The sequence below is a fragment of the Leptinotarsa decemlineata genome, unplaced genomic scaffold (assembly GCF_025532065.1).
Source record: "Leptinotarsa decemlineata unplaced genomic scaffold, Ldec_3_MD MMD2_tig00004839_RagTag_RagTag, whole genome shotgun sequence".
In the NCBI taxonomy this organism is placed as follows: Eukaryota; Metazoa; Arthropoda; class Insecta; order Coleoptera; family Chrysomelidae; genus Leptinotarsa; species Leptinotarsa decemlineata.
Window position 1 is genome coordinate 705,671 of NW_027412612.1, and position 72,089 is coordinate 777,759.

Here is a 72,089-nt window from a genome sequence, read left to right on the forward strand (position 1 = left end):
GGAAGCTACGTACGGTCTACCGAGCAGAATAATATCCATCATGTAAGTTTAATTTGCCAAAATCAAGGGTAGCTCCAGTAAAAACCATCAATCTTCCAAGGCTTGAGTTATGTGCGGCCTTATTAACGTCCAAGCTTGCAAGTGGAGTATTAGACGCTTTACACATTACTTTTGATAAAGTTAATTTTTGGAGTGATTCAAGCGTGGTTTTAGCATGGTTAAGGGATGAGTCATGCCGGTGGAAAACCTTTGTCGCAAATAGGATTGCTGAAATACAACATTTAACGAAGTGGCATCACATAGTATCCCAGGACAATCCTGCGGATATAATATCAAGAGGCTTAGATCCTTACTCGTTGGAGTCTTGTGAGTTATGGTGGAATGGTCCCAAATGGCTTGTTAAGGATGACAAATCATGGCCAAAATCTAAGTTTATAGTGCCAGAACATATTCCAGAAGTTAGGATTCCTCTGCAAACATTTAGTGTCTGTTGATTAGAAACAGATGTATTCCAAGTCTAATCAGACTTCAAATGGTGGTAGCTTACTGTTTGAGGTTCATACACAATTGTAAATCCGTTGCACATACAAGAGCTTCAGGAAATTTAACAGATGAGGAAATGCGAGGATCTTTAAGAACATTAATGAGATTAGTTCAAAATCAACATTTTAGTAGTGAAATTCATGCGTTGCGTAAGTCTGAAGCAATTTCTAATTCCAGCAAAATTATAGGCTTGAATCCATTTTTAGATGATGAGGGACTCATTAGGGTAGGTGGTAGGTTAAGAAAGGCAAGCATTCCCTTTCACTAAAAACATTCTATTTTATTGCTTCGCAATCATGTTTTAACTAGGCTTCTCGTCTTGCACGAGCATTATAAAAATCTGTATGCAGGACCACGGGCCCTGTTAGCTATAATCAGGTTAAATTATTGGCCAGTATAAGGACGTAGTACTATTAGAAATATTTTCCATGGGTGTGTTACTTGTTTCTAGGTTAGACCTTTCGGTTTCAAACACATTATGGGAGGTTTACCTGAGAAGCGTATAAATCCGAGTCGACCTTTCACCAATTGCGGAGTTAATTATGCGGGTCCTTTCTGCATCAAGGTCAGAAGGTTAAGGGGACAAAGGGTTTCAAAGGGTTACTTATGCGTGTTCCTGTGCTTTGCCACGAAGGCTGTGCATTTAGAACTGGTAAGTGATTTAATCACCGAAGCTTTTATGAATTGTTTCAAAAGATTTACCGCTCGTCGCGGAGTGTGTAAAAACATTTTCTCAGATAATGGTACAAACTTCACGGGTGCTAGTAATGAATTGAAGGGACTATACACCTTTCTTCAAAACCCTTTAAATCAGTCTAAATTTTCAGAGTATTCCTTACAAACGGCTATAAAGTGGCATTTTATACCAGCTCACTCTGCTCAGTTTGGAGGTTTATGGGAGTCAGCAGTTAAGTCTGCCAAATATCATCTTGAAAGGGTAATAGGAAACAACACTTTAACTTATGATGAATTGAATACAGTCATAACACAGGTAGAATCATGTTTAAATTCCCCCCATTCCTCTCTCAAAAGACCCCGATGATTTTGATGTACTCACACCCAGCACAAGATCAGCAAACTCAAAATTTATCATCAGTTAACGCAAATGAAATGGTACAGCACTTCTGGGCTAAGTGGTTCAAAGAATACTTGTCTCAGCTCCAACAGAGAGGAACACGACATTCTTCTTCCGCAAGAACATTACTGCAGCCAAGTACAATGGTGCTCGTAAAGGAAGACAACCTACTCCCCCTCAAATGGTCATTGGGCCGAATTATCAAAGTTCATCCCGGTGAAGATAGTGTGGTGCGCGTAGTGTCTGTTCGAACGCCCAAGGGCGTGTTTAGAAGAGCTTCTTCTAAAATATGTGTTTTGCCAATAGGAACTGTTTCTACTGACTGACAATTTTTGAAATTATCCATTTTTACATGATGTAACTAATGTGAGTTTCATTGTTTTTATTTTGCATTCCAGTTGAAAATAGGTTCTTTCAAAGGGGGCGGTATGTACGATGAGAGTTCACTAAATTCATATTTTCTTCACTCTTTTCTTTTCGTATGTCTCGTACCACCCTGTACAGGCAAGTGGTTGCATTCCAGAAGACTTGAACCTCTCACAGTTCATCCCTCTCGAGAGAGCGTTGATCGGTTCAATGTATATTAGTAAGTTTCAGTTCTATCATAAACGGCAATAATTAAACATCTGTTTGTTCTTTTTCATATTCACGCACTGTAAAAATATTCCAATACCTTGTTCTTTTTCATATTCACGCACTGTAAAAATATTTCAATACCTGCTATCGAAGAAAATAGTTAAATGTTGAAGTAGTGTTTTATTAACAAGGTTAACGCTACAAAATTCAGTTTGATCATACAAACAAAACAAATTACATTCATTAGTTTGGGAGATATATTGTAAATGGAAAAACACACTTGAAATTTGACCATGTTTGAAGCGAGTTTATTTCATATAAATAAACCATATTTTCACTATTTACAAAGAGAATAAAGGCATACTAAACACCTTTAATCTAAAATATCAAATTTCACCAATGAGCGGGTCTTGGCACCAGGATAATCCTGAGAACTTTGACCCATATATGTAAAAATTAATTTAGCTTTGGATGAATTCACTTCACGAATAATGTCCTCTGTGAATTGCTCTGTGACACGTTTTGGAAGCCACGATTTGAAAGAAGTATTACTTTCCTCATCCAATAAAACTACTTGGATGGATTTACCATATCGTGTAGAAAGCATATACATTTTTTGAATTTTATAGCCCTTATCGCCAATCAATGATGTTATGGGTCTCTGCTCTAAAACTTCATTCTGTTGATTGATTGCAAAATTGATGTTTCCAATGTCAAATTTCGAATTATCCATTTAAAAATAAAAAATAGTGAAATTACAGTTTGAGAATATAAAAATATGTTCACCTCTATGACGATGACAACACTCACTGTTTGGATTGCTAGTTACTTCTCGTTATCACCTTGAAACTCAATAAATACTAATCACCTATTCGAATACTTGAGAATATATGAACTGAATGTGAAAGTATGAAACTCCATACTTATATAAGAATTATCAGGAGGGAAGGATCTTCTATACATTTGAGCTCATGTATCGAGGACAAAGCCGGTTGTCAAACCACACTTTGTGTTAAGGTCATGACGTGTTCTGAGCTCAATATCGTTCAGAATTTTTCCCAAGGTCATATGACGTATTCGTAGCTCAAGATCGGTTAGGAAATTTACAAGGTCATGTGACGTGCAACCTCTCAACTTACGGCCAAATCATAGGCGTAGAGTAAATAGGGGTTCACGATCATGAAATCACACGCAACTATATTCCAAGTCATGGGCGGAGAGTAAAATAGGGGTTCCAGCTCATTATGTTACACGCAACTCAAGGTCAACTCATAGGCGGAGAATAGAAAAAAGAATCAAGGTCACTGTCAGTGTTCTAGCACTGGGGGGGCATACCTTTGGTGGGAGGTCCAGTCCAGACCCGTCTTTCTTCCCCTACTCGCGGATGGTCGTCTCGCCCCCCAGCTTCGACGTTCGCACCGCCGATCCCTGTGGCCAGGCCGTTTACAGTTGACGCTTGCGTTTTCTCGAATGTTTGCGATGTTTCGTTTTTGGTGTCGATCCTCTTCACTAGAGCTGGAGGAGAACGCTTCTTTGATTTCTTTCCGTGCTTTGGCATGACACTTCAATATTCATACTATTCACTCCTTCTGATGTAGTAGGTTGGACAACGTTACGGCATGATACGCGTTTCCACACCAGACCTATATATTACGTCGCTTCTATTTCGAGTCACAAACGATAATGAATCAATAAAACATTCCCTATCCTATTAAACAACATAATCGGCGCTATACCAGGTAGCCCGATGACTAACGGTGACATAATATATGTAAGTCTCTTTGCTCAGTCAGTATTTCCATAAGCGGGTACTGCAAATTGGGGATTGGTTTTCGAAAAATAAATTTAAAAAAAATATTTCAGTCAAAAATACGTATTACAAGTAGGAAATATCAAAATATGAATATGAAAATGATAATTGTCACAAGAATAAAAAATGCGTTACGTTAACAATGTAGGGTGACTTGGATTTTGAATAGCAAAATTCAAATTGTCGCTGTACAATACACCAAATGAGTGTATTGCTGACTTGAATATCCTCAATATCTAGGGGTTGCAATAGGCTTTGTTCGTGAATTTCGTGTAGTTTATCCAGGGTTTTTTCTTCAGTTGGCTTTGGGAATATACCCACATAGTGGGCTGATGTGATTACTTCTATCAGAGTACCATTTATCAAGACCGAAACTTGTTGGCATTCAGCTTCATCTTCGGAGAGGTGTAAAATTTGAGAAATGCAGAGTTGCATGGTCTCTGCGTATAGTGATGTAGTCCAATATTCAATGTCAGATACGGGGCTGGAGGTATGATGGTGGTAAAGTTACTATAGTAGGAATTGAATATGAATGAAAAAGTGTGGATGTTTCTGGGTGGAGGAGAGAAAAGTGCAGAACAAACACTATTATTTCATTGGAATAGTGATCGAATCGACAGTGATCGAATTGTAATATTTTCTGAAGTCCTCTGGTTTAGTATAGAATAGTTGGCTAGTTATATGGTGTCGAGCTTTCGTTTGAGTATATGATGTTATCATACAATGTATTGGTTTTCGCAAACACAATTACATTCTGCAGATCGATCAGCAGTTTTGAGGTTATTTGCAATGATGAATTCAGTTGATCTGAAATATTCCTGATTTTCTTGAAGTCATTGAATTAAAATGTTAATATATAGCTTTCTTTATTGATTCTATTGGAGATTATTTCGTCGTTATACCTGTTAAATGGCACGGTTATATTAAAATTCTGTATGAGTGCGGCGATGAGAGATGTGTAGGTTAAACTCTGTAGAATATTCTGTTTGAAATTTTCAGTTGGGATTTCAGTGCTTGATTGAAATTGATAAAACCTTCTGAGTAGGAGTACCTCGAGCCGTTTGTGATGGCTTCTGTGATCATCATCAAATTGCTTTTGATTTGATCGATTTCCTTAGCAATCGTCGTCAAGTTGTAGTACTGCAAGAAGTTGTGAATGCTATTCTGGATCCTGTCTTCTGTCAGCTGTCAGGAAGAATTCTCGGGTTTTCTTGGATTCGTATTTCTAGACCCGATACAAGGGTGCAGCTGTAAAACCATTTTCTTGTTACGTTTTGGGGTGTGTTTTGAATTTTTTTGTGAACAGTTATATAGAGTGTGGCTACTGTTACTTTTTCTCAAATTCAAATACTCATTGTGGAAATCTAGGTAGACGCTTATTTCGAACACCTGTTGTTCGGATATGAATGTTTTTGCTTGGTGAGTAGACTACAGAATGGTGTCTGCTCTCATTATATCTATTGATTGTCCGTTCTGTCAGTTCAATATATTTTTCATTGATTTTTTGGTAGACAGCTTTTGTTATATCTCGAAGTTGGCACATGTAATTGTTCAGTAGAATCCTTTCGATATCGATAACAAAGGGGTCCTGGCTATCAATGGCTATACTGGTCGAGTGAAAACGTTCAATCATTCCGTTTGATTGTGTATTCTCCGGGGTAGTCTAATGGATCATAATTTTATGTTTATCCACAAATTTTTGTACAAGGCTATTCTTTAATTTGGTGCCACTCTGAAAAAATGGTCTATGGTAAACAATGGTGAGTGACGAATATCAGCAATGCTTTCAATATGTTGATGGCATTGGCTCCTTCTGATGGATAGGCTTGTTCATATTTAGAAAAGGCGTTCACATACTTATTCATTTGAAATATTTAGCACATTTTTTGTATTCTCAATTCTGTTCCCTCATGGTAAATTTGAAATATTTTATGTTGTTGAACCTCATTGTTAACATCTTTCAGGATTTCGTTGCATTTTACCAATTCAAAGGCAGTGCCTGGAATTTTTTTTTTAAGAATATTGCATGTTGACTTATATTGGGTGTCTGGATTGAAATATGCAGCATGTTTTTTCTTCTGGAATATAGTCCTTGAAGAATTTCATAATATTTTCTTTTTTTGCATACATATCAATTTGAATATGATTTCGTTTTTCATTTGCGAACGCTTATTCTATACAGATTGGCTCTGGATTGTAATGGACAAGTGTCATTTTTATCTTGTTATTGTAATAATTGAGAGGCTTTTCGGATATTGGGATCGTGAGTGTTGGTTCTTCTTGGGTTGTGTGTCTGGTTCTGTTACTTTCTTCGTCTTTATGTTCTTTTAGGTCATTTTCAACTTTATCAACTGTATCCGTTGACAACGTTCTTTTATGAATTTCATTAGTTCAGTCTTCCATTGTCTGATATTATATTAAATGATTTGAAATCCATGAAAGAACCAATTCAATCTCTTAATTTTTTGGTTTTATAGTTTTTATTTTAATTGTTAATTTTTTTACTTGTATTTTATTGTTTATATAATTGTTATTTTCAGATATTCTTTTAAATTTTTAATTTGTATTGGTAATTTTATGGATTTCAAATCATTTTATATAATATTCGACAATGTGAGTCCGAACTAATGAATTTCACCATGAAACATTGTCAATCACCTTCAAAGAAACGTTCTTTTTCGTTCAGCCTGGTCGGGACTTTCGTCAACTGTATCAGTTGATGATGTCCTTTTTGGTTGGTCAAAATCGAGATTTCCGTCGTCTGTATCGGTTGATTATGTTCCTACCTGTCAGTAGCGGAGGTGTCTTTGCTGATTTTTCTTTGAAATTGGTCGGTTACGGTATTTTTAGATGGTGCACTGTTATACATATAACGAAATTCTTCCTTCGAGTTCTTTGTTGAAATTTTCTGTTTTCCTTCATACTGAAGACTTCTTTGGTGTGTACTTCTATTCTTGAAAGGGCATTTCACGTATTACTTTTTCCTTTCTTGTTAACCACTTCATGATCAGTAGGAGATTTGAGCCGGTTCTAAGCCTCCCCCCACCACTATGACGTATTAATTGCTTTTTTTTGTTGGTTAGTAACATTAAGGCGATGTGACCTTGAAGTGTCTGGTGCATGGATCGTTTAGAATTTTTTTCATACAGTGTCACCAGTAAAGTGCGCACCATATGGGAATTTTTTTTTTCGGAAAGTTCCAATGAAGTTTAACTTCGGCACTTGTTTGTGCTTTAAACTCAATTCAAAATGACAATTAACCGAACTTGTTTTTTAAAATAAAGGGGACATTGTCAAAAATAAGCAAAACGGTAACTTTATCCTAGTTGCATAAAATTTGGCATATGGATATAAAATTGCCGTAGACACAACTTTTTCAAGTAAATTTTTGTTAAATTCGATCTAGAAATGCACTTTTTCTATTTTTTTCAAAAAAAAGTTGAATTTGACAAACACTGAACGTCAGTGGGTCGCAGTTGGCCGCATCATTTCAAGTTAAATTTGAAGCACAAACAAGTGTCGAAGTTGAACTTCATTGAAAATTTTCGAAAAAAAAGTTTCCTATATGGTGCGCACTTCAATGGTGACACTGTATGAGATTTTGTGTGTGTGTGTGTGTAACATAATGACGTAATTACATTTGATTGGTTGATGTGTGTGTGTGTGTGTGAGAATGCTCGGTACAGGGTTTCATCATGGGCTTGTCTATGTATAAGCATACGTCTGCATACTCCAAAGATCCACCAAGTAATGAATGTTCCATCGGTGTGAGCCCACCAAGTTAATAGTGGTGTGACGTCACAACAGCAACCGTTCAACGGTAAGACAGCGAGATGTTCACTCCACGACGTGTGGTTGAGTAATGCGTATTCATCGGTGTGCGGTGAAGGCTGTGACATAACGCATCGCTCTAGCCTCGCTGTCGATAGTGACGCGCAGGCGGCGAGGACTGTGTTAACATCTGCCCTCTACGAGAGCGCAACGATCACTGTCTGTTTGTATCGACATCTGTTAACGCATCCAGCTGGGAGGTGGGCTCGGCTGTGACGTCAGGCATCTCTAGTGGGTAGCAACTAGCAATGTGAACCTTTCACGGTTTCATGGTGTGGGTGACTCGCACTGTTTAACATAAAAGAAATACCTGGAACACTATGAAATCAGTAGACGAATATATCTGCAGCAGTTAGCAATTGGTAGAGTGTTATTCAGTTCGTAATAGAAGAAAGACGGTGAGTGCATTTTTTTGTTGGAAATTGTTTATATTTCCATACATATTTTCATCATGTCCGCTTCGAAAGTAGACTTGAATAAAATCAATAATTTGATTGTACAGGAGGTTGAAATACTAGAGCAAAAGGCTTTATCATCATTACTAATTGATGAAGTGTATTTGATTAAGGATATCTCAACTCATTCTACAAGGTTTGGAAAATCAATTTTATTAACTTTGGAAGATGTGAGCAATGATAAATTATTTAAAACATGGCTACCAAAACGTATTTCGTTGCGATTCAGTGATGACAATATAACTTGTATCAACTCATCGGGTGGTAAATATACGATGGTGTATTTAGGTCAAAGCCCACAAAGTTTTGCTGGCATTAAAATGATATCTCTAGTCAAATTCGTTATGATTGAATAATAATAGTAATTATTTATAGTGAATTTCTTTAGGTCAGAGCCCACAAAGTTTTGCTGGCAAATATAATATATATGAATTATGAAAAATTACAATACATGACATGAGTCAGTAACAAATTTTAAAAATAAAAATTATAAAACAGTATATGATAGAGTGGAAAAATGAAATAGTATCAATAATGTAAAAAGTTTCAATATCTGGTGTGAACTGAGCCATCCAATGTATTGTATGTTGAAACTGTAGCATGCAAAATTAATGCATATACTTTAGTGTTGTCTGGAAACTTGGTCTTCCTCGTCTCAAACTCAATCTTTATATCAATAGTTGATGATTTTGTTGCATTCGGTTGATGGGAACAATCGATGATGAATAGTGGATTCTTTCTAAATTGTCCAATGTCCATCAGAGGTTCACTCATATCTTTATCATAATAACTTCACTGGAAACTCTCGAGGGCATAATAAGCAGGAGCATGAAGTTTTTTATTAAAATTCAAATTCCAACGCTCATATGGATAAACTTCAGAATTCAAGTATACTCGAATACTATTGATATCGACAGTTGTGAATTTTGTAATATCCTGTGTTCTATCTTCAGGTGTGGTAGTTCTTTGGAATGCGATGATGACAAAACGAGGAGTTTCCAGAGCGTTGGTTGTTTTGATGGCCCATATGTCTGAAGAAGTCCCACGTAATGATGGTAGTTCATAGAGGTCCCACATACGATAAGCCAACTTGATTTTGGCATTCAGACCGCTTTTGTTTATCCTACTCAAAAGTTTGAGCTTGTGTTTATCATCTGGTACAATATGTCTTATTTTCCATTCGATTTTATTTATTTCTAAATCAGAATCAACCTCACCTATATACGAGTTTTTGAATGATCGAACGATAATCAAAATCAACTCCTGTATAGCATTTAGATACTTTTGTTGTAATCTTCAGCAAAATCCATCAAATATTTCAGTGGTAGTTTTCCACTGAATACATGCCTGTTTGTATCCAAGATATCTTGTTTTAATTGTGAAAGTTCCCAGACAGATGTCAATAATGTGTTAGCATGTGATTATCCAAATGATATCATGGTTTTCATTGTAGATGTTATCCCGGGTTTTCTAACAACAGCCACTTGTTCAACACCCATTTCGTAACAAATTTCATCAAATAGAAATGCAATTGCATTATTCGAGAGATAGCATGTTTTCACTTCGTCTTTGGGGGTGAATTTACCTTCTATGTAATTTAAGCTCTCGGCAATATCTAGTATAACATCTTGATTATTGATTGCAATTCTAATTTTATCTGAATTCCTGAATAGCGGTGATCCATAGGTCTTATATGTGTGCTCATATAAACTTATGAGAGAATGATCAAGCAGTGGTTCATCGAATATATTCAACTTTTCACTATTTGTTTCCAGCGCCATTGTTATTTTCTCATTTTCAATCCAGTCGATTTCAAAAATGTAAGATCACTCACAGATAGAGCGTTATGTGCTAACTGACAAGCATACACTTGTGGGTTTTTTTCATGCACACTTTTTTTATCCACACTTTTCTTTTTAATGGTGTATCTCGTTTTGATTTGGGATTGTTCAATACGATTTTGTCTATTATAAATGAAACCCATAACAGAAGTTATTCGATTTTCTTCAATTCCAAAATATTGAAAATCTCTTCTTCACTTCCATAATCGATAAGGTTATTTTTTTCATCCAAAATACCCACTGTGATGTTGTGAATCAATTGACGACCTTCTGGACTGACAGGCATATATATAATACTGTATGGTTCTTTAGTGAGATTGTATCCATCAATATCGAATGAGAAAAAAATGTGGGATTCTTCAACTTTTGTATACGAACCAGATATTATATTGCAATCTAAGCGGATAAGTCTCACAGTTGTGATGTTTATTGGTAATGAGGATTCATGTATCTGATTTGGTGTAAATATGCCTTGAGCGAACCCTATCATTTCTGCTATAGAATTTGGATGTGTCAGATCAATTTCATATTTCGTGAGCACCACATGGAATTTCGATTGTGTACTTTTTAAGTATCGATGAGTTGTCATTACTGATTCTGAAACTCACTAATTTATTAGCTTCAGTTATATTATTGATTGTATTACATCCATAGAATCCCAAAGTCCTAATCCATAACGGCTGTACCATATTTTGAAAACATTCTAAGTGGAAACCCCATTCCCTCGATAGCCTCCCGATCCAGTTTTGGTGTTGTATCCATTTTTATTTGGGAAATTATTCAGAGAGAAACTGTAAGCACAAATGACCACAGAGAACTGTATTAAATTTCTGTTGACTATCATAGTTATATTTTTACATTCGAACATTTTCGAAAGAATCGAGTCAATTCCAATGGTGGGGGCAGATCTCCAAAACTATCGAAATATGCGACTTCTTTCCCGCATTTTTATATGCCACCCAATGTGTTCCTGGTCCACTTATTTCATCTGAATTAACAATAGCTGTCTCGTTTTGTCTTGGACCTGAAGAGGGTAATCTGTCACGCATAAAAACACCACGAAAATGGGGAATTTAAATTTTTTGTGCATAATAACTGAGATCGGTGGGCGGGGCTCGGAAGGTTGGGGCGGGGCTCGGAAGGTTGGGGTGGGGCTCGGTGGGTGGAGCGGGGCTCGGAGGGTGGAGCGGGGCTCGGAGGGTGGAGCGGGGCTCGGAAGGTGGAGCGGGGCTCGGAGGGTGGAGCGGTGGCCGGTTCCCTCCGGGGGAACCGGCCAACGCCGCGCACCCGCTGTGCACCCGAGAAAGAGAATCAAAGAACGTTCCACATCAACAGAGATACATTAACACTTTTGATTTTAATTGTCATTATTGTCCTCTGTTGTTAATGAATATATATATTTTTTAAATTTATTTGTATTATTTTCTCTCATTTCAAAACCCATTAAGCGCCAAAGGTGCGCTAACGCACCTTTTCATATATTTTTTTTCTTTTTGAGCGATCATTTTCAGTTAGGTCTGTCTGACTAGAAATAAACATGTACCTCATAACTAAAGGGTGTACATATTTGTATTCGATTTTGATTCAATACACAATTGTTCGAGAATCTTAAAAAATTGGTATTTTTCATGATCTTCGCACTCAATCTCTTGTTTGTGATAATTTCTTATGACGTTACTATTATGTTCAGTTTGAAATGAAACTGGACGCAAATAAGGTGAATCATTATGTTTGTTGATATTCCACTTCAATATTTATGTTAGTTTTTATCAAGTGTACTCTCAAACATAAGGGTGCGTAAGCGCACCTTTGGGTATTACAGTGAAACCGATATGGAGGGGATATAAATATCAGTGCGTTACGTGTATTTACTCAGTTGGCTTTGTGTCGAGTTGCGAGAAAGATCTGTTCATTGAGTGAAAATATTGAATTGAGTTTTGAAATTATTTTTCAGAAACTGTCATGTCGAAATATGACGACAACGAACGGGCGCTTACAGCTGCAGAATTATAACAAATTAAAGAAGAATTGTCTGATACTGAGGACACTGATATAGTGTATATTCCTCCAGATGTTGACTCTCTAACAGACGAAGAGAATTTGGATGAAAATCTAATTGAAGAGGGATCTATTGCCGAAGATATTGCCGGAACATTTGAAATACATAATAGGGGCCATAGTGAGGATATCGAGGAGGATATTCAAATCAGCGAAAATAACACTGAACCATCTTCAAGCAAAAAGAGAAAAAAGTCAGTGAATAAAAGTAAGCTGTTACATAATCCTGTGTGGAAAAAAAACACCGATCTCTTTTCTCCAATAACGCCGGTAAATAATGAAAAACAATGTCAACAAAAAGCAGCAGCCGAAAAAACGCCATATGACGTTTTTTGTTTTTTCTTTGATGAAGCAGTTATAAACGCTATTCTCAGATATTCGGTAAAATATGTCAGTGACAAAGGAAGGCATAGTTTCACTTCGACTAAAGCTGACTTGAAAAGATTTATAGGAATACTAATTTTTTTTTTTTTTTTTTTTTTTTTTTTTTTTTTTTTTTTTTTTCTGATTGATTCGGCCGTTACTTGATGAAGATCCATAGTAATTTCACAAACTACACTTAAACGATTTGATCTCCACTAACTTTATTGAAAATAATCATAACATGTTTCGCTAAAACATTAGCTTTTTCAAATGATTAATACATCCAAGCATCCTTACATTCATATTTATATACTACAGGTAACCACAATCGAGACTACCTGTAAGAAATTACCTGAATCTCTACATCACATACCTGCTCGATTATGCTTACCTAAAGCAAATTGCCTACCATCTACATCAATAATAATTCTTTATGGGTTTTTAAGAAAACAAGTTCAATAATGGTGATCTATTAATAAACTTAAAAATTCAAATATTCTAATGAATGACCAATTAGATTTGAATAGATCACCATTATTGAACTTGTTTTCTTAAAAACCCATAAAGAATTATTATTGATGTAGATGGTAGGCAATTTGCTTTAGGTAAGCATAATCGAGCAGGTATGTGATGTAGAGATTCAGGTAATTTCTTACAGGTAGTCTCGATTGGGGTTACCTGTAGTATATAAATATGAATGTAAGGATGCTTGGATGTATTAATCATTTGAAAAAGCTAATGTTTTAGCGAAACATGTTATGATTATTTTCAATAAAGTTAGTGGAGATCAAATCGTTTAAGTGTAGTTTGTGAAAATACTAATATTATCTGGATAGTAGGGTGCTAATGCCGACTGAACGCCTCCCCCCACCCCTTTTGACCTTGAGACGTCACACAACCTTGAATGACGTCACCTAACCTTGAATGTCGTACACGTAGTATGAGCTTGAATGCGGTGTTTGACCTTGAGTGTGGGGTTTGACCTTGACGTTCGATACTTCGACTACCTTGAGCTTGCTCCATGGCATTGAATGTTGACCTTGAATGAAATCGTGACGTGTACAGAATATCGCTGTCCTAGTGCTAAACCATCACATCCCAAAACCAACAGTTTTGAGATTATTGGAGGTTAATCATTCATGAGGTTTTGTTTTTGACTTTTAGCTTTCATATGCATAACTATGTTTATAATAAAAATTTTATTATGAATCTCATTTTATCGGTAAGATTTACAAAAATAACACATAATTCAATTTGTAAGATTTAAGTTTAAAATAATTATTACACTAACTCTACTTCGAGTTGTTACAGTATTGCCCAGATATTTAAAAAAATTATTTTGCATTGTTACTATTTGCATTGTTACTATTGTTATGTTACTGTATTGCACTAGACTTTTACATAACATTTTTGATTTGTGCTAATTTCTTATAGGAATAATATAATCCTATAATAGTATTCTTACAGCAAAGGATTAAAAAAGTAAGATTTTTTTATGAAACAACAGTTGAAAATAGGAAAAAAAAACAAACATTTGCTAAAACTGTGTATTTTTATTAATTGTAAGATTAGGCTACAAATGTTTTGTATACAAGATTATTTGTTTGTAGAATAAGTTTAGTCATCATCATCTTCAGGTTGTTCGTCGACTTCACCAACAGTGGAAGTTCTCAAATTTTCAAAAAAAGGATGGTATGGACGTGGAATGAGGTTCTCCCTGCACAAACTCAGTAGATCCGCTTTCTTCAAAACAGTTATACCTGGGGGAATTGGGTATGCTTGTTTGACTCTAAGAGTTGGAGTGTTGAGTGTATCATTGTTTACTGGAGAGTCAACACATTGCTTTGATTTAACTTTCCTCGACGTTCGTCTAGGTGTTTGAAGTGAGATTTCATCTGCTGTTTTGGTCGATAAACCTCTGGGAATGATTGTTACAGAGCCATCTCTTTTCTTTACAATCTTGTCATCCAGGTTAAATGATTTCATGTCTTTTTTTTCATATGATGTTTTGTAAAAAACAGTGTTTCCTGTATCCTTCCGAACCTCAAACATTTTAACATTCGCCCACACTATTCTTTCCCCTGATGTATCATATTGAAAGTTTTTACCGAAAAGGTGAGTAGATACTTTCCAATCCAGGACATCTTGTGTGTCCATTTCTTTGACAACAAACTGATCTTCCCCTTTCTTAGCCATTTGGATTACGGCAACTAGCTGGCTAGGAACATAAAGAGGCGTCTTTTTAGTGGCTAATTTCATTTGTCTTTTGATCAGTGAATGCATCACATCTCCTTCATTTTGGGTATGCCCAACAATTAGATACTTATGTGTTATAGATGGGATATCCAAGGTTTTCACGGCATACAGGTACATTGTTAACAGAAGATGATTCTTATTTTGCCCACTACAGTTGTCTGAATAAAAGACTAATCTTTTACCAGTTCCACAGCAGTGTTCTTTCAAGTAGTTATAGAGAAACGATGATATTTCTAGTGCGCCACGCTTGGCACATGCTTCATGCCAAATGTAACAGAATCCTTGTTTATTGGTAGTATCATAAATTGTGAAATCAAAGGCATTTAATTTTCTTTTATAATAAAAGGTTGATACTTGGCCCTTTGGTAATTGGACAACGGCCTGAAGATCGAAACAAGAAACAATAAGATTTGAATTGGCTTCCCTGCTTGCTTCCTTATCATGTTTTTTCTCTTCTCGTGATAGTTCTTTTTCTTTTTTATGTAAATCCATCTCTTGTTTCATGTTTATCCTTTCTTCTTCTGAGCTATTGTTATAGCTTTCGCAGAAGGAACATTGGTCCTTTTTTGGTTGAAAAAATCCAATGTTAAATTTTGTAGTCAGAATTTCGTCATACTTATGCTGTTTTGCAAAAGAAATACCTTTATCTTGACAGCTTTTTTTGTATAGTCTGTACATCTCTGCTTGGTTTAAGTCTCCGTCGATATATTCTCTTTTAGTATCGGACCTACAATAGTGGCTCTCTATTCTAGCAAATGAATTTATATGATCAATTATATCTTTGATGGTTTGAGGGTCTGTTTTGGGTTGGTTTAAATGTTTGCCCCTAAGATCTGGCTCAATAACGCCTGTAGATGACATCTTTTTTTTTACAGTAGTTAAAAAAGTTGAACTAATGCATAACGTATCAGTAAACATCTTTTTACAAACTTTTACTTTATTTCTGTTGATGATGAAATTGTAAGAATAATTTGCTGATCTGTGCGAGTCATCTTTCTTATAACAGTATTTTGGTTTTACTTCATCCATTAGCTTTGAGATAAAGTATCTTTTTCTGGTGATATCAGTAAGCGTTAGAAAATCAGATAACAATTTTTTTCTATCTTCCAAGTCAACATTTTCTGAACACTTTAATTTACACTTGTCTCCACAACCTTCTTTTACAGTTTTTGCCTGCTTCAGGTTACCTGATTTTGTTTGATAAGCTTCACCTAAATTTACTTTAAATTTTTTCATATTTTTTGCCCAAAGTTTCTCATTTTTCAATCTATTTTTGGTTCCTCTGTTTATTTCTATGATTTCTTGATCTTGAGGTTCCTCTTGTACTTTTTCAAACTCTAATATTGGCTGTTGAACGTTATTTTCAAGGTTTTCATTCTCTTCATACTCTCTATCAGAACTATAACCATTTTCATCTGGTATATAATCATCACTCTTATCAGAAACATCGTCCTCATAAACGTTATTGCCATCATCTGCTATATTCACTTCTTGATCATAGGTTTTAACTTCTTCCTGCTCCTCATATTCCTGATTATTATTGTTGACTTCCGTAACAAGCTGGACTTCTTGTAATTCAATATTAGTATCATCAAACAAAAATTCACCTTTTAAAACATCATCAGCTGTAATATTTTCATTATTATACGTTAAAATGTAAACACCTTCTGAATTTGGATGCGCCACTTCCAGAACTGGTACAGAACTGGTCTCAACAAAATTTGATTGTAGAGTCTCAACTTGAGGCCGGTTTTCCATCTGAAAAACAAGTGGAACGATTTAGGCCTTCTCTCAACTACACGCCCGGGATTGTTAAATAATAAACTTAAATCTTACCTTTTCATGATCCGCTTTGGATTCCTCCACAAACAATATCTGTAGCATCTTTTTCCCTCTGCCTTCATTGACATTTTCAATAAAACTATTCATTCTGGAAACTAATAACTCATACACTTTCAGAAATGTTACAAATAACCTTCCAAACTACCTTTCCAATTTCACAAGTTCTCTTCAAAAACAATAACAAACCACAGGTTATTCAACAGGTTATCTCTATGAACAGCTGAGAAATAAAAAAACATTTTGTGATATTACACTATTGCACTATAATCAAGGTTTGGAACAGCATAAATGTTTTGTGATGTTTCAGTGTTGCTCTAGAAACTAAAAGATATTTATTGGTGAAATAGTGTACTATTTTGAGTTGTTATTGTGTTGACCCACCAAAACCATCAGCTCAGGATGAAGTAAGAGTAAAACAAATGGTAAAAAAATAAGGAAATGTAATATTTTGATATATTACTGTGTTGCTTTGGACGTAGTTCGGTGTCATTCTTCAGAATTAGTAATATCTCAAAATGTCAAAATTTTGAGATATTACTGTTTTGCACTGGGACAGCGATATAACCTTGAACAGTGGGCGTTCGGCGTTGTCCCCTCCCTTGTTGGTAATTCCTATATAAGTTCAGAATATCGTATGACGTAACCTAACCTTGAACGTCGTACACATAGTATGAGATTGAATGCCGTGTTTGACCTTGAGTGTGGGGTTTGACCTTGACGTTCGACACTTCGACTACCTTGAGCTTGCTCTGTGGCATTGCATGTTGACCTTGAATGAAATCGTGACGTGCACAGAATATAACCTTGAACAGTGGGGTTCGGCGTTGCCCCCTCCCTTGTTGGTAATTCCTATATAAGTTCAGAATATCATGCTTCCACATTCAGTTTAGACACTCTAAAATACCCAAATAGGTAAACAGAAGTATTTGTCGAATTCCAAAGTGAAGACAACGAGTATCAACCCATCCGAGAGGGCGTTTTCGTCAGTGAGGTGAATATATATTTTATTTTAATTAACCGTAATTTCACTATATTTATGAATATGGATAATTTGAAATTTGACATTGAAAAAATTAATTTTTCTATAATTCAACAAAGTGAAGCTTTAGAGCAGAAACCTATAAACGCTCTGGTTATTGATAAAGAATATAAAATTGAAAAAATGTCAATGTATTCCACACGATATGGTAAATCAATTCAAGTAGTTTTATTGGATGAGGAAAGTGATACTCCTTTTGAAGCATGGCTTCCAAAACGTGTCACAGAGCAATTAACAGAAGACTTCATTCGTGAAGTGAATTCATCCAAAGCCAAATTCACACTTACTTATATGGGTCAAAGTTCGTAGGATTATCCTGATGCTAAAACCCGATCATTGATGAAATTCAATGTTTTAGATTGAACATTTTGAAATTATGAATTTTTTTTTTGTAAATAGTGAAAATATGGTAGATTAATATAAAATATGTATCAACTTGGTCACTTCATAGACATAGTCAGATTTCAAGTGAGTATTTTTTTTATATTATTTGCAAACTAATGAATGCCATTTATGAATTTTCAGAACTCACCATTCTATAAATATGTGGATGCAATATTCAGCCCAAGAGTGGCCGGAAGCAGTGGATTTGGATTCCGCCATAAGAAAAATGGCTTGGGAGATGGCTGATCTGAGTTTTGATGCTCTACATTCATCAAATTATGATTTGAGTGTATGTTACGATGCTGAAGAGGTGCGAAAACTTTTGGAGCTTAGTGAGAAGTATGAACTCGGTGTGGCATTGTGTCATAAATATTCATATGGGAGTAGAAATTTGGATGAGTTCTGTGAGTTAATAATTGAAGCAGACTTGAAACATTTTCTTCAAGACATATGCACCTACCTACCGCAAAATATCATAGAGAAATATCAATTGGAACCACAGAGTCCCAACCCGCAACTGGAAGAAGCGATAAATGATGGTGTTGTAAATATTTGAAATCTGTTGTATATTTTTGTGAATAAAATAATGTTTCAATCCATATTTGTTTGTATCTAATTGTTTGGTGAATAAAAGATATAACATAATTATTGAGTGTTTTATTTTTCATCAATATCGAATATTTCATAGCATATTACATGTCAATCTTATTACAATCCAGTTTGAACAGATCCATTAAGAGCATTATATGATAGAACAGCATCATGGAGGATGAGTGCATATACTTTGGTGTTTGCTGGAAACTTCACCTTGCGTGTTTCGAATTCTATTTTGATGTCGACAGTGGATGACTTCATAGCTTCGGGTTGATGGGAGCAGTCGATAATGAATAGTGGGTTGTTGCGAAAGCTACCAATATCCATCATCGGTTCACTCATAGTTTTATAATAGTAGCTACGTTGGAAGTTTTCATATGCATAGTAAGCTGATGAATCTAACTTCTTGTCGAAATCCGGATTCCAACGCTCATATGGGTATACTTCAGAGTTCAGAGATAGTCGAATATTATTAATATTCACATGTGTGAATTTCGTTACATCTTTTGACATATTTTCGGATTGGTCGGTGTTTTGAAAGCCGATGATGATATATCGTGGTCTTTCGAGGCTGCTGGTTGTCTTCACCGCCCATATATCCGAGGATGTATCACGAAGTGTGGGTAATTCATAAAGGTCCCACATACGATAAGCCACCTTCACTTTAGCATTATTACCATTTTTATTTATGCGATTCAATAGTTTCAGTTTCTGTCGATCTTCCGGCACAATGTGCCTGATTCTCTATTCTATTTTATTGATTTCCAAATCTGCATCGACTTCCCCAATGAATGAATTTTTGAATGAGCGAGCTATAATCAAAATGAGCTCCTGCTTCACATTCATTATCCCCTTATTGTAATCTTCAGCAAAACCCATGATATACTTCAAGGGTAATTTACCACTGAATACATTGCTAACGGGATCGAATATATCTTGTTTATTCACATCGAGTCCCCATCCTATCGGTAGTAGCGAATTTGCATGCGTTTTTCCGAATGATATCATCGTTTTCATTGTGGTAGTTATGCCGGGTTTCCGAACAACAACCACTTGCTCACCACCCATTTCATAGCGAATTTCGTCGAAGAGAAAGGCGAGAGCATTATTGGATAGGTAGCACCGCTTTGTGGCATCAGATGGTGTGAACTTCCCCTCGATATAAATGTAACTATCTGCAATATCGAGTATGAGATCTTGATAATTGATTGGAATTCGTATTTCATCTGAATTTTTTTAATATGGTGAACCATACGGCTTATATGTATGCTCATGGAGGCTGATGAGGGAATGGTCGAACATGGGCTCCTCGAACACTTCCAATTTATCACTTGTGGTGATTGTCGCCATGTTATTACTATTTTTTATATCGCACCTTCAAGCCAATAGATTTGAGAAAGTTCAGGCTACTAGCACTTATTCTATATCTTGACCGTTTGGCAGATATACGTGGAATGAATCGACTGCTGGATTTTCGCTTCTTTAAATGCACATGATCATAGCCTCCACCAAATACATTATGCTGACTCAACTGCTGCCGCTGCGGCAATCGCTGACTATTGAAGCACAACCCCATTTTTAGAAACGATAATCACAGAATTTATAGTTTCATCAATGAAAATCACCTGCTCAGCGTTAGGAAGTAACAAATACTGAGTAACAATTTGATCAACTTCAGCTTTATATTGACTTTTTTCACAGATGATCATCGCTCACCATCGTTTTTGCTCGATCGTTTGAATGCTTATCGAGGGTTGTTTTTTCAAATCAGATTGCAGCGATTTGATATCCTTATCCATATGCTCATACCTTTTTACAAATTCTACTAATTTCAGTCCAAGCGTAATGAGATCTTCCCTCACTGATACGGAATATTTTTCTACTCCATCTAATTTCAAAATAATTTTGTCAATATCAGTATCTAATTCTCCTCTCATCTTTGAGATGTAAAAACCGACATATCCTCGATTAACACAATCCGTACTCTCTTCAGGCTCTGCTATATTTTTCAAACGTTTATTTTGCATATCAAAGTTTCCATCGGTTGTTAATTTGAAACCAACTCCAGGCTGCCCACGCAAAACAGTATTTGAAACTGCCTTACTTCTGCGACCAAACTTATCGATGCTTCCTTTACTTATTTTCTTTATGATACACTAATGACAGTCATGTTCTGAATCAACGTATGAGAAACGATGATTGTTACTATTGACTGTCGTCGATGTTGTGAATAAATATATGAGAAATGATGATTATTATAGCTTTATCAATTCCAATTTGACTATTATTTTTTCACCATTGAAATTGATCAGATTACCATTATCATCCAATATGCGAAGAGTGATATTGTCGAGGTACTGACGACCACCAGATCGGATTGGCATATAAATAATATTTTGTGGCTCCTTGGTGAGTTTGTAACCGGGCTCTACATCAATATCAAATTCAAAGATGCTATGGATTTCATCGCCATTCGAATATGCTCCAGCTGTGGCATTACAATCCACACGAATAATCCTCACCTTATTGATATTCACGGGCAATGTTGATTCATGTATTTCACCACAATTGAAAACATTGTCATCGAACCCTAGAAGTTCAGCAATGCTGTTTTCATGTTTGAGATGAATGTAATATTTCGATCGCATTTCACATTTCAGAGTGTTGTTGTTTGCACGTAGGAGAAATACTTGGTCGATATTTTCTTCAATTCCATTTTCTAGTTGCACTTCTTTGGATTTCATGAATCTTTGAATCACCTTATTAATTTCATCAATTTCATATGCCCCAGGTGGAATTTTTATAATAGTGGGGGGTGAGATAATTGTCTTCGAATAGCCGATAACATTATTCTTAGCATCTACATTGAATATGGAATTGTAGGAGTAGAAACCATGTAATCCCAGACCATAATTACTATTGGTATCCAATTCAATGGGTGGGTAGAAGTTGGCACTCAACTCGCTAGAGTATCCCGACAATGAAAACGTGCGTGACATGACTGATGAATTTTCGATGATTCATGTCTTTTTATTGCTGACAGCAGAAATTGTGGACCAATCGTCGCTTTTTCGGTGGTCTATCCATATCATTATGTGTGACTACATTCACATCATTCACTTCACAATAACAACAAAAAATTTTTCTTGTAGGTGGACCATCATTCATATCGGAATTACTACTGCTACCGCTGGAATCATTGTAATGCTCTTGACAGTACTAATACTTCAAGACATCAATATCATTTTGTAGGTTTTGTGGTAACTTATCCCATACAGATGCAATTTCATGTGATGCACACCCAATCAACACCTCTTTCGGCATATCAGCGAGTTGTTCTTTACTCATTTTTTGTAAAGTGCGTACTCTGGAATATGCGATCAATGAATGACTCATCCTCTTGATACTCTCCCTATCCTGTACTGGTGTTAACTCCATGTCTTGTTCTGAAGGAACTTCAAACACAAATGGCCACACCATACTGTGTTGAATCGTTGTTCACGCTTATAGTTATATGTGATAGTATTGATAGGATTCGAACCCATATAAAAATAGTGAATCAGTTCTTTGGGAGGGGGTAAATCGCCAAAACTATCAAAATATTTTATCGAAGTTCCCCTTTTTCTATATGCTACCCAATGTGTCCCTTGACCATGTCGACTATCCAATTTTACTATGGCAGATTCATATCGGAGTGGTCCTGATTTTGGTAAATCGTCACGCATATATACCCCCCGAAAATATGGAATCGTCATTTTCTTAGCGTAATAGTTGAGGTCGATATTGGAGAGAGCTCTTTTAGGTAGCAAATTTATGAGTTTTTTGAATTTTGAGGTTTCAAATAGACTCCTAATCCTTTGCGGTAAGGCTTCAAGTAGATGCCACTTCCTTGTTTACCTTTAGCAATTGCCTCCATGTGTTTATTATGGCGATTTGTCTCACTCAACTGCTCCCTACTCGCTTTTGCTGCTTGAACTGCTTTCGTTATACCAGCAGTAGCACCGGCTAAACTACCTAGTGCTGATAAACCAGCAAAAATTGGAATGAGTGGTAGTATTCCACCAATTTTAGGAATCGGTATGATTCGCGGTGTGCGAATTTTCTTTTTCCCACCTGCAGCCCTCATATATTTGCGTGCTGCTTTGAGTGCAATTTCAGCTGCTCTTTTAGAATTTTTGACAACAGATTCACTTCCACCCGCTTTGTGTAGAACATCACGCACTTTCTGAACGATCCCAGAACCAAAAGCTATCACCTTAGAAGCTTTCAATATTTTTTTACCTTTTTTTTTCTTAATAGAACGCTTTCTCTTCGGAATGTGTGACTGCTTGGGAGATGAGTCACAACCCATACCAAATCGGCGTTTCCCTTTCATTATATTCGTAACTAGCCAAGCAGCTCCTTTTTCTCCAATAGTAGCGTCTTTTGCTTTGACACGATTCCAAGCACTTTCTGCAAGCTCTTTATCCGCTATGTGTCTAGCTGCAAGATTATCGGGGTTCTGTGAATATGCAATATCGTGTTTTTTGCATGCAAAACCCATCTGATTGACACCGAATCACCTCTCAACAATCTTTTCTGCAATTTGGTGCCCGTACCACAATACTGATAGCCAGGTAAGTGTAATTCAAATGGTAGATTATTGATGAGGGAATTGATCAATCCTCTACCAGTTTTATTTGAATGCAATTCAGTAGATCTGCATCGACTCATAACCCCTATTTAAATAAAGGAATCGATGTGGAACCCTGCTTATATAGTCTCCAACTGTCATACAATGCGCATATTGAAGCGGAAGCAGCAATTTTCCATCGATAATTTCGATGAAAAAGTGGGTGGTGGATCGGGAAGCGGTGTCAAACAACGTCACGGATCTTTACTTCCACTTTCTATTCGCGGCCTGATTATTGGACCTTCTAACTGTGGCAAGACAAATGTTATGATTTCTTTGCTAACGCATCCTCTAGGATTACGATTCGCAAATGTTTATCTTTATTCAAAGTCTCTTTATCAACCTAAATACGAGTATTTACGTGAAGTATTATCTCCAATCGAAGGGTTGGGTTTTTACACTTTTGCCAATAATGCAGGTGAAATAGTAGAGCCTTCAGACGCCAAACCTGATTCGATATTCATTTTTGATGATGTTATGTGCGAGAAACAGGATGTTATACGATCATATTTCAGTATGGGTCGTCATAAAAATGTGGATTGTTTCTATTTAGCCCAAACATATTCACGAGTTCCGAAACAATTGATACGAGATAATGCAAATTTTATCGTAATGTTCAAACAAGATGATATGAATCTCAATCATATTTTTTCCGACCATGTATCACCAGATGTAACATATAAGCAATTTCAAGATATGTGTGCGAGATGTTGGGAAGATAAATATGGATTTTTAGTAATTGATAAGGATCGAGAAGTGGTAAATGGACGTTATCGAAAAGGATTCGATGCTTTCATATATCCTTGACGTTCTTGAAGAATTGAATCACTTGAGTGCTAGATAGTGGAGATAACACTTCATTATACAAATTCTTGGAGTGAATTATGGAGGGAAAAAATGATGATGAAATATGTTTAAAAAGAAAGTTAATTGAAGCAACGGATGCCGTTCGGAAGAAATTCAATTATATCAAAAGTAGTCGTCTAGGTGATCAATCAGCACTCGAGAGGATCTATGAGCCAATAATAACACCTTTGAAAGTAATATCTGCCAATACTGAAGGAGCATCTCAAATGAATCAAGTGATGCAGAAAACAAAGCCTGCTACACCATTAACAGCCAAAACTATAATTGAAAGTGAGTGGAAACCGAAATTTGAAGGGACTTCCTCGAAGGATCTTCAAACCTCTCAATTGACAACTTTAGATTCACAATCACCTAATGTATTCGATGATGGTGATGAAGTACAAAAGCATATAAAAAAGTTACTATCAGGAAATCCCTCTTACGATACAGTCTTTGGAGTACACATGAACACTGAAACGGGAAATTTACAAATGGGAGTAGCTGATGTGGAATTTATCGGTGAGAAAATTGTGTTTATTAAAAATGGTAAAACTATTGGCTCTCATCAGGGCACTCCAAAACTATATAACTTGATATTCATGAAAGTACCATCGAGAAATATCCCCTTTTCCGATATGACCACATATGGTGATATACTCAAATTAACAAAGGCTGCATATAAATACAATGAGAGAAAACAAGGTCTTCTATCGAATAATTGGAAGAAATATAGAGAAATAATCCTACCATTATTATCCAATGGAAACCCTAGTAGAGAAGGTGCTGGCATGATCAAAATACCCACCCAGAAAAAATATATCAGAAATAAGCATACAGATTATATTTATTGGAATGAACTCGAAGAATTGATTGATCGCCTTCGACTACTTTGGAGTTCACGACTGGCTGGACATACCGGACATGATAATGAAATATTAGCCATAATTGAGGAATTACGTGAAGAAGGATTAGTCTATTGACCGCAATATCATGAACATGATGTGTGAAACTGGCTCAGTCGATCACAAACGATCTAACTATGCATACCACAATTGATAAATTTGGGCGTAGAAGAGGTGGTGTTAGTAAACCAATAGTTGGAAGATCTGGTGTTGGATTCATTCTCACACCAAATGGTGATTATGATATTCAGAATAAGCGGTTTCAAAATGTTGGTGAACCTGTAGACAGTAAAAATTCTGTTACTAAAGGATATGTTGACGATCACATTAGAAAAGTCAATGAGACAACCCTGAAGTATTTCCAAGAATTCATTGCATCAACGCTACGTAACATCGGAAAACATATTGATTCAAAACATAATGAGGTGCAAATAATCATTGACAAAAATGCACTCATCACTTCTGCATTAGCTGATCAATTCAGTAATGTGGAAAAGCGAACTGACGTAATAGCTAAGTTGGTTGATACTTTTACTGAGCGAGTCATTGAAGTTTAATAGTCAATCGTTACACTTGCACCTGAACAGTGGAAAAGTGATTCCTCAATTTTATCATCTTGAAGAAGTCTTAGAGCAGTAATATGAGTAAAGCAAAATGGCAGGTTGTGAAAGAAATACACAAGCCGGCGCGTCGAAGTTTCCCCCGTCGGAAGACAATAATAAAGGGTTTTTCTGACTTGTGGCAGATGGATTTGATGGAAATGCAACCATATTTTAAAGAAAATGAGGGATGTAGGTACATCCTTATAGTTATCAACTGTTATTCAAAGTTTGTATGGTCAAGGCCGTTGAAGAATAAAACTGGTGATTCAGTTACTGCAGCTATGGCAAGCGTGTTGAAAGATGCTAAATATACTCCAAAAAATTTACAATCTGATCATGGTACTGAGTTCTATAATTCGAAATTCTCATCGTTAATGAAGAAACACAACATCAATCATTACTCAACATTCAGCACAAAAAAAGCTGCAATTGCAGAACGAGTAATCAGAACATTGAAGAGTTGGCTTTATAAGGAGTTTTCACTTCAAGGTCATTACAAGTGGTTGAACATTCTTCCTAGAATTACTCGTCAGTATAACAACAAAGTTCATCGTACGATTGGTATGAAACCTGCAGATGTGAAACAGTCTACTAAATTGTCAATGTATGCCGAATCTAAGAGTCCACATGCGAAACGTAAAAAAAGTACGTTTAAAATTGGGGATAGTGTTCGAATCAGCAAATATAAAAATGCATTCGATAAAGGTTATACAGCAAATTTTACAGCTGAAATATTCAAAGTTGTGAAAGTTAATAATACAGAACCTATAATTTATGTATTAGAAGATGTGAATGAGCAACCAATCAAAGGCTGTTTTTATGGGCTGGAGTTGAATAAAACGAAAGATCCCAATACGTATTTGGTGGAGCGAGTTTTAAAAAGAAAAGGACATCGCCTCTATGTAAAGTGGCTGGGGTTCTCTGAAGATCACAACTCATGGATCGATGAAAATTCTTTAGTGTAATGACATTATCATGATTGTACTCAATATTAGATAAAAAATAAAAAAATAGTGTATTAAAATTGTTTTATTTATTAAAAACTAAATAGAATAATAATCTTAGAAATGATGCAAGTAATATGTAAACTATTGGTTTTATTTTTCATAAATTCAACATATTGAAATCACTTCAAGATGTGTATGTAAGCATAAGATTTCCATGAATCCTCCGTCTCTCTATCCGCTCTTCATGGGTTAGACACCAGCACTCTCGAAAGTGGACATCTCTGTTGGGGTGAAATTGGCTGACATTCTCACACAATTGCCAATCATTTCTACAAGCACTGCATAAATTGTTCCAACAATCCACACTATATTCACCACATTGTAGACATCGCTGGACTAATGTATCGCAAGTCGCTACACAATTTATGCATATATTCCTTGAAATGCCCATATTATTACACATAATCTCTTTCGAACATTCTCTGCACTGCTGGCGGTAGTCACTTACTTCTAGAGTTGAACCATTTATCCTATTCCGAAGTGGGTCTGGATTCCTTGCCACAACACATCTACGACACAGGCCGGTACATGGGTTGATATATGTTTCAGGCCAATACCCATGGCAGTTGTAACACACTATATGTTTGCCAATTTTGATTGGAAAGCCGCGTTTTGTCGGTTTTGTATCCCACTCTTTAGGGAAAGACATATTCACTGATAGATGTACAAATATTCAATCGATGAATTTAACTACACTCTCACGCTCCCATGTTTCCCTCTTATAAACAGGTACCGTGAAGAGTGGGGTAGAGTGGAGGGAGCTACCACCACCACTGTCAAAAATCATATAAAAATCGGTGAGTGATTGTAAACTTCAGTCAGTATTCAAGTATCACCACAAGAATATATTAATATGTCTGCCCAGAGAGCTGCTGTGTTAGCATTATTATCTCAGAGAGATAATAATAACCATGAGCTGGTGGAAGAGTTTGAAGACGTTGGACAGATAGTGGGTGTTGACGAAGAAAATGATGGTGGAGATATGCAGTATGAGGTGAATGAGCAAGGTGCAGAAGGTGGCTTAAATATCGAAGACGATGAGGCAATTGAGCAAGGTGTTGGGGATTTAGATATTGATGATGATGAAGAAGGTCTTGTTGAAGAAGAAGATGAAGGTATCGCAACAGATTCGACTCACGAGACTGACGACAGCGGAGTAGTTATTGGCAATGTTGAGTTGTTGAATATCACTGAGACATTGGATGATCCATTAGATTTGTATTGTGTAACGGATAGTCATGTAAGGATCAAAACGATTGACGGTGAAATAGAGAAGTTGTGTTGGTGTTGCTTCCGCTTTTATTCTGTGCGGAATAACAATGGAGGGTATTATGAGCACGTCGACATTCATTACACCGCCCGCTTCATGGAGATGGGGCAAACATGGTGTAAAGCATGTGATAGGCCTTTGACCAACTTTAGGAGAATAGCCGTCTGTATCATATGTAACAACACCCCACCTCTGGAGATGTAACCGTGGACCTTCGGGTCAACAAAAGAAACAGCCCTTTTCAGGGCTACATTATTTAAACAAAGAGTAGATATCTCATAATGAGATTGCAACAACACCCCATCTGCGGAGAAGTTACCGTGGACTTTCGGGTCAACAAAAATACAGCTCTTTTCAGAGCTACAAACAAAGTGTAGATATCTAATAATAAGATTGATCACTCAGTCAAAGAAATAGAATATTTCGAGTGTCACATAATCATACGAAGAGTAGTTTGTAATATATGGATATACCTCTAAAATGTACATCCATATACATATGAGGTATGCATAAATGTGTTATAGAATATGTAAGTTCTCTGAATATCTTATCTTTGTAAAATAAATCACATTGAAAAATGATTGTTTAAGCGTCCGAGTGGATTTGAATCTGTTTGATAACATACTAGCTCTCTCTTATCTGAACAATTGCAGAATTCATGTCAAGATTTGGAAATATAATTTTCATAAGACAATATTTCAAATTCGAGGGGTGTTTATTCAGAGTAGTCAATAAGAGTAATTGGTATTGTAATTCAGAATATTTATTTCAAAGGTGGAAAGGAGAGAGGGAGGTAGACACTGCCCCAACCACGCAGTGTCTCGTGTACACCAACCAAACAAAATGTGTACTCCGAGGAAGGATAAAGGATGGATGAAATAGGGAAAAAAATAGGGAAAAAAAAGGAAAGGATTACCAGTCGTCGTCGTCACTGTCATCGGGTCGGGGGAAGTACTGCCACATCACCGAACCCTCAGTAAACGCCATTTCCTCCGCAAATGCGTCGTCGTCCCAGAGATCGTCATCATCATCATCCGAGCTGCTCGAGTCTTCGGAGTGGTCTTCGGTACTGGTCACATGCAGTACCTGGACCGAAGATGTGGAAGGGTGATGAGGCGTGGTGGTTGAATCGGCCTCCATATCTGGATTCTCCATATCGGAATCCTCCAACTGAAGATCCGGGAGTGGCGCTGTAGGTTCTTCCGCCTGGGGTCCGGTCGTGGAATCGGCTTCCTGGTATGTTGACATGCTGACGATAGCTACTCAACTGAAGATTACATTGAGGAACTCCTACATTTATACTCTTGCACAGGAGAGGGTATAGTGGGAGGCGGAGTGGGGGGGGGAGGTGGGGGTCGCAAAAAACGCGCCCCGGATGCAAGTGGTGGATGTTGAGCGCCCCAGGCCGCGAAGCGGCCTGCTGAGCGATCGCTTCACGATCGCGAAGCGATCGCTTCGCGATCGCCTATACAACCTTTCCCATTCCCTTCGTTACTTATAGCGAAACAACTAACGTTTCACCGCAAGGATGTACCGCAGCATTCCGTGTGCACCAACCAGGTACTATGTGCACTCCGAGGAAAACCTAACCTAACCTACCTGATCATCATCATCATCATCTATAATGATGATGTCAGGTTCGGGAGAATCAACCACCACGATGATATTTGGTGGAGCGATTTGATGATCTTCAAGCCACAGTTGATCCACAAGTTCTGGGCTGGCGAATTCATCATGTTCAAACTCATCTTCGTCTTGTTCTTCATTCAGCTCTATTGTTGTATCTGAATACCCATCGAATTCATCATCGGGAGATGTTGAATCAACTACAGCAACTTGAATGTCACCATAGGACCAATTCCCTGGTGGGGCAAAATGAGGCTCACTGGTGGAATCAGCTTCCCGAATAATTGGTGTTGCTTGATTCATGATGAACGAACAAGTTGAAGAATATTGAGAATACAATCTTATTTATATGATTTGAAGAAAGTGGGGTAGAGTAAGGGAGGGGGAATATGTGAAAAATAAAGATCCACTAGGTTATTTATACAAGTATTGATGTGAGAATTGGGGAATAAATCCAATATAATATTCATTAGATTCATGATTTTATTTTTACACATTCACATAAATGAAATTTGTTTGAATAATGTTGAGAGAAGTAATGATGAGAGAAGTGTCAAAAGTTTTGGAATTATACTAAGAGCATTACTAGAATCACTTTTATTTATTCTCTAGAAAAAATAACTATTTTACAATTCACACACTTTCAAATGATGGAAATTCTATACAATTATTCTATTTAACTAATTTTATTCTATATACTACATGTGACTAGAAAATGACTAGAATGAAGGAATAAATACTGCCCCAACCACGCAGTATTTTGTGTGCAACAACCAAAATAGATATGCACTCCAATATTCCTTATTTTATTTTTTCATTCATAACATTCATAACCTTAAAATTAACATGCAAGTTTTTATTATATTCCTAAAATTACATTTTTTTCATTCTAAACATACATCTAACTTAAACTAAACAAAAATATATTTACAAAAGGGGTTAGGTATTAAGGAACCCCTGGCAAATGGCATCCCATTCCTGAACAAGAGGTCCATATTTTTGGATGTAAGCCAAACTCTTTCCTTGTTGCGAATCTTCTTCTTGAAGTTTCGCCCTAAGCATAGAGAGTCGCTTCTCTAATTCCAGTTTCTGGGCCTCGATGGTGGAAATATCCGCCATCAAGGCCCTTTTTCTGGAATCAGAACCATCCACAACCTTCTTTTCCCTCAAATATCTCTTTCTCACAGACTGTGCATAGGTAATAGACTCTTTGAGTTTATTACCCTCTACCACAGTCTGTGAAAGGCCATTTTCCGGGCCAACCTCTTGTTCGGAATGCTCAACACGTACCTGGGGGGTGACTGGAGGGGGCGACGCATCCCGATGGACCTGGGGGGTGACTGGAGGGGGTAACGCATCCCGATGGACCTGGGCGACGACTTCCACCAAGTTCTGCTCCTGCATCACTGGAAGGGGTGCTGTAGGCCAACCAACGTAAGGTGAGTTCTTTTCACACTTTTTGCGAAAAGCACTCAACTTACCACCCCTCCCACCTTTGGCTTTGGATGCCTTCACAGGTGCGGACTTCTTCACAGGTGCGGACTTCTTCATCTTCTTGGCCCTCTTCACCGGTTTCTCGAACTCATCCCCTGAATCGATGGGCGATAATAGTTCGATGGGCGATAAGAGACTTTGAAGATGCGATAAATCCGCCAGAGACTCGGCCAGGTCCGGGTTGTACACATTCAGTCCCGGTGGTGGAATGGGAGCTGCAGCTGGTGTTGCAGCTGGTGGTTGTACCATGATGTCCTGTAGGACAACCACCCTCCTCCGCTCTACATCCTCCAACTGTCTCTCACTGAGAGTGGTAATCGGGGTCATCAGAGCATTCCTTAGAAAAGACATGATTCTAGAAAGAGAAAATGAAAATATTAGACAATATAATATAAATAGTATGGAAGTGTGTACTTACATCAAGCTGCTTGGAATTTTCAACCTCAACTAAGTTGACTGGCAGGTATCTCAGGTTGGCTGCTTCTTTCGAAGGAAGACTGCAATCGAATGATGAACTGTGGCCTCCTCCTCATGTTTTATAGCCGTATGCTCCCTACCACTTCGGGTGGGAATGGGAGTGGGGGTGGAAGTGGGGTAGGATAATTCGTTTGAAATATTCGACAAGTATGAATTTTACAATTTGTTGAACAAACCAGATAATGAGTGAAAAAATTCAATTACTCGATTGCTCTTCCAATAAGGCAATGAGTAAATTTAATTTCTTGTCACTTATACTGTTTTCATCTTTCAGAACATTCAAAAGAATTCTTAAATTTTGTTCGGAACTTGTCTGATAGAATTCAATATCGTTGTGGTCCCAAGGTAATGTCTTGGTGGTATTAGGAATGATGAATCGCTTATCATCATTATGTGAGAGCGCGACTTTATTGCACATCAACGTGTAAATATCATGTAAATCACTCCTGAATACATTCATCTTTCTGAATATTATACCGCCTGTTTCAACAATCCTAATGTAATCTTCAATTGAAATTTGATTTTTTATAACGGATTTTTTAATACCTTTTGCTCTCTTTATTTCATCAGACACACTTTGTACATGATATGCTTTCGCACCGGTGCCATGGAAACTGATGATGGGATCACTCGGAAGTTCATCCTTCATATTTCCAATCACCGATTTGCTAACTGGCACATTGAATTTATTACCCAACCTATAGTTAGAAGTGTCAAATTTGTCAACATTTGCAATCATAAAATTATAAAAATTATCCGTCATTATTTTCAGTATCAAAGAATCCGTATCGGTATAGAGAAGAGAAGCTTGTGGTCCGTAATGTTTTTTGATGACATCATAGAAAAAATCATAAATGACTGTTTTCGACATATCCAATATACTGAACCCCAATGGTTTATTATAACAAACCTTAACTTTATCCATATGTATGACGACAAAGTCTTCCGAAAATATGGATAATGTTTTGAAATTGGGACGAGCTATCAAAGCATTGGCACCCATACCTCTTCTTATGGATTCCCAATGTGTGACAATTCGAATGTCTCTTCTATTGTTTACATTTTCCATCGTTTTGCCAAATATGGAATTTATATTCAATTTGAAGTAACCCTTCTCAAACTTATTGGTAGCCTTATTTCTCAAATTTGTATTTAAATCGATATATTTTTTCAGCCACGGTGACTGATTGAATCTGAGAATTCTATGAGTTTTCATCACCATCAAACCATTACGGACCGCTTGTTTCAAATTCCTATAATGAACGATATATTTCTTTTAATCATTCAAATTAGGAATAAGTTTGGGTATTTTGGACTTTGAACCAGGTGGTATAATACTTTCAACCAAAAATGGTAAATCCGAATGTAGATCGTGTAACTCGACAGGGTAATGCACATCTACTTCAAGTATGTATCCTTGGGGGCTATCATCTGGAATACTATTGATATCCAACTGACATATTTCACTGGCGGTCAACCAAGTGAACCCACCAAAAAGTAATGCTTGAGACATGCTATGACCATATTGTTGCATCCAAATACATTATGAAAGATGAAGGTTCTTCGGGATTATAATTTGGAAGAAACTGATTGTTTGCAATATGCTTTCTCTCCGAACACTGGCTTACACCACCACGTATACCGTTTTGGAGAAAATGCACCATATCGATATCAGTTAATAATTCCAAGTTGACACCCGTATACTTCAACATAGCATCCCAAGAAAGACCTGGAGAAGTGAAATAGTGAGCAGGATCCAATTTATATGTATCTAAACTCATATTTCTAAAATTTTCAAAAATATCGCACAACAGTAGAACATCAGATTTTAGGTATATGTCAGAATATTCACCCAAATCTTGACAATTGAATGTGTTCCATACCTGCTTTACTCTATCATAATCCTCATCAGAAACATGTTTTTCATTTAATTTATCATAAAAGTCCACCTTTGATGGTATACTAGAATAATTTAATTTATCTAAAGAATCGATAAAACTGTACGGAAAAACACCTTTCTGCCTCATAAGTTTGAATTTATCCTGTTCCGGAAAATATTTTCTTGTTTCCACAAAATGTTTTTCATCTAAATTGTCACCTAACTTTTGAAGGGAAGCAGCCATAAATTTAAAACTATCGACGAACCTTAATTTCAAAAACTTATTTTTCATCACTCCATTGTGATCTACTATTCTCTCCATAATTATATGTTTCGTGAAGGAAACATACTTTTCTTTTGTTTGAGCAATGACATCAACTTTTGTTTTGTTTGTGCATAACTCTTTTATGAACAAATGACAGTCATACCCACTGAGATTATGAAAAATTATGGGTATAAAGTTGGGCAATTTGAAATTGAGGTTACAAATACTATGTGCAGCTCCATTTCTTTTTTCCCCGTTAGATGGCAGTGGTCACGCACCTTAATATCACCATCACCAAATGGTTCTCCACATATACCACATGTGGCGGCAATATGGAAATCATGCTCTTCCTCATCAGTCAATGGACTCATTGGAATGACATTCTTCAAATATTTGTGATAAATATTGGTGACATCAGCCTCCAAGTTTGACACAAACACTTTAGCTGCATCAGCACCTCTATATAGTACAAATTTAGATATAGAATCATCAAAAGAGCACTTTATGAGGTAAGAAAAAGCATATGGTTCATGAAGATATGTTCGATTTGTATAAGAGTTAGCAGGATTTGGCTCATTAGTATGCACTGGTTTCAGAATAGATTCGAAATCAGCATATACAACGAATGGAACCCTCAACTGTTTCTGGATATTTTCAAATTTCAAAATATTCTCAGGTACCCTTTCACCAAATTTATCAACCCTGAAATTTGTGGATGGTGTCGTTGTCGATATGTGATTACAATCATTCAACTGATGTCGCAATAAAGTTCGTTCATTATCAAAGTACAATAAACAACCATCACAAAAATACTTTTTATGACCACGGGCAGATATTTGTGATGATACTAGTCTCGATAAATCCTTAATCCAACAATAATGACTATTACCAGAATCATCTGTAATAATCAACAGATTAACATGACTATTTAATCTACGTTTAGAATAGTGTAACGGACCCACAACTTCATATTCAATTCTACCATTTTTAAAAACATTTTCCAACCCATAAACATTGATAGAGCAATCGTTCATAACCTCAAACTTAGGAATATCTTTCAACTTAACTGGAAATTCCATACCTGCTACATTCAAGACGGTTGAGAAGTGGGGATATGATGAAATTTCATTAAGTTTCTGACTGGCAGGGTATAAAGCTAAAGTCACAGCCCACGCAAAGCAGCACTGATCTTGATTAAGAACATTCACCACACTTTTCTTCAATTCGATGAACCTTGGCAATTTAAAGTAAGAAGACCCTCCGAAGGGGCTATACTTGTTGATATTCACCTCCAAGTACAAAATTTTCTCAATGGTCCAACCTGAAAATATAGGTTTTCTCTATAAGTCCATCATCATCAACATTTTGACTAGATCACATACCTGAATCCCGATCTTGAAATTCCGCTGCTTCAACAGTTAAAATAACTGCAAAACTGCTATAAACCACATCCAAATCATTCGATTGATCAATTACTTCATTGGGACTATTAAATGATTTGATGTCTGAAAGATCCTTAGTTTGCAGACTGTACCGCCCAAACACTTCCATGTTCACTTTCATGCATTTATGGATATCCAACACTTCTTCAAGTAGTTTCACTACTTTCTGCTTAATTTCATTGAAGAATGTTGGGTAATCCATGTGGTGGTTTTCACTGTCCACTCGGTAGCTCACAATTCGACACTTGAAAGCTGTATTGACAATTTTCACACCTTCCCCATATTGAACACATGCATTTGTTCTGTGCTGCAACGTCCTCCGATGTACATTCATCTGATCGCTTGCAATAGTCAAATTGCAGCAAACGCAGTGTTTGCAGTGTTGGAAGTGCTGGGGGTATCAACCGTTGCCTCTTCGATGTTGGAGGTCCATCACCATTTGCGGGTGTGCAGGAATCCCGCTGATGACGACGTAGGTTGTCACTACGAGTGAAACTTTTTTTACAATCAACGCACGAATACATCTTGTATATAGAAATATCTACCGTACGATAAGGAGAATTTGAAATGAGTGAAACGTTCACACCACACTCCTTATAAAAGCCCAACTCCTCCCCCCCCACCATAACCCAAATGAGAGCTACAAGGTCAACATTCAATGCCACAGAGCAAGCTCAAGGTAGTCGAAGTGACGAACGTCAATGTCAAACCCCACACTCAAGGTCAAACACCGCAACGCCGAACCCCACTGTATATTCTGTACACGTCACGATTTCATTCAAGGTCAACATGCAATGCCACAGAGCAAGCTCAAGGTAGTCGAAGTGTCGAACGTCAAGGTCAAACCCCACACTCAAGGTCAAACACCGCATTCAATCTCATACTATGTGTACGACGTTCAAGGTTAGGTGACGTCATACGATATTCTGAACTTATAAAGGAATTACCAACAAGGGAGGGGACAACGCCGAACGCCCACTGTTCAAGGTTATATTCTGTACACGTCACGATTTCATTCAAGGTCAACATTCAATGCCATGGAGCAAGCTCAAGGTAGTCGAAGTGTCGAACGTCAAGGTCAAACCCCACACTCAAGGTCAAACACCGCATTCAAGTTCATACTACGTGTACGACGTTCAAGGTTAGGTGACGTCATTCAAGGTCGTGTGACGTCTCAAGGTCAAAAGGGGTGGGGGAGGCGTTCAGTCGGCATTAGCACCCTACTCTGGATATCATCATTTACCACAAGTTTCTATGTATTGGTCCAAAGACGAAGACAAAGAGGTACCACTAGTAAGAAAAACAATGAGCCGCAATAGGTTTATGATAATAAAACAAAACATCCATGTCTCCGATAACGATGACCTAGATCCGACAGATCGATTCGCAAAAGTAACTCCAATTTTTGACATGATATATCGAAACAATATGCAGTTTGAAGTTTTTTCGCATAATTTGTCCATTGATGAAGAAATGGTACCCTATTTTGGAAGACATAGTGCTTTAATATTAATAAGAAATAAGCCGGTTCGTTTCGGCTTCAAGTTGTGGTGCCTTTGTTCGTCACAAGGATATTTTTATCAATTTATTCCCTATGGCGGTGCAAATCAACAGAAGGAAAACTCAGGTCTTGGTTTGGGATCAGATATAGTACTGAAATTACTGTCATTGGTTGAATCTGCCAACGAACATAGAGTTTTTTTCGAAATTTTTTTTCCATTATGTAACCTGTTTTGCGAATTGAATAAAAAAGGATATGCTGTTGTTGGTACCATAAGAGACAACAGAACCGCAAAGTGCCCATTAGAAGAAAGCAAGCAATTACAAAATTGCATATGACACAAAGCAAAATATCTGTGTCGTCAAGTGGCATGATAATTCTGTAGTCAGCACTATAAGTAACACAGAGGGAGTTTTTCCAACCAGCTCCGTGAAACGGTATAGTCCAAAAGAAAAAAAGGAACTTTTAGTTACCCAGCCGCAGATGATAGCTGTCTATAATGAGAATATGGGAGGAGTGGACTTACATGATAATGGCATCGCCAATTATAGAATAAAAATCAGAGGAAAAAAATGGTGGTGGCCACTTTTCATAAATATGATTAACAGCTGCATCGTAAATGCTTGGAGAATTTATGAGATTGCCAACGAAAAAACTATGCCACAAATTCAGTTTAGATCAAATTTGGTACTGTCGCTAACAAAATTTGAGCAGAAATCCCACTCTCGAGTTAATCCAAATGAATTGATAGAAGATGAAGTTACAGCTGGGATAATAACTTTTCCAAAGCGAGGTAGACCCTCTCGAAACAGCCTACCCGATGACGTTCGGTATAGTAATATTGGACATATTTGGACATATTCAAGAGGAAAATAAGGCCCGGCGAAAGTGTAGATTGTGTAAAAGTCACACAATATTCAAATGTAACAAGTGCAACGTTCATATTCATCCACGTTGTTTCAATGATTTTCACACGAAATAATTTTTTTCGTATTCATACATTATCCCAAAGGTGCGTTAACGCACCTTTAATTTTCTGTTAGTAAAAACGAAAAAAATTTTTTTTGTTAAAGTACCTACTTATTGAAGTTGTTTTTTTTGTTTGAAATCAATAAAATACTACATGAAAAAGGTTGTATTTCAATGCTTGTGTTTTAATGGGTTAAAAATGCATGCGCAACACAAAGTATTCCTCTTAAATGACAAAGATCGTCATATGCGTGAACAGTTTAGTAAAAGAGCACATGCGCCAGTTGATGAAAGAGCGCATGCGCTAGTTTATTTTCTTCTATGAAAGGTGAAGTATCAGTAACATCATCACCTTTCCTATTCACATTCTCTTGCTATCACATATCATTTCTCAGACCTAAATAATCATTATCATGAGCTCTATGCCGCTGTTGATTGCTGAAGATGGTTCACCACTTATTGATATCGATCACACTGATTTTGAAAATATTCCAGTATTACATTTATCGTGTCAAGATTCGATAAATGATTTTGATATTAACGGCTTCGTTAACTTTGCAGATGTGCTGGAACCAAATGAGCAAATTGTTGTTGAAAATCCAATCGTTTCGCAATTATCACCACTCAAATATCTTTCATCTACCCTTCCTCTTGATGTTGATAAGAAATTTAGAACAATCAAGAGCAAGGTTACTAATGCATCTTCATCGATTGTCACTGACTTCATAGAAAAGAAACAATCGAAAAGTGTTGGGCGAGAGAAAAAACCCACAACGAAAAGTGACAGATTGAAGAGGAAGCCAAAAGGTGTACCTACCTAAATAAATGAAGTGTGATTTGAAAGCTGAATCGCTATCTTTTTTCAGTCCAATACATCGGTTTGGAGAAATGAAAAAAAAAGCAAAATGCCGCCTTGTAAAGGCTATTGCTGAACATGAAAAGAGTGAGCGAGCTATTAGGAGGAAACTCTTCATGCATTAGATGCCAAGATTGCATTAGCGAAGGTTGAATTGGCTAAAATGTGTGAAGATGCAGATGAACTCCATTCAAAAATTGTGAAAGATAACCAATTCAATCAACGTTCGAGAATGCGAGCTCAGGCAGAGCTTGAGGAGTTGACACAATTTTATGAGACGGCATAATCAGTGAGAGATAATTGGCGAAAAGAGTTGGAGAGTGCATTTCAAAGTGACGTCGATTAGTTTTGGGAATGAATGTGTTTTCAATATCGTGAGTTGAAAAATATAAGCGGGAATGGAGTATACAATTAATTTGGTTTGGTATACACAGAACGTTGCGAATGGCTGGGGCAACGTTTACCGCTGCAATATTTTTCAATTCTCATACATATAATTGAAATGAAAACAATAATGAACTCTAACATTACTTTATTCATAAATACAATAGTAGATACATTCAAACCATATTTGATTCATCAGTCCGAGAATTTTGTTCGCTAGGAAGGCCTAACCACTTTACATATACTTTATTTTTTCTTTTCTTCAACACCTTCTCAATCAGCTATACGTCAGGATTTCCGGTTCGTAATAACTCTCCTTCGTAAAAACATCCTCTAATAGGTTGTTCATTCATATCTTCAAGATTATAGGTCGTTGGAGTGGTTTTATCAATTTTAACAATCTTGAAGAGCTCCGTGGTGAAGTTCGCAGTGTTAGACTCTTCAAAAATATTTTTGTGCTTGCTTAAACGTACAATATCATTCAATTATAATTTGGGTTCACTTTGTTTTCCTCCAATTCTTTTGATACTTTTGAATTTCAATTTTGTTGTTGAATCAACATTGATGGGTGCCATACCTATTGTACGATGAACTTTATTGTTATATGTACTAATTATAATTGGAAGAATATCAAGCCATTTGAATCACTCTTTCTGCTATAGCCGCCTTCTTTGTGCTAAATGTTGAATAATAATTGATATTATATTCTCGCATGAGAGATGAGAAGCTTCTATTAAAAAATTCTTCCCCTTGATCGCTTTGTATATGTTTGGGAGAAAATTTGGCTTTCTTCAGTACATGTTTCATTGCATTGGTTACTGTACTACCTGCTTTATCTTCAACTGCTACAGTCCAAGATATTTTGTAGTTCAGCTAGATCTATTTGCCATAGATCTGCGAAACCTTTGATGGTGATTATTCTTCTGCGGAAATTTCGTCTTGCAGGTCTATGTATTTCATTAACAACTTGTCGTTTGACATCACTTATTCCATCAGTCATTCTATTCCAATATGATCAAAGAGAAAAGGTGATAATGTTACTGCATTGAATGATGATGTGACAGTGATCATTACTTGTGGATATATTTATATATTATACCTTATTCACGTATTTCTTCAATTATTGAGATTATTTCATTGTCATGTCCAGTATGCCCAGCTGACTTTGAAGCTACCAATAGTCGTGAGCGAGCTAACTAACTCCAGTACACATAATTCACAGGTTTAGAATTATATGTTTTCTCCATTTCCACTCGTTTGAGTGCTCCACCAATTTTACTCCTACTTCTTATTGGATATTGTGGTGAGTCTAATAGAGGTTTGATAACTTCAGGAATTTTTTTAGAATTCGTCTTTTTAAAACCATTCTTCAGATTATATTGTTTATATGGAGCATTCGTTATTTTCAATATTTTGGAATATACTTGACGAATTTCTTCATTATCAACATCTTGCGTATTCTTCAAAAAGATTATATCATACAAGTCTGGACTACCTGCGCATTCATATTTTTTCACTTTACTAGCATTCCAAAATGAAATGTTTCCATCTTTGAAATGTACCACTAGACTTCCCATTTTTAGCTTTTGTGTAATAGGATCCATACGTACACCAAATGTTCCATCATATGCTGGATTTCTAGATTTTATATTATTCAACTGTTTCGCCAAAACGTCTTCACGACTTTCATTCATATTAGGTGAGGAGTCAGGATCCGAGGAATCGATGTGGGACGATGATGGTGTTTCGAATAGAGTTGTTCTCATATCGTCTTGAAGTGTGCTCGTGTCACTATTCACAGATGATACACTACCAAAAGATTGTTTTTTTCCTATTGGAGTACTAATGGGATAATTTGAAGTAGATTGAACATTTCCATGCTTTGACGATAACACTGATTATTTCGACGTAGCGTTTGATGATGAAACATTCAATGGTTTCGTTATGGGCTCATACAATTTTCCGAGTGTCGTACGATTTTCAATATTATCATTCTTGATAGAGTTGAATTTCTGCCTGACAGCTTCTGTTGTCTCTACTAGTTGACGTTTCAAATTCATTTCATTGTTTTTATTTTCAGAATCATTTTTTGTATTCATAATGCACTTTATAAATTATAGCTCAATTCGCTGATGAAGTGACCTCTACAATATTCAGTGATCGAATAAGTTTGAATAACATGATCATGGATATATAACACTATCGAATCCTTTGCGATATCTACCTTCATCTATTTTTCTGTCCTTATCAATGACTAGAAATCCATATTGGTCCTCCCAGCATTCAACACACATAAATTTGAATTGTTTGGATGTAACATCAGGTGATACATGATCTGAATAATTATGGTGTGAATTCGTCTCATCTTGTTTAAACATTATGATGGAATTGGTATTGTCACCCACTAATTGTTTGGGTACCCGTGAATATGTCTGTGCGAGATGAAAACAATCAACATCCTTATGACGTCCCATACAGAAATATGATCTAATAGTATCCTGCTTCTCACATATCACATCATCGAAAATGAAAACTGAATTAGGCTTAGCGTCGGAGGGTTCCACTATTTCTGCATTATTGCTGAATGTATAAAAACCTAATCCTTTTATAGGTTCCAAAACATTCCGCAAGTACTGATATTTAGGTTGATTGAGTGATTTCGAATAGAGATACACATTTCCAAATCTCAGTCCTTGTGGATGTGTTAATAGCGATATCACACAATTTGAAGGTCCTATAATGATTCCTCGAACTGATGATGGAGGTAGTGGACCATGTCTGAATACCCTTTGTCCACCAATAAGAAAAAAAGTGAGAGGGAACAAACGAAGCAAAATAAAATGAGATAAGTTGCATTTGGTGCTGGGATAGTTCATAAAGTGTGAAATGTATTGAAGAAAGCTGGTGGGAATCAATTTGTGACGAATAATAGCAAAAAAGCTATCAGTGTGGCATTGCAGGCGGCACGTAAATACCTCAAAGCTGCCGGTGGAAAGAAGAAAATCCGCACACCACGCATAATTCCTGTTCCCAAGATCGGTGGACTTTTGACATTGATACCAATTTTTGCTGGAGTATCCGCACTAGGAAGTTTAGCGGGAGCCACTGCTGGTATACCCGAGGCCGTGAATTCAGCAAAAGCCAACAGAGCGGCTTTAATGGAAGCCAATCACCACAATAAAACCATGAAGATTGTAGCATTGGGAAAACGCGGAAGTGGAATATACCTTAAACCGTACCGTAAAGGTTAAGGACTATATTCAAAACCATACAAACCCACAAACAAAACAAAAAACCAATTGAACCCCTACCTCAGAGGCCTCTCACCGATCTTGATCTCGGTTATTATGCACAAAATATGAAGATTCCAAATTCTCGTGGTGTTTTTATGCGTGACAGATTACCCTCTTCAGGTCCAAGACAAAACGAGACAGCTATTGTCAATTTAGATGGAATAAGTGGACCAGGAAAACATTGGCTGGCATATAAAAAATGAGGGAAAGAAGTCGCATATTTCGATAGTTTTGGAGATCTACCCCCACCATTGGAATTGACTCGATTCTTTCGAAAATGTTCAAATGTATAACTATGATCGTCAACAGATATTTAATACAGTTCTCTGTGATCATTTTTGCTTACAGTTTCTCTATGAATAATTTCCCAAATAAAAATGGATACAACACCAAAACTGGATCGGGAGGCTATCAAGGGAATGGGGTTTTCACTTAGAATGTTTTCAAAATATGGTACTTTGAAAAAAATGGATAAAGTGATGCTTGCAAATATGGCCAAAACATTGATACTTGCATGTGTTGCACATTAGATTGCATATGTTTGGGAAAAGTTACCCAAACATCTACAAGATGACATCGTCATAATGAAATATAGATATTTTTACGAACACCACCCCGATAAAAATTCACATTCGGATGTGAATGATGGTCCCATACTTCGAAAATAAGTATGTTGTATTTGTAATATAGAGGATATGAATATCGGTATCAATAAAAATGATTATTTATTACAATACAACACCTTCGAAAAAGTGTAAATTGTCTCAAATGTGCTGTTGCTGTGCACAACAATAAATTGAAATGTGTTTCAAAATATTTATCAGTCATGTCACGAAAGTTCGAGCTACAAGCTGTCGTGACAAGTATCTTGAGTGCGGATTTTTTTCCACCTGTTGAATTGGATAGGAACAGCCGTTATGGATTAGAATTTTTGGGATTCTATGGATGCAATACAATCAATAATATAACTGAAGCTAATAATTTAGTGAGTTTCAGAATTAGTAATGACAACTCATCGATACTCGAAAAGTACACAATTGAAATTCCATGTGGTGCTTACTAAGTTAGTAATGTTTATATTTCCATATAATTATCATCTGAATCAGCTAATATATGAATATTATCAAAACAAAAAGAAATTCACTATAAATAATTACTATCATTATTTAATCATTTCAAATTTGACTAGAGATCGCGTTTTCATGTCAGCAAAACTCTGTGGGCTTTGACCTAAATACACCATCGTATATTCACCACCCGATGAGTTGATACAAGTTATATCGTCATCACTGAATTGCAACGAAATTCACTTTGGTAGCCATGTTTTAAATAATTTATCATTGCTTTCAAAGTTGATAAAATTGATTCACCAAACCTTGTAGAATAAGTTGACATATTCTTGATTATATGCACTTCATCAATTGGTAATGATGATAAAGCCTTTTGCTCTAGTATTTCAACCTCCCGTACAATCAAATTATTGATTTTATTTAAGTCTTCTTTCGGAACGGACACGATGAAAATATGTATGGAAATATAAACAATTTCCAACAGAAAAATACACTCACCGTCTTCCTTCTATTACGAACTGGATAACACTATACCAATTGCTAACTGCTTTCTTTCATATTGAACAGTGCGAGTCACCCCCACCATGAAACCGTGAAAGGTTCACATTGCTAGTTGCTACCCACTTGAGATGCCTGACGTCACAGCCAAGCCCAACTCCCAGCTGGATGCGTTAACAGATGTCGATATGAACTGACAGTGGTCGTTGCGCTCTCGTAGAGGGCAGACGTTAACACAGTCCTCGCCGCCTGCGCGTCACTATCGACAGCGATGCTAGAGCCTTCACCGCATCGAGAGAGGTGAGGGCACACCGATGAATACGCATTACTCAGCCACACGCCGTCTAGTGAACATCTCGCTCTCTCACCGTTGAACGGTTTGCTGCTGTGACGTCACACCACTACTAACATGGTGGGCTCACACCGATGGAACATTAATCACTTTGAGGATCTTTGAAGTATGAAGACGTATGTTTGTACATAGACAAGCACAAGATGAAACCCTGTACCGTGCATTCACACACATACACACACCAACCAAATCTAATTACGTCATTATGTCACACACAATCTCATATGAAAAAAATTCTGAACGATCCATGCACCAGACACTTCGAAGTCACATCGCCTTGATGGTACTAAACACCAAAAAAAGCAATTAATACGTCACAGTGGTGGGGGGAGGATTAGAACCGGCTCAAATCTCCTACTATGATCGAATTCTTCTGATTTCAATCTCCATCTTATCAGTTTGGAATCAGGGTCTTTCATAGAAAAGAACCATTATAGGAGGCGGTGATTTGGTGAGATTCTGAATTTTTTATCAGAACGGTAAGGTCAAAAGTAATCAATCGCCCACACCATTGCAAGCATTTGGAATTTTAGCGTTGTATAATTTTGTTTGCTTTCTTTCAACGTACGAGAGGCATATGCAATTGGTGTGTCCATTCCAACAGATCCTTGTGAGATGATAGCACCTATAGCTAAAATGGCTGACTTTTTTTTCTGATTGATTCGGTCGTTACTTGATGAAGATCAAAAAGTACACCTCACGATTTGATCCCCACAAACTTTATTTGAAAAATATATCACAACATGTTTCTCTAGAACAGTAACTTTTTCAAGTGATTATAAATCACTGCTGTAGTATCTCAGGAGTCCTAAAAATCTTTTGATTCGGGTTGAAGAATACTTGAAGACGGCCTCAATTTTTCGTGCATTTGGTTGAATTCCTCCTGTGCTCGAGAAATATGTTGTGATATATTTTTCAAATAAATTTTGTGGAGATCAAATCGTGACGTGTAGTTTTTGAAAAAAATGGCTGACGTTTGTCGTGAGATTGAATGGCTCTGTGAAATCAGGATATTTTAGAAACGGTTCGTTTACTTAAATATTTTTGCATATTTCGAAACATCCAATAAATTTCGATGAATGCTCGATTTTCTGTTTTTTTTTTTGAAGACAGGAGGTGAGTGGTTCGATTATTCTCGGGAAGTCCTTGATACATTTTCTGTAGTATCAGGGGTTCTAGAAAATTTTTGATTCCTTCAGTTGTTCGGGTTGAAGGATACTTAAAGATGGCGTCAATTTTTCGTGCATTTGGTCAAATTCCTCCTGAAGTGATTATGTGTCCTGAAAATGCTCCTCCGCTTTGCAAAATTTCTGTTTTTGAACCTAACAAGTGGAAGCCACTTGCTAGGTACAAAGTGGTGAAGTATTACCACCTTCTCAGTTCATCAAAGATGTCATTGACTAGATATTTATCGTCTATAGTTTTTTCGTTCACTTTTCTTTAGTCTACAATGATCCTTCATTTGATATGCCCAGAAGGATCCGCTTTCTTTGCGAAGGATGAAACACAAGCACTACAGGAGGATTCTCAAGGCGCTCTTAGAGCGGTGCCTATGCGGAAGTAGCAATGAACGTCGAATTCGAATCGCTGGAGATCAAATTCACCAGGAAAAACTTTCTCAGGAAGTTTATTCCATATAAACGCAGTTCTCCAAATGAAAGAGTTTTCAAACAGTAAAGCTCGAGTTATACTTAGTTGAACCTCAAAACAGTGAGCAGCCACAGTCCATTTCATCAGTTCAGACTTCCACTGTCTAATATGATACAAATTGATTTGAAATCACTGAAAGAATCTGTAGAAAATTGAAAAGATTAGCTGAAAAATAACAATTATATTACGCAAAAAAATTACAAAAAATGAAAATTAAAAATTGAAAGAATCCATCGTTTCGTTTGTTTCTATCCACAATCGTCATTGGGTGATAACTGGACTCATTTCTCCGAGATCTATTTATTCAACAGTCATTTCATAAACTACATTTCATGAACACAGTAACTTTATTAAGTGAATTGAATCTACTGTGTTAGCGAAACATGGTATATTTTTCAAATAAAGTTCGTGGAGATCGAATCGTGAGGTGTACTTTATGAAATTACTATGGATTTCCATCGAGTAAAGGCCGAATCAATGAGAAAAAAATATTTAAAGGTCATTAGAGTGCTTTCGCCTATCCCCTCTTCCCTGTCTCCGCTTCATCGGTTCAAGCGGGAACTGACAGTTTGGCGGGAGTTGGTCGTGTTCCGCTTGATTGAAGGTTTCCATATGTTTCGTAACTCTACACTAGCTTGGCTAAATGCGTTATTGGACAACATATATGCGGCTTCTTTGAATTCTCTCCTAAACAATATTTTTATTAGAGTCTCTGTCACCTACATATTTTGTTATAGTGGACACAACTGGAAATGAAGAAATATGGCAGAGGTGAAATAAAAAAACCGGCCGTCGGGGGCGGTACAGATTCCGCAATATTTCTATTAGAGACTCTGCCACCTTCATATTCTGGTATAGTGTTAGGAAATGAAAATGAAGAAATATGTAGGAGGTGAAATCAAAAAACCGGCCGTCGGGGGCGGTACAGATACAGCAATATTTTTATTAGAGACTCTTGCCATCTTCATGTTTTGGTACAGTTATGAAAATTGAAAATAAATAAATGTCTGAGGTGAAATCAAAAAACCATCCGTCGGGGGCGTTACAGATCAAGCAATAGTTTTATTAGAGACTCTGTACCGTCAAGGGCGGTACAGATCCCGCACTATTTTTGTTAGAGACTCTGCCACCTTCATATTTTGGTATAGCGTTAGGAAATAAAAATGAAGGAATATGTGGGAGGTGGAATGAAAAAACCGGCCGTCGGGGGCGGTACAGATACAGCAATATTTTTATTAGAGACTCTGCCATCTTCATGTTTTGGTACAGTGTTGAAAATTGGAAATAAATAAATATGTCTGAGGTGGAATAAAAAAACCGGCCGTTGGGGGCGGTACAGACCCAGCAACATTCTTATCAGAGACTCTGCCAGTAGGAGATTTGAGCCGGTTCTAAGCCTCCCCCACCACTATGACGTCACGTGGGGTGGATGACCTAGACCGACTAATGTGACCCTGAGAAATATGTCTGGTGCATGCCACCTTGAAAAATATGTATGGTGCATATGACCTTGAAAAATATGTCTGGTGCATAGGTGGTATGTGTACATCACGGATTACAGCCGGTTCTGGGCCTCCCCCCACCACTATGACGTATTAATTGCTTTTTTTTTGTTGTTGTTTAGTAACATCAAGGCGATGTGACCTTAAGGTCTGGTGCATGGATCGTTCAGAATTTTTTTCATATGAGATTTTGTGTGTGTGTGTGTGTGTGGGTATGACATGGTGACGTAATTACATTTGATTAGTGTGTGTGTAAGAATGCATGGTACAGGGTTTCATCATGTGCTTGTCTATGTACAAACATACGTCTGCATACTTCGAAGATCCTTCAAGTAATGAATGTTCCATCGATGTGAGCCCACCAAGTTATTAGTGGTGTGACGTCACAGCATCAACCGTTCAACGGTAAGAGAGCGAGATGTTCACTCCCCGACGTGCGGCTGAGTAATGCGTATCCATCGGTGTGCCCTCACCTATATCGCTGCAGTGAAGGAAGTGACGTAACGCATCGCTCTAGCCTCGCTATCGATGGTGACACGCAGGTGGCCGACATCCAGTTGGGAGGTGGGCTTGGCTGTGACGTCAGGCATCTCTAGTGGGTAGCGAAGTAGGGTGAACTGAAGAGAGTTAAATAACGTGCATTTGTATAGATAATATTGTAGAATCTCGTGAAGAATCAATCTAAAAATTATCAACTTGAGCTGTGCCAAGGTATGGTTAGGGCGAATGGGATACATATAACAATTGACTGAAATACTCTCTATTGTAGCAAAATTTGATCTCACATTTTCGCTTTGAAACCTCATTGAACTATTGAGGTCCGCGTCGGACTGCAAAGTTAAAGGTTATGATATAATTGGAGATAAGTAATGAGAAGAGTTCATTGCATGTATTCAAATGATTCAAGATAAAACAAACCAATGAAGCACAAGTGATAAGAAATGAGAGTTCAGAGAGTGGATTCTTGTTGCTTGTAACTATCCAATGGAATTTAAGATCTGAATCTTGTGTAATGTTATATTCATGATGACGAATAAAAGAACAGTTATTATTTAGGTCTATTTTATGTACGGAAAACACTGAAGAGAGTGAAATTGAATTACAGAATACATATTCGGAAGAGAGATAAATATAGTAGGATTTGGAAAAATCTTGAGTTTTGGATAGAATTTAAAAATTGTGGAAAGAGACAACTGCTTTGATGAGCCGATTTTCTATAGTTTGTGCCTGTATTTGCCGTATGTCAAAAACTTGTCGATTTTGATATTGCACGTAGCTTTTGCATTCCGTTTCGATCTTCACAGCATATGACATCAGCGCAACTATAACTGAAAAGTAGGATGTGCCATCACTTTGATCGAAAATAAATTCATTCACCTGTCATTGCCAGATTCACCCGGCAAGTTTGGTTTGACTTTGAAATAAATGCAAGGTTATTATCTGCCCCGAAACAGATGCGTAGATTCAACACATAACATTTTACAGAAGAACAGACTGACATTTCTCACGCATATGCATGTCTAACATGAACTAGGTACCGCATACTAAATGATGATTCAAAATGCTACACTATATTTTTTCTTGAAATATGATTACATTACAATTTGAACCAACCTAGTGGATGATATTGACGTACCTTCAACTGAAACGTGGGTATCGCCTCACTTTGGTCTCTTTTTTTCCACACATTGGCAAAGTCTGATGGTGAAGTTTGATTTAACCTTGAAACTAAATACAAGGATTTTCTCGAGGGTCGAGTTTTCATATATGCCGATGGCACAACATTGTGACGTCCCCAGATCTGAATGAAATTGAAAATGAAACGAAACTAGTAATCAATGAATTCGAATGTTGGTGTAGAAACAATCATTTAATGGATAATGGAAATAAAACAACATTCATCCAGTTTTCAAGTAAGTATCAGCGACTTTCCAAATAAATCTAGGTTTCGAAACTGAATTGTCTTTCAATAATCACATCGAATACTTGTGCACTTCTCTGAAAAACGTATTTTGCCTTGCTAACAATGAAATCAAATTTTTTGAGACATTATATCTTGGATATATACTATGCATTACCATGCATTTATCCTTACAAAATATCAAGCTACGTTCATGTACATTCCCATTTGCTAACAAGAATTGAGGAAATTCACTGTCATTAAACGAGACGGAGAAACGATTTCCATCAGGAAAAAATGTACCATAATGAAACAAATTTTCTCATATTCAAGAAAAAAGTCAAAGACTTTTTGGTAACAAGTTGTTTTTACTTCCTGATAGAGTATGAAAATTATATTTTTGTGTAACATGTGCTGTTATTGATATAAGTGCTATAAGATAAAATATCTTTTGTAAAATGTGACGTGTCATATATACATTCATGTATCAAAAATGATGACTAAAATTTGACTTTGACTTCTTCGCCAATGTTATGCTAGACGGAGATTTGTAGACATGTAGTGTCAACACTTGACATTTTACAGGAGAACAGACTGATATTTCTCACACATATGCATGCCCTACATGAACTTCCGCATGCTTAAAAATGATGTAATAAATTAAAATGTCACACTACGTTTTTTCTTTTCGAAACATGATTGATTACAAATCTGAAGCCATACAGTAGATGATATTGATATGATTTCCACTGAAAAGTAGGTTTGTTCTCACTTTGGTCTGTTTCTCCCCCACCATGTCAAGATTTCAGAGAGCAGTTTGGTTTGAGCTTGAAACTGAACGCCCAGGTTATGCTAGATGGAGATTTGCGGAGTTTCCAAAAGAGATGCGTAGGGTCATGCCATTTTGCAGTAGAATAGATTGATATTTCTCACACATGCATATACACGCCTAACAAGAACTTTCACGTATTGCAGTACAATCTAATCATTTGAAATTCAACACTATATTGCAGTATCTGACGGTGGAGTGTGGTTTGACTGTGAAAATGAATACAAAGTTCATTCTTAGCGAAAATCGTGCTAAACGGGGTTTGGAAGTTCTCCAAAATAATGTATACAGTCACAACACAACATTTTGCAGCGAAAAAGACATATTTTTCACACCTAAATATATTCTCGACATGAACTTTTACATGTCGCAATACACATGTTTCAATTTGAAATGTATTACTATCTTCTTCTTAAAACCCAATATTATCCAAGATTCAAGCCAATATACCATATGACGTAAGCGTGTATTCAACTGAAAAGGAGGTATTTTCACACTTCAACCTGAAAACTGATTCCTCCCCTCCACCATTTCATGATCTGACCTTGAAGTTGAGTTTGATCTTCAACTTGACTACGTGGTCATTTTCTGTCGACGTCCTGCTATACTGGTTTGTGAGTCCCCAAATATTACAAAATGCACACATTTTTCGTACATACACACGCATGCCTCACACCATGTATGCTTATGTTTATGTTGTAGTATTTTTCTCGAGAGAATTTATATGGTTGAAGCTGCGATGATTCTGCAACCGTGTTAGGAATCACACGTTGAAAGGTAATACATCGTTAGTCCTTAGCTCGCACAAGTTTCACAACTTCTGAGAGTTGTCGTTCGTATGGGGGCGACAGCTGATTAACGAAAAAACAAGAAACAGAACATTTACTTGCTGCATGATAAAGATACAGTAATGCAACTTGTCGCTATCGAATTGGGTACTATAATAACGTGATCAACATTTTTGTCAACATTTTTACTGTTGTTCCTGTGAATATAGTATTTCAGACTAATATATCATCATAGAAATTCATTTTTCTGATATACTATGATTCCATAAGACATGTGTCTCAATAGCAGATTTTATTCATATTCATATTTGGTCACATTACTTCTAACGCAAAGTTTTCCCCGCTAGGTAGTGCTGTTTCTAATTTACTGTTCGAGGAAAATTTTCTGGCGCTCCATTTCGGTCAATCAGTTATTGTTGAACCTGCTTCTGCAATTTTGAAAAATGATTGTTGATTTGATGAAATATATCGCATCTATTTTGAGCCTCATAATAGATGAATACAAGGAGAAAACAGTGAAGGATGGACTTGAAGAGTGTTATAAGGCTTCTGAACGAATAAAAAAAGATCTGAAAAATACTACTACTATGGGTGGGAAACAAAATCTACTAGCATTCTTGATCAATAATACAACACTACCTAATCAGATGAAATTTGAGATGAAGAAAGGAGCAGGCCTGATTAGCCGGAAAGAGACAGCCTCTAATCGAATACATTGGGATGATTCAGAATCGGCATTCAATTCGCGTATCCGGACTGAAGTTATTAGTAATCTCAAGCATAAGAACCCTACCTCATTTTTGATCGACTATAAGACCCTTTTTGTGAGACTAATTCAAAATGCATTGAAAAAGGATGCATTTTTGAAGGTTAATTTGACATTCGGTGGAGAATTTGAGGTTGTCAAAGGCGATCAAATCTTCAACGAATATAAGTATTTCTCAATATCTAACGCATCCATCCATAGTAACACTGATATGAATATGTGGTTTGAGGAACATGTTCTGCAATCATGATAAAGTTGGAAGAGTTTCAGGAACGTGACAGAGGTTAGACGTTGAAAGCAGTAGTGAATTTGGGGGTTACCGTAAACAAATTTGTACCGCAGAGAGGTTCATCATACATTGAACTGCCTTCTCAAATCAAAAGAGAAATCATGATATAATGCCTGCTTCGCTTGGGCCATTGTTTCGGCGTTGTATCCAGTTCCCCATGGACAACATTCAGATCACATCCCATCTTATCCTGACTATTCAAAAGTTCTGAAGTTGTGAGGTATTCACTTTCCGATGAAAATTATTCAGATGAATAGTTTCGAAGAGCAGAATGATCTCTCAGTCAATGTTTACACGTTCAAACTTTTTAAATCCAAGTATACTGTAATACCGCTAAGATTGAGCATAGCAAAAAATAAAAGCAAACATGTGAATCTACTCATGATTCAAGACATGTATTACGATGAAAGATGTGAGGATTCAATAAATGTCTGGTCACCAACCAGAAAACACTTTGTTTGGATAGAAGATCTATCTAGTTTGGTGAGTAATCAACTCGACAACCGTAATAGAAAAAAATATTATTGCCATAGGTGTTTTCACTGTTTTTCCACGCAAGCTACGTTAGATAAACACCTTGAAGACTGCTCGAAGACAAAGGAATGTCTACCAAAATTACCTATGGAGGGAAAATATATTTTGAGGTTCAAAAATTTCAAAAATAAAATTACATCGCTTTTCGTCAAATATGCCGAGTGTATTGGTATCTGCACAAGATGGCAATAAATATCAACGACATATTCCGGCATCTATTATATATTATTATTTTATCGATCATTTCGTGATGAAAATTGTATGAAATGGTTTGCAGACGAGATAGGTCAGTTTGCTGAAGATGTTGCAACTGTGTTCCAGTGTCCTTTCGATGTAGATATATCAGCCAGCCAGGAAACATTTTTTCAGGCAGCAACTCATTGTCACATATGTGACAAACCATTCATTATATCAGACAAAATAGTATGCGACCATAATCGTCAAATACCTAAAAATAATTAATCGCCAACCATCACACAATGAGTGCATTATAAACTATCAAGATGATCCAACAATTCCCATCGTATTTCATAACTTATCAGGATATGATGCACATTTTGTTATAGAAAATATTGCATTGGATCTCAATGGAAGTGTCGCCGTTTGGCCGATAACAAAGGAAAAGTATATCTCCTTCACTAAAAATATTTCTGGTAGCAAGATCCACTTCAGATTTTTTAACTCATTCAGATTCATGAGTTTTTCGCTGGATACGTTAGTATCATATCTATCAGATTTTCCAAATCTCATATCATATTTCTCCAACCGCTCGAATGATGAAGAGTAGATTTTGACAAAAAAGGGTGTAATGCCGTATGACTATATCGATTCTTTGAAAAAATTCAATGAAGATTGTTTACCCCCTATCGGAACCTTTTACAACATATTGGAGGAAAAACCGTGTCCTAGGAGATCTTACTTACGTGTCAAGCTGATATGGGCTACTTTTAATATAAATACATCGGGAAAATATACGAATCTGTATTTGAAGACGGATGTTATGCTTCTGGCTATGTCTACGAGCAGTTCCGCTCAAGTTGTCATAAAACTTACGGTTTGGATCATGCCCATTATTTTACTCTGCCTGGCTATACATGGGATGCTATGTTATTCAAAACGAAACAGCAACTTGAACTTCTCACCGATGTAGATCAGTTGATGTTTTTCGAAAAGGGAACAAGAGGTGGACTGAGTCAAGTTTGCTCCAAGCGAAGAGTCACAGCTAATAACAAATACATGGGTGACAATTATGATGAAGCTAAAGCTGACTCATACCTAATGTATTTCGATGTTAATAATCAATATGGCTGGGCAATGTCTCAATATCTACCATACGGCTGGTTTGAGTGGATGGACACCAAAATTGATATCACAACTGTGCCTGATGATGCCTCGGAAGGTTATATACTAGAAGTTGATATGGAGTATCCAAACAACCTTCACGATATGCATAAGGATTTACCGTTTTGCCCCGATCATGTGGATCCTAAGACAAAAAAATCTCGAACCGAAAGTACATCGGATGTGAAACAATTTAAATTGATCGCTACTCTATAGTCGAAGAAATAGTGTGTAATTTTACAGAAATCTCAAGCAGGCCTTAGAACATGGTCTCATTTTGAACAAGATTCATCGTGTTCTAAAGTTCAAGCAGTCCATATGGTTGAAGCCCTACAAAGGCTTGAACACACGTTTGCGAACTGCTGCCTCGAATGATTTTGGAAAGAACCAATTCAAACTAATGAATAATGCCGTATTTGATATGTACTGCTATCTTCAAAACTCAATTTTTGTCCCGTATATATAAATATTTGTTTCAGGGAAAACTATGGAAAATCTGAGAAAGCACTCTGATGTTCGCCTTGTAACGAGTTGGGATGGGCGATATGGTGCCGAAGCCAGAATCTCCAATCCTCGGTTCAAGAGTTTGACTGTCTTCGATGAAAACTTGACTGCCATTGAATTGGGAAAATCCAAAATATTCTTCAACAAACCTATATATGTTGGAATGGTAGTACTGGATTTGGCAAAGTTGACCACATATAATTTCCATTATGAATACATGGCTCCTAGGTATAGAGAAAATTTTTGCGCAGTTTATACTGACACGGACAGTTTGATTCATGAAATTATAAATTATGATCCATATGAGATGATGAAAAATGATTGTCATCAGTATTTCGATACCAGCGATCATCAATCAGATATCATTTACAATATTCCTCGAGCGAATATGAAAGTGATTGGATTGATGAAGGATGAGAACAACAGAAAGCTTATGCTCGACTTTATTGGACTCAGATCTAAATTATACTCAACTAAAACTGCAACGTCAGAAGAATAAATCACTGATCTGAAAAAAAGATTGAAGCAGGAGAATTATGAAAATGATGAAATCAAACAAATTGTGGCCAATTTCGGAGTATCCAAGAAAGCGAAGGGCGTTAAACATAATGTTGTCAAAAAAAATCGCTTTCGAAGATAACGTGGCCTATTTGGAAAATTATATCGAAAAAGCAATCACACAAAAAAAATTTGTGAAATCCTATAAGCATAGGGTGTATTCAACAGAACAAACGAAGATTGCTCTGAATCCTAACAATGATAAACGCTAGCTAATTCCTGAAACCTACCATACTCTTCCATGGGAACATTACTCAATTCAAAATCTATGAATATTGATTAATAACAATATCAACTACAAATTATTCTCGTCTCACAAGAACTGTTCTATGTACGAGTGAAAATCACATATCATATTGAAAGCTTTTGTTAACATATTATCTTGTTGCTGATATACAGGTGTATTTTTCTGAGTCAAAGCAGAACTATTGGAAAAATGAACCATACTGTCATTTATTTCGAATTGAACCACACATCTACTTTCTTTCGAGAGAGGTTTTATATGGGGTTATTGGCGATGTTTTTCTTCCTCTACAATCTGAAAATCAAACGCTCCAGCAGCTCTAACTCCTGGGTGGTGTGGTGGTGTTTCAACGATGAACTCACAACCAGATGATATCAACCACTTGTCCTCATTTTTTAGGGTAACATTTCTTGGTCTCTTCCTTCGAAGGGCTCATAAGTATCTATTAAGTCGATGTATTTCCTGAAAATATTAAATTCAACTCTTCCATCATATCTTTTGTAAACAGACAACAATAAAAAATATTTATGTATTGTGTAAGATCGTGTTCATTATATCTTTTCGGTTTACATTTTGTAAGAAGTTGTTTTGAATCATTAGTTAACTTGAGTGTATTTTTATTGATGTTCAAAATATTAATTTCAATAGAAAAATACTATAATGGGTCTATAATGAACGTAAAGTCTAGTGGCCAAACTGCCCGAAACCGATCTGCAAATTCCACCCCTGCCGTGAGCAGAGATGTAAACCCGCTTCTTTACTATAACTTGTTTTTCAATTACAGTTGATTCTAGCAATGAATTTGTGGTTCAGCGTAACACCACTGATGAGAGCTATGGCGGATCGAAACAGGGCTGTCTGGTATTGAATCATGAATGCGTTATGATTGGGCTTTATTTCCAGCTAAGAATGTTTGAAAAAAAAAACTTGATCTAGTCTTCCTATAAAACTGAAGTTTTTCTACTGATACGCAGAAAAATTACACACCAGTAAATCTCAAAATCAAGTAAACTCTCATAACACCAAGTGCGTATCTGAAATATATTGGCACAAATTTGAGAAAATGTTTTCAATGTGTAGCCATAACGATATCGATGTTATGTATTTAGATCAAAACTACAGACGAATAGCAAAACAATTGATTCGCTACAATTGTAATGTGATTGTTCCATTCCAACAGTATGATCGCAATCTCCATCATACCAATTTTCGATTATGTAGCTACATATTTGACTTTTGATGAAATTGAAGATATTTGTCTAGAATAGTGGAAGGATAGATGTGGTTGATTGGTAATTATGAAAGATTTTAATCTCAATAAGGACTAATATTGAAAAGGGTATATGCTGATAATAACATGTTTGTTCGACTTGGCATTTTCTATAATATCGAGATTCATAATTAATGGAGTGCTTTACTATGAAATATACTGCAATTTGGTCAAGACTGAATTTTTATGTGGGTTTTCGTCTATTTATATCAACAACATGTATTCAAGAGAAATTAACAGATATTTTTGAATTGATTTTAAACTGAAATAGATCAAAACCAGTTTCAGTTACACATTTTTCCAAACAGCTTTCATACAAGATGATTTAATGGCTATTTTTTTTGTTATTTTGGTTATGTTTCTGGTAATGTCAATCTGTCGTCGTAAAGTCAACATGGATCTTTCCTCTGTGTTATGGTTTGATTCTACAAGATGATGGATGTCATAGAAAAAGTATTTTTCTATTGAAATTAATATTTTGAACATCAATAAAAACACACTCAAGTTAACTAATGATTCAAAACAACTTCTTACAAAATGTAAACCGAAAAGATATAATGAACACGATCTTACACAATACATAAATATTTTTTATTGTTGTCTGTTTACAAAAGATATGATGGAAGAGTTGAATTCAATATTTTCAGGAAATACATCGACTTAATAGATACTTATGAGCCCTTCGAAGGAAGAGACCAAGAAATGTTATCCAAAAAAATGAGGACAAGTGGTTGATATCATCTGGTTGTGAGTTCATCGTTGAAACACCACCACACCACCCAGGAGTTAGAGCTGCTGGAGCGTTTGGTTTTTAGATTGTAGAGGAAGAAAAACATCGCCAATAGCCCCATATAAAACCTCTCTCGAAAGAAAATAGATGTGTGGTTCAATTCGAAATAAATGACAGTATGGTTCATTTTTCCAATAGTTCTGCTTTGACTCACAAAAATACACCTGTATATCAGCAACAAGATAATATGTTAACAATAGCTTTCAATATGATATGTGATTTTCACTCGTACATAGAACAGTTCTTGTGAGACGAGAATAATTTGTAGTTGATATTGTTATTAATCAATATTCATATATTTTGAATTGAGTAATGTTCCCATGGAAGAGTATGGTAGGTTTCAGGAATTAGCTAGCGTTTATCATTGTTAGGATTCAGAGCAATCTTCGTTTGTTCTGTTGAATACACCCTATGCTTATAGGATTTCACAAATTTTTTTTGTGTGATTGCTTTTTCGGTATAATTTTCCAAATAGGCCACGTTATCTTCGAAAGCGATTTTTTTTTGACAACATTATGTTTAACGCCCTTCGCTTTCTTGGATACTCCGAAATTGGCCACAATTTGTTTGATTTCATCATTTTCATAATTCTCCTGCTTCAATATTTTTTTCAGATCAGTGATTTATTCTTCTGACGTTGCAGTTTTAGTTGAGTATAATTTAGATCTGAGTCCAATAAAGTCGAGCATAAGCTTTCTGTTGTTCTCATCCTTCATCAATCCAATCACTTTCTTATTCGCTCGAGGAATATTGTAAATGATATCTGATTGATGATCGCTGGTATCGAAATACTGATGACAATCATTTTTCATCATCTCATATGAATCATAATTTATAATTTCATGAATCAAACTGTCCGTGTCAGTATAAACTGCGCAAAAATTTTCTCTATACCTAGGAGCCATGTATTCATAATGGAAATTATATGTGGTCAACTTTGCCAAATCCAGTACTACCATTCCAACATATATAGGTTTGTTGAAGAATATTTTGGATTTTCCCAATTCAATGGCAGTCAAGTTTTCATCGAAGACAGTCAAACTCTTGAACCGAGGATTGGAGATTCTGGCTTCGGCACCATATCGCCCATCCCAACTCGTTACAAGGCGAACATCAGAGTGCTTTCTCAGATTTTCCATAGTTTTCCCTTAAACAAATATTTATATATACGGGACAAAAATTGAGTTTTGAAGATAGCAGTACATATCAAATACGGCATTATTCATTAGTTTGAATTGGTTCTTTCCAAAATCATTCGAGGCAGCAGTTCGCAAACGTGTGTTCAAGCCTTTGTAGGGCTTCAACCATATGGACTGCTTGAACTTTAGAACACGATGAATCTTGTTCAAAATGAGACCATGTTCTAAGGCCTGCTTGAGATTTCTGTAAAGTTACACACTATTTCTTCGACTATAGAGTAGCGATCAATTTAAATTGTTTCACATCCGATGTACTTTCGGTTCGAGATTTTTTTGTCTTAGGATGAATGGTTTGTCACATATGTGACAATGAGTTGCTGCCTGAAAAAATGTTTCCTGGCTGGCTGATATATCTACATCGAAAGGACACTGGAACACAGTTGCAATATCTTCAGCAAACTGACCTATCTCGTCTGCAAACCATTTCATACAATTTTCATCACGAAATGATCGATAAAATAATAATATATAATAGATGCCGGAATATGTCGTTGATATTTATTGCCATCTTGTGCAGATACCAATACACTCGGCATATTTGACGAAAGGCGATGTAATTTTATTTTTGAAATTTTTGAACCTCAAAATATATTTTCCCTCCATAGGTAATTTTGGTAGACATTCCTTTGTCTTCGAGCAGTCTTCAAGGTGTTTATCTAACGTAGCTTGCGTGGAAAAACAGTGAAAACACCTATGGCAATAATATTTTTTTCTATTACGGTTGTCGAGTTGATTACTTACCAAACTAGATAGATCTTTTATCCAAACAAAGTGTTTTCTGGTTGGTGACCAGACATTTATTGAATCCTCACATCTTTCATCGTAATACATGTCTTGAATCATGAGTAGATTCACATGTTTGCTTTTATTTTTTGCTATGCTCAATCTTAGCGGTATTACAGTATACTTGGATTTAAAAAGTTTGAACGTGTAAACATTGACTGAGAGATCATTCTGCTCTTCGAAACTATTCATCTGAATAATTTTCATCGGAAAGTGAATACCTCACAACTTCAGAACTTTTGAATAGTCAGGATAAGATGGGATGTGATCTGAATGTTGTCCATGGGGAACTGGATACAACGCCGAAACAATGGCCCAAGCGAAGCAGGCATTATATCATGATTTCTCTTTTGATTTGAGAAGGCAGTTCAATGTATGATGAACCTCTCTGCGGTACAAATTTGTTTACGGTAACCCCCAAATTCACTACTGCTTTCAACGTCTAACCTCTGTCACGTTCCTGAAACTCTTCCAACTTTATCATGATTGCAGAACATGTTCCTCAAACCACATATTCATATCAGTGTTACTATGGATGGATGCGTTAGATATTGAGAAATACTTATATTCGTTGAAGATTTGATCGCCTTTGACAACCTCAAATTCTCCACCGAATGTCAAATTAACCTTCAAAAATGCATCCTTTTTCAATGCATTTTGAATTAGTCTCACAAAAAGGGTCTTATAGTCGATCAAAAATGAGGTAGGGTTCTTATGCTTGAGATTACTAATAACTTCAGTCCGGATACGCGAATTGAATGCCGATTCTGAATCATCCCAATGTATTCGATTAGAGGCTGTCTCTTTCCGGCTAATCAGGCCTGCTCCTTTCTTCATCTCAAATTTCATCTGATTAGGTAGTGTTGTATTATTGATCAAGAATGCTAGTAGATTTTGTTTCCCACCCATAGTAGTAGTATTTTTCAGATCTTTTTTTATTCGTTTAGAAGCCTTATAACACTCTTCAAGTCCATCCTTCACTGTTTTCTCCTTGTATTCATCTATTATGATGCTCAAAATAGATGCGATATATTTCATCAAATCAACAATCATTTTTCAGAATTGCAGAAGCAGGTTCAACAATAACTGATTGACCGAAATGGAGCGCCAGAAAATTTTCCTCGAACAGTAAATTAGAAACAGCACTACCTAGCGGGGAAAACTTTGCGTTAGAAGTAATGTGACCAAATATGAATATGAATAAAATCTGCTATTGAGACACATGTCTTATGGAATCATAGTATATCAGAAAACTGAATTTCTATGATGATATATTAGTCTGAAATACTATATTCACAGGAACAACAGTAAAAATGTTGACAAAAATGTTGATCACGTTATTATAGTACCCAATTCGATAGCGACAAGTTGCATTACTGTATCTTTATCATGCAGCAAGTAAATGTTCTGTTTCTTGTTTTTCCGTTAATCAGCTGTCGCCCCCATACGAACGACAACTCTCAGAAGTTGTGAAACTTGTGCGAGCTAAGGACTAACGATGTATTACCTTTCAACGTGTGATTCCTAACACGGTTGCAGAATCATCGCAGCTTCAACCATATAAATTCTCTCGAGAAAAATACTACAACATAAACATAAGCATGCATGGTGTGAGGCATGCGTGTGTATGTACGAAAAATGTGTGCATTATGTAATATTTGGGGACTCACAAACCAGTATAGCAGGACGTCGACAGAAAATGACCACGTAGTCAAGTTGAAGATCAAACTCAACTTCAAGGTCAGATCATGAAATGGTGGAGGGGAGGAATCAGTTTTCAGGTTGAAGTGTGAAACTACCTCCTTTTTAGTTGAATACACGCTTACGTCATATGGTATATTGGCTTGAATCTTGGATAATATTGGGTTTTAAGAAGAAGATAGTAATACATTTCAAATTGAAACATGTGTATTGCGACATGTAAAAGTTCATGTCGAGAATATATTTAGGTGTGAAAAATATGTCTTTTTCGCTGCAAAATGTTGTGTTGTGACTGTATACATTGTTTTGGAGAACTTCCAAACCCCGTTTAGCACGATTTTCGCTAAGAATGAACTTTGTATTCATTTTCACAGTCAAACCACACTCCACCGTCAGATACTGCAATATAGTGTTGAATTTCAAATGATTAGATTGTACTGCAATACGTGAAAGTTCTTGTTAGGCGAGCATATGCATGTATGAGAAATATCAATCTATTCTACTGCAAAATGGCATGACCCTACGCATCTCTTTTGGAAACTCCGCAAATCTCCATCTAGCATAACCTGGGCGTTCAGTTTCAAGCTCAAACCAAACTGCTCTGTCAAATCTTGACATGGTGGGGGAGAAACAGACCAAAGTGAGAACAAACCTACTTTTCAGTGGAAATCATATCAATATCATCTACTGTATGGCTTCCGCATGCCCTACATGCGGAAGTTCATGTAGGGCATGCATATGTGTGAGAAATATCAGTCTGTTCTCCTGTAAAATGTCAAGTGTTGACACTACATGTCTACAAATCTCCGTCTAGCATAACATTGGCGAAGAAGTCGAAGTCAAATTTCAGTCATCATTTTTGATACTTGAATGTATATATGACACGTCACATTTTACAAAAGATATTTTATCTTATGGCACTTATATCAATAACAGCACATGTTACACAAAAATATTATTTTCATACTCTATCAGGAAGTAAAAACAACTTGTTACCAAAAAGTCTTTGACTTTTTTCTTGAATATGAGAAAATTTGTTTCATTATGGTTCATTTTTTCCTGATGGAAATCGTTTCTCCGTCTCGTTTAATGACAGTGAATTTCCTCAATTCTTGTTAGCAAATGGGAATGTACATGAACGTAGCTTGATATTTTGTAAGGATAAATGCATGGTAATGTGAAATTTTTTTTTGTCTTGGAATGTTTTCTTACAAGATTCTCTGTTTTGAGATCAAAAATTAGTCTAATGAAGCGTTTTTGCCTTATAAAGATTCTATTTATTTCTGATGAGTGTCCCAAATGGTAATATTTATACTAAGCTTAGAATACACTAGACCATAGTATATATCCAAGAGATAATGTCTCAAAAAATTTGATTTCATTGTTAGCAAGACAAAATACGTTTTTCAGAGAAGTATTCGATGTGATTATTGAAAGACAATTCAGTTTCGAAACCTAGATTTATTTGGAAAGTCGCTGATACTTACTTGAAAACTGGATGAATGTTGTTTTATTTCCATTATTTATTAAATGATTGTTTCTACACCAACACTCGAATTCATTGATTACTAGTTTCGTTTCATTTTCAATTTCATTCAGATCTGGGGACGTCACAATATTGTGCCATCGGCATATATGAAAACTCGACCCTCGAGAAAATCCTTGTATTTAGTTTCAAGGTTAAATCAAACTTCACCATCAGACTTTGCCAATGTGTGGAAAAAAAGAGACCAAAGTGAGGCGATATCCACGTTTCAGTTGAAGGTACGTCAATATCATCCACTAGGTTGGTTCAAATTGTAATGTAATCATATTTCAAGAAAAAATATAGTGTAGCATTTTGAATCATCATTAACTATGCGGTACCTAGTTCATGTTAGACATGCATATGCGTGAGAAATGTCAGTCTGTTCTTCTGTAAAATGTTATGTGTTGAATCTACGCATCTGTTTCGGGGCAGATAATAACCTTGCATTTATTTCAAAGTCAAACCAAACTTGCCGGGTAAATCTGGCAATGACAGGTGAATGAATTTGATATCGATCAAAGTGATGGCACATCCTACTTTTCAGTTATAGTTGCGCTGATGTCATATGCTGTGAAGGTCGAAACGGAATGCAAAAGCTACGTGCAATATCAAAATCGACAAGTTTTTGACATACGGCAAATACAGGCACAAACTATAGAAAATCGGCTCATCAAAGCAGTTGTCTCTTTCCACAATTTTTAAATTCTATCCAAAACTCAAGATTTTTCCAAATCCTACTATGTTTATTTCTCTTCCGAATATGTATTCTGTAATTCAATTTCACTCTCTTCAGTGTTTTCCGTACATAAAATAGACCTAAATAATAACTGTTCTTTTATTCGTCATCATGAATATAACATTACACAAGATTCAGATCTTAAATTCCATTGGATAGTTACAAGCAACAAGAATCCACTCTCTTAACTCTCATTTCTTATCACTTGTGTTTCATTGGTTTGTTTTATCTTGAATCATTTGAATACATGCAATGAACTCTTCTCATTACTTATCTCCAGTTATATTATAACCTTTAACTTTGCAGTCCGACGCGGGCCTCAATAGTTCAATGAGGTTTCAAAGCGAAAATGTGAGATCAAATTTTGCTACAATAGAGAGAATTTCAGTCAATTGTTATATGTATCCCATTCGCCCTAACCATACCTTGGCACAGCTCAAGTTGATAATTTTTAGATTGATTCTTCACGAGATTCTACAATATTATCTATACAAATGCACGTTATTCAACTCTCTTCAGTTCACCCTACTTCGCTACCCACTAGAGATGTCTGACGTCACAGCCAAGCCCACCTCCCAACTGGATGTCGTTACGAACAGGCAGTGGGCGTTGCGCTCTCGAAGAGGGCAGACGTTAGCACAGTCCTCGGCCACCTGTGTGTCACCATCGATAGCGAGGCTAGAGCGATGCGTTACGTCACTTCCTTCACTGCAGCGATATAGGTGAGGGCACACCGATGGATACGCATTACTCAGCCGCACGTCGGGGAGTGTACATCTCGCTCTCTTACCGTTGAACTGTTGATGCTGTGACGTCACACCACTAATAACTTGGTGGGCTCACATCGATGGAACATTCATTACTTGAAGGATCTTCGAAGTATGCAGACGTATGTTTGTACATAGACAAGCATATGATGAAACCCTGTACCGTGCATTCTTACACACACACTAATCAAATGTAATTACGTCACTATGTCACACCCACACACACACACACACACACACAATCTCATATGAAAAAAATTCTGAACGATCCATGCACCAGACCCTTCAAGGTCACATCGCCTTGATGTTACTAAACAACAACAAAAAAAAAGCAATTAATACGTCATAGTGGTGGGGGGAGGCCCAGAACCGGCTGTAATCTGTGATGTACACATACCACCTATGCACCAGACATATTTTTCAAGGTCATATGCACCATACATATTTTTCAAGGTGGCATGCACCAGACATATTTCTCAGGGTCACATGAGTCGGTCTAGGTCATCCACCCCACGTGACGTCATAGTGGTGGGGGGAGGCATAGAACCGGCTCAAATCTCCTACTTCTGCCACTTTCATATTTTGCTATAGTAGTCACAATTGAAGCAATATTTTCATTAGAGACTCTGCCACCTTCATATTTTGGTATAGTGTTAAGAAATGGAAACAAAGAAATACATCAGGGGTGAAATTAAAAAAAACCGGCCGTCGGGGGCGATACAGATCTGGCAATATTTTTATTAGAGTCTCTGTCACCTTCATATTTTATTATAGTGGTCACAACTGGAAATGAAGGAATATGGCAGAGGTGAAATCAAAAAAACCGGCCTTCAAGGGCGGTACAGATCTCGCAATATTTTTGTTAGAGACTCTGCCACCTTCATATTTTGCTATAGTGTTAGGAAATGAAAATGAAGAAATATGTAGGTGGTTAAATCAAAAAACCGGCCGTCGGGGGCGGTACAGATACAGCAATACTTTTATTAGAGACTCTGCCATCTTCATGTTTTGGTACAGTGTTGAAAATTGGAAATAAATAAATATGTCTGAGGTGGAATGAAAAAACCGGCCGTTGGGGGCGGTAAAGATCAAGCAATATTTTTATCAGAGACTCTGTCACCTTCATATTTTGTTATAGTGGTCACAACTGGAAATGAAGATATATGGCAGAGGTGAAATCGAAAAACCGGTCGTGGGGGGCGGTACAGACCCAGCAACATTCTAATTAGAGACTCTGCCATCTTCATGTTTTGGTACAGTGTTGAAAAATAGAAATAAATGAATATGTCAGAGGTGAAATGAAAAAACCGGCTGTCGAGGGCGGTACAGATTCAACAATATTTTTATCAGAGACTCTGCCACTTTCATATTTTGCTATAGTAGTCACACGTGAAAATAAAGAACTATGGCAGAGGTGAAATAAAAAAACCGGCCGTCGGGGCAGTATAGCAATATTTCCATTAGAGACTCTGCCACCTTTATATTTTGGTACACTGTTGAGACATGTATATTGAAGAAATATGACAAAGGTGAAATAAAAAAACCGGCCGTCGGGGGCGGTACAGATCAAGCAATATTTTTAATTAAGACTCTGCCACCTTCATATTTTGGTATTGTGTTGAGAAATGGAAATAAAGAAATATATGAATGACATCATACAAAACAGTAGATACTCTTATGAAATCAGTAGTAGTTCAACTTTAAAACTAAATATACATCAACGAAATTTGGTAAAACACATGCAATATACAAAGAACTTCAAAAATTTAATTTTTAGACTAGAGTAAAGTACCCTTATTTTGTAAAATGTTCATTAGAAGATTTAATAATTGTTCAGTATTAAAAAATAGGTGTAGCTTTGTAGTAATGACCCATCTAAGTGAAGTTTTATTTTTTACCCATTTTTTAAAAAGGGAATTATCAAAAAAACTAATTGTTCAAAATTGTACACAATTGTAACAAGAACTCAATAGTCCATAATGTCAGATAACAAAATATCGATATGAAATAAGTATTTTGGCACAAACTCATTACATTCATTTTGGAGATTTTTTCGTTCAATATAATTCTTATAATTCGCTTTGAAAACAAGCCCATTTTTCCGAAAAATATATTTTATACCTCATTATGACGTCCTTCCCGCATCATGTACAGTTCGCTTCTTATTACGCAATCCTCGCCTGCATTCGTAATGTGCTTATGTTATATGGCCCTCAGACAATTTATTTTCAGAGTTTAGAAATGATACGTATCCCTAGAAGAACGATGTTTGTAAACTTCATTCTTAAATAAACTGCATGAGAAGAAATCCAGAAATACATTGGGGTTAAATCTGGTGAGCATGCTGGCATGGAATACTCTGAGTAAGGTCCTATCTAGTTTCCATCAAAAGTTTCTTTGAGAAATTGTCGTATTGCTACATTACAGTGAACACTCGTTCCATCTAACTGATGTATAGGCGTTATTTGATATATGCTGGGTGACAACGAGATCATTGTATATGACGCCATTCAATTGTTTATGAGGTGATAAATTTGAAATTCGGAATAGAGGTAAAAGTACATTGAAGCCGATATTTTTCATAATGAAACACTCTAAGATCTATACTTACTTAATTATTTCCCAAATATTTTTCCTATCTTCAACATGATAATGACGATTACAACTTCCCTAACATTCTACGGAAATAAAAAAAATGTGGTCAAGTATATAAAATGAGTCAATTTCGGTCCCGACAAAACTAACGTTGTAAATACTCAACATTCGCAGTTACTTTCAATATCTTACCTTGGTGTAGAGGCTAAGGACAATGTCTGCCACGCAGACGATCCAGGTTCGAATCTCATAACTATAAACTTTTTTTAATTAAAATCACATGACAAGGGGGCCTGAGCGGTGATGTGGAGTCGCAAGAGGTGCCGATAGGTGAGGTGGAGTACTAAGGGGGCCGAGTTTCATGCTTGAATCGCTACGATACTCGTTCCATCCTGCGTCGATGCCGTCTCACGTTTCTCTCTTCCACTCACTAGAGTTTTTCTCTGAAATACTTACCAGCGACGCTCGACCTTGAAGTGTGCTTGTTTCCGCCTTGTTCATCTACTTGAAGGTGGCAGAGACTCTATTGAAAATATTGCTGGATCTGTACCACCATTGACGACCGGTTTTTTGATTTCACCTCTGACGTGTTCCTTTGTTTCCAACAGTATACCAAGATATGAAGGTGGCAGAGTCGCTAATAAAATATTGCTTTACCGCCCTCGACGGCTGGTTTTTTATTTCACCTCTGCCATATTTCTTTATTTTCAGTTCTGACTACTATAGCAAAATATGAAAGTGGCAGAGTCTCTAATGAAAATATTTCTGAATCTGTATCGCTCTGACGGCCGGTTTTTTCATTTCATTTCTGCCATATTTATTTATTTCCATTTTTTAACACTGTACGAAAACATGAAGATAGCAGAGTCTCTAATAAAAATATTGCTGGATCTGTACCGCTCCGACGGCCGGTTTTTTGATTCAACCTGTGACATATTTCTTTATTTTCATTTTTCAACACTATACCAAAATATGAAGGTGGTAGAGTCTGTAATAAAATTATTGCTGGATCTGTACCGCCCCCGACGGCCGGTTTTCTCATTTCACCTCTGATATCTTTCTCTATTTCCATTTCTTAACATTATACCAGAATATGAAGGTGACAGAGTCTCTAATAAAAATATTGCTTGATCTGTACCGCCCCTGACGGCCGGTTTTTTGATTTCACCTCCGACATATTTATTTATTTCCATTTTTTAACACTGTATCAAAACTTGAAGATGGCAGAGTCTCTAATAAAAATATTGTTGGATCTGTACCGCCCTCGACGGCCGGTTTTTTGATTTCACCCCTGACATATTTCTTTATTTCCATTTCTCAACACTTTATCAAAATATGAAGGTGGGAGAGTCTCTAATAAAAATATTGCTGGATCTGTACCGCCCCCGACAGCCGCACTATTTTCTATAATTTTTGTCATTTCAAATATTCATGACGCCTTCAAAATACATTTTTCACTGTTTCGGGAAACAGAATAGAAAATACGAAATATTGCTGAACTTTATTGCCAGAGTAACCGAGGTAATCATCACCTGGCATGCCTCAACCCTGCACGTCTGAAACCATGAAACGCCTGAAATTGCAGATGAAATTTAAAACAAAACTTGTTGCTGTGAGCTTAAAATTTGTATAAAATTTTGGTTAGGTGTTTTCGAATAACATTCGTTGACTTTTTTCTACCTGCCGTCATGCTGATTGCTATTCTGGACTGCAGATAGAAAAGTGTCAACGGATGTTATTGAAAATTAACCAAATCCAGGTACAGGTATTATTACACTAGACTACCTGAATGAACATAAACACGCCATAGGTAATTTACTTAAGACGGGTAACTACCTCAGGAGTGAACATAAATACCCGTTACGCAGCCGTAATATCCAGTCATCGGAGATTATAACTCAGGATATGTAAACTTTTGAGGAAGCCTAGCCACGTCAGAAAGAAATTCCAAACATCCACGGCCTGAAAACTCGGAAAATATTGACACTGAAAACCTCGGCCGCGAAATCCATAACCATATTGTCAATATTCATATATTTATTGCAATTTCATCCAAAGTAGGTTAATAGGTAACTAATTGAAATTTATAATGAATTTATTTCAATAATTGAGAAAATCATTGGTGTTATTCATTGCGAAAGATAAATTTCCCTGTGTTATATTCTCTATCCTATATTCAATATGGATTTCTACAAAATCAGTAGGTCATCAATTGAATATGTTAGACGATTCATCACATGAAATTAGGTTTATGTTCAATTTTTAAACACAATGGGTTTTCTGTTATTTATTGACTTACTTTACAGTAAAATTGAATTTCATTTCTGGGCCCATTCATACATGTCAACTTGAAAGTAGCGATTCAATTTGTAAGGTTTTTTCCACGCTCATGTGGAACGTCAATAACAGATTAAATTGGATTTTAGATTTATTTTTCTATTCACAAGATATATGCATGTGGAAGTATGCATTCATCCCGGTATTGACATATGTGAGGCTCTGGATGCTCGTCTGAGAAACCAATAGAAAGAAGATATATGCATATATGTTATATTTTCTAGTTCCGCTAGTGGCGCGGCGTGTCGAGTTTGACATCTTTATTTAATGTAGAGAAAGGAATCTGAATGCAGGCACTCATTTTAAATCGTAATCATTCTGTAGAAGAATATATCATTGAAGTTTAGGATAACTATAATTATTGGTTCAATATTTAATTCGTTAGAATTACGCTAAGACAGTAGAGACAATTTTTAACTTTGAAAACTATCATTCACTTGCTAAATAGAACCAAACCGTTGATAACAGGCATGTAAGGCCGGTTAGGAGCTCTCCATACCACTCGACCTTAACCTCGAATGACGCCGCACGACCTTGAATTATATGGCAGATCATATGACCTGGAACAAGAGATTTGACCTTGAGATTCGAGTCTGCTCCGTTATGCGATTTGAACTTGGAGGGGACCTTGAGATCCAACTGTGTCCAGAAACGTGGCCTTGAGGTTTGACCTTGGGAAATATTGCTGATTTTGAGTTATGAACATGCAACATAACCTTGAATGTGCGGTTCAATTTTGGATTCAACCTTTTCCGACACTTGACCCGATGTTTGACCTTGAATGACGACCTTGAGATATGTGCAAGTTTGATCTTGAGATTCGAGCCTGTCATTGATATCGAGTCGAAGTGGGGATGTGCTCTTTTCATAATCTTTTGTCTCATATAATTTTATACAAAATGTATATGTGGAAGGAATGTAGAAAAAGTTTCACAATTTGCGTCATCAGCGGGATTCCTGTACGGTGTGAATTATGGAGAACCATCAATCGAGAATGAGGCGACGGTTGAACTCCGCGACACCTTCAGCAATGCAGACATGTCAGTGCTGCAATTAGACTATTGCGAGTAATCAGATGAATAAACATCGGAGAACTTTGCAGCTTGGAACGAATGCATAGGTGCATTATGGAGAGGGTGTTGAAATTGTAGGCACAGCTTTCAAGTATAGAATTGTGAGTTACAGATAGGATAGTCAAAACCACAACATACTGTAATCAATCTGAAGCCGGCCCTGACCGATGTCCTAGTCAGCAAACGCATGACGCATCGCGAAACAGCGCGAAAGGTTCGGATGGGTCCCGAAATCCGCAGAGCGATCCGGAACGTTCGTTGACGATATAAAAAGGTCGCTCTCCGTCCCGAGGAGTAGTCTGTACTTAGAAAGTGAATCGTGCGTTTAAGGAAAGGAATCTAATTGTGAAGATAAATTAAGCGTTAGTTACTAAGTGTTGTATATAAATTAGTTGTGATAGTGAAATATTGTTAAAAATAAATTTGATTAAGATAGTTAATTCTTTAATTCCTTACAATTGGTGTCAGAAGTGGGATTTTTAAAATAAATTTGTGAGCGCTTGGTGGACAATTTTTGTATCACAGTGAAATTGACTATAAAACTTTCGCACCTTCGCGCAGATAGACTGGTGATTCATTGTGTTTCGCGAAGCAGACAGTACCGGACGACGGAAATATAAACTGAAAGACCTTTCTCGCGAAAAATAGACATGTGAAAATAAATAAGTGTTTCGGACTTCATTAAATAAGTGGACATATTCAGTTTTGAGTAAAATAGACAGTAAGAGATAAAATGTGTTCAAGGAAAGTGCGCCTAGTGGACTTGAGAGTTGCCGAATTGAAGCAAGAATTGGAGGAAAGAGAACTAGATTCTTCCGGAAAGAAATCGGTACTCCAGAAGAGACTATGGGATAACTTGATTGAGTCAGGAGAAGATCACGAAACATATTTATTCGAAGTTTCTGGGGGTGATTTGAGTTCAATAATGATCAAACTCGATGGACTTCAACGAAATTCGGTAAGTCTGGAGGAGAAGCTTCCGGAAAATTCGAAGTGCCTGCAGGAGAAGCTTCTGTAAAATTCGAAAAGTTTGGAAGATAAATTTCTAGAGAATTCGAATAGCTTGAAGGAAGAACTTCTTGAGAATGCAGAAGGCTTGAAGAAAGAGCTATGTAGTGTGGCGAGCCTACTCGAAGAAAGGATAGGAACCATTGAGACAGAGATAGATAAAATCAGGAAGGAAATGAACACAGAAGTAGAGGAAATCAAAGGCGGAGTTCAGGCAGAAATCAGCGAGATAAAGAAAACAATTAGCAAGTTGCAAAACCAAATTGTTAATTCTGCCCACCCCACAGAAACGGTTACTGAAAACTCAATTCCGGAACTGAAAAATGTCAAACTCAGTTCTGAACCGGGAAAGCTCTCCATGAAGCCGCCCCAGTTCGACGGAAAAACTCCTTGGGCAAATTACCGCCGACAATTTGAAGCATCTGCCAGAGCGAATGGATGGAATGCAGGAGAAAAGGCGGTAGCATTAACATTGGCGTTGCGTGGAGAAGCAACGAATATCCTGCAAACCCTCACTGCCCAGGAACAGGAAGACTATGACCAACTTGTAAAGCATTTTGAGCTGCGGTATGGACAGGCCCACCTAGAGCACGTTTACCACTCACAGCTCAAGAACCGCTGCCAGAAATCAGGAGAATCCCTACAGAAGTTTGAAGCCGACATAGCTCGATTGGTCCGTCTGGTATATCCTGCTACACCCGAAAATGTAATGGAGCGGTTAGCAGTTCAGGCATTCTTGGATGGACTTCGCGACCAAGAAACTAGGCAGGCCTTGACGCTAGTTCATCCCAAACATCTCGTGGATTCACTGGCAAGCGCTCTGGAGTTTGAGGCTGCAAAACAATCCTGCAAGAGCCAGAGCAAAGTTCGAGCTATCGAGGAAGATGGACAAGTGCCTGCAGATATTGAGGCCACCATCAGAAAAGTAATGAAAGAAGTTTTGCCTGAGAGGAAAAATATAAGATGCTGGAACTGTGGGAAAATTGGACATGTGCGTAGCAAATGTCCCGCTTTCAAAGAATCGACACCAAATCAGGAAAAACTAGAGGTGGTCGATGAGAAGGGGCAATCGTCGACCTGTACCCAGCAAGCCCCCGTAAAAAACGCATATGTTTCCGTTCTCTAACAACAAGATAAAGGTGTTTTCGTAGACGGCCTCATCAACAACGAGCCTTGCACCATGCTGCTAGATACAGGTGCAACGAGAACCATTCTTGGGCCAACCTTTGCCAGAACACCGGCAAGAATTGAACCGTCAAGCTGCAACAGGGGATCCAGCCAATGTACTTGGAGAACTACCAATTGAATTGGTGTTGGGCAGCACA

General features: G+C 36.8%; 2 protein-coding genes across 2 annotated transcripts; both read right to left on the bottom strand.

The window, feature by feature from the left end:
• Positions 1-14,169: 14,169 nt before the first annotated feature.
• LOC141484155 (uncharacterized) lies at positions 14,170-17,207 on the bottom strand. Its single transcript, XM_074179244.1, has 4 exons — positions 16,796-17,207; positions 16,645-16,745; positions 15,948-16,566; positions 14,170-14,375 (listed from the first exon to the last, which is right to left on the bottom strand). The coding sequence occupies exons 2-4, from the start codon at positions 16,735-16,737 to the stop codon at positions 14,170-14,172; spliced, it is 918 nt and encodes a 305-aa protein (XP_074035345.1). The 5' UTR covers positions 16,738-16,745; positions 16,796-17,207.
• Positions 16,806-33,727, bottom strand: LOC141484156 (uncharacterized). The gene is made up of 3 exons (XM_074179245.1): positions 31,505-33,727; positions 30,816-31,441; positions 16,806-16,870 (listed from the first exon to the last, which is right to left on the bottom strand). Exons 2-3 carry the CDS (start codon positions 31,435-31,437, stop codon positions 16,806-16,808), a joined length of 687 nt encoding a protein of 228 aa, XP_074035346.1. The 5' UTR covers positions 31,438-31,441; positions 31,505-33,727.
• Between the last annotated feature and the right edge of the window lie 38,362 nt (positions 33,728-72,089).

Excerpts from the sequence above, each read along its gene's own strand:
- LOC141484155 (XM_074179244.1), bottom strand. The coding sequence starts at position 16,737 with ATGAATAGTTTTATTGAAAATGTCAATGAAGGCAGAGGGAAAAAGATG. Across the intron at positions 16,567-16,644 it reads CCAAAGCGGATCATGAAAAG|ATGGAAAACCGGCCTCAAGT; the intron begins GTAAGATTTAAG and ends CTTGTTTTTCAG. Across the intron at positions 14,376-15,947 it reads AGAAGGTTGTGGAGACAAGT|TAAACAATGATACACTCAAC; the intron begins GTAAATTAAAGT and ends TTGACTCTCCAG.
- LOC141484156 (XM_074179245.1), bottom strand. The coding sequence starts at position 31,437 with ATGTCTTTTCTAAGGAATGCTCTGATGACCCCGATTACCACTCTCAGT. Across the intron at positions 16,871-30,815 it reads TTCACAGACTGTGGTAGAGG|CTGTTCATAGAGATAACCTG; the intron begins GTAATAAACTCA and ends TTTATTTCTCAG.